Below are 71,739 nucleotides of genomic sequence, written 5' to 3' on the forward strand. Positions count from 1 at the left end.
ATGCTCTGGAGATTAACTTGACCCACTCTTTCCTCCTATGTTATTAAATGATACAATTTCAATCAGAGTTACCCAGAACAAAGTTAAGGGTATATTTAACCCTAGTGTAAAGCTGATCAGCAAATGGAGGTCTTGTTTTCTGCTTTGTGGAGATCAAATGCTTTTTGCTAAAACCTTAAAATTTCAGCTGCAAAGTACAATACAGCTTCCTTAGATACCACATCCCCAGATCCTTTACCATGGGCCAGGCTCCCAGGCTGCAGTAGTAACTTGTACGACATGATGGTGTGTCCTCTTTCTGAACTACTCTGGAACATCACCAGAGTTTCACAGCCAAAGAGTGGGGATGAGTCAACTTTAATATTTTGACAAAAACCTGGTAATTTTCCATGGAAAAGGTAATGGTATAAAAAAGGGACAATTCAATTTCCGTGTCCTTCAGTTCTGTGACCTCTCCTGTACAGGATCCCATGCAGGCAGAGATTTCATCTTGCAAAACAAGTCAGTAACAACACTGGTAGTTCCTGTGCATTGCAAATATCAGTTATCTTTCCACAGGTCCCAGGTTTTGGAAATTTCTCAAATACAGATAAGTTTCTCCAGCAAAATGTTGACAAGGACCAAATAAGGACCTACAAAGAGCTATGAAACTTATTATAAGGCAGGCAAGTAAGGATACTCACATTCAGAGAAGGACAAATGGAGGAAGAATGAATTTCAGATCCACATTTTCCTATTTGCCCATATGTACCCTGAATTAGGGAATGCTTTTAAAAATGCTGCTTTCAAGTAGTTGGAATGAAAAGAGGCAACTACATACTGTATAAAGCAGAGAACTTTTTATTTCAAATGATTTCTGCATTCTAAGAGGAATATTATAATTTTTCATTGTTGAATGCTGAAAGTAAAAAGATAAAAATATAGTGGGTAACACATATGGTCATCTTTTCTATTCTGCATTAATATTGAACAGAATTATATGGAAGCTGAGTAGTAAAGTGCTTATCTACCTTTACTGTAAGCATAGCAGAGCACCTTGTCAACACATTAATGTTGCCTATATAAGCTATGATCTCCCAGCATGGGAGGGTCATGTCCCTTAACTTTTCAAAACCCAGATATAGAAAGAGCTTTTCAATCAACAGCTCCATAATCCATTCTTTGCCTTTTCAACATTTGGTGCCATGACTAATACTAAGAGGTATCTACAAATGGGTGAATTTCTTCTGACTCATAATGTACTGTCAAAAGGAATGCACTTTTGGTTCACATGCAACTAATCCCAACTATATTACATATTCTCTTCATAGCTTTCTCCCAAAACCATGTGTTTGTGGGGGAAGCACTTTGCTGCTCAGAAAACAGCCAAATCCAGGAGGCGCTGGCTGCACCCTCCATTTGCAAGCTTTGCCCAAGAGTTGGTGTGTTCAGTGCTGAGGTGGAAGACCAAGGTTGAGTTCCTGCTTCTGTCCAGTGCTGGACAAAGATGTGCATTGGGATGTCTTGTATTTCCTGAAAGAACCTAAACCACTGAGTAATCTGCTATTCAGGGTTTGGTTGTTTTCAACTTCTCCTTTCAAAGTAGTTCTACTCTGGATTACTAATTAAATAGCCATTGCAATAGTGTTATGAAGTTGAGCATCTCACCTTCTAGGTGTGTGCCCCTAGAAACCAGTCTGTGGAAACATTCTCTCTTTCTCGTCCTGAGATTCTCCCTGAGGTTTATCCAGTATGCAACAGCTTCAACAGGAGAGATTGAGGCCACAGCAACACTAATGGGTAAATCAACAATGCTGTAATAAATGAAACAGTGTTTATTTAGATGATCTGGTGGACATATGCTAGGTTGGTGTTTTTTTATAAAGTAACCCTTTAAAAATTAAAGGTACCCCCAGACTTCTCTCATGTACCCGTAAGGGTATGCATGCTAAGGGTTGAGAAACTTGGCCCCAAGGTAATCTGAGAGCTTGAAACAAGGGCCATTCAGCCTTTCCAGATCACTGAACCTATTTCAGGAGTCAGATTTGTTTTGTGTTCCACCAGGTTACACCTCACTTAAAAACTACTTACTTACAAAAACAGGCAAAAATGTGACAGCAGACTACTACGGAAACCTGGCTGACTTTCTCCCATCTTATTATCAAAGAAATGAAATGGAATAGAAATATGGTACTTACATTTTAGTGTAAGACATGTGAGCACTAGACACAAGCCATTGTCTGAATGAACTTTCAGATCGTACTGACTTTACTAGTGTATCTATGTAGCCTGTTGTAAAACTGGGCAAATAGCGAGATGGGTGAATGTGTCCCCTGGAAGACCTTGGTGTACCCCAAAGAATAGACGTACCTTGGTTGAGAAATACAGTGCTAGGTCAATGAGAGAGTTCTTGCCCATTGACCTCTGTACTTCACCTCCCTCAGAGATTATGTTCCATCCTAGATCCTTATTAGGGCTTGTCTACACTGATGCTGTCGGGTGATTGATGTTACAGTACTTCTGTTACGTAATTCTCCCACTGCCATTGCCACTGTCAATCAAACTATGCTACATCTATCTGAAGTAACATAACTTAGGTAAGCTTACATCATCATCATCATCATCATCAATAACAGTGGGCTAAGCGCCCGTTGGTGTCTGATTCCTCTCTCATATTTCCTTCCATCTTTCCCCATCCAGTGCAGAGTGGCTTGGTTTCTGTAGACTAGCTCCACACCAATCTACTACATCATCTATCCATTCACTGTGGGGTCTGCCTCTCCTATTCGAACCATCTATTATGCCGAATACTAGGGTTTTGATTTTTCGTTCGTCGTTCGTTCTGCAAACATGTCCAAATAGTTGTAGCTTCCATTTTATGACCTGCTGTAGCAGGTTCTCTTTCGGCTGCATCTTCCTCATTGGTGACCTTCTGCATCCATTCTATTCTCAGAATCTTTCTACAACTCCTTTTGAATGCCAATATTCTTCTTTTCATATCTTTTGTTATCATCCATGTCTCACATTCGTACAACACGCTGCTGAATACACACATTTTCAAGAGGCCCAGCTTCATTCTGAAGCTACTTACTTTGCTTTTCCAGATCTTATCCATCACCTTCAAACTCACTCTTGCTTTCGCTATTCTAGTCACTATTTCCTTCTTACAGTCTAGATCATACATTATGTTGCTCCCCAGATATTTGAACTTCTCTACATTTTCTAGTCCAATACCATCCACACTGATCTACCTTCCTATTTCCCTATCTCCAAGTACCATTGTTTTTGTTTTATTGATGTTCCTAATCAGTCCATACTGCTTCCCTTCTTCATTTAACATCCACACCATTTTCACTAGCTTCTCCTCATCTTCCTCAATCATAACTATATCATCCGCGAACCTCAAGTTCTTAATTCTTTTCCCGTGCAGCATTAGCATTAACCGGAACTGAGAAAAAAAAATATAGGACAGAGCATAGTCCCATCACTAGGGCACTCTCCATCAATGTGGGAGTTCTTCTTCCAATTGCTTCAACAGATTAGGCAGAGGGGAATTGACCTGTTTCTCCCACATTCCGTGTGAGTGCTCTAATCCCAGGGTTAAAGCTTACAAGGGAAGCAGAAGCCTCACTGTTTCTTCTACTCCTACCCATTTTCTCAGTCTAGCCCTTCATTGTCTTTTCTTTTTCACTGACGCATAAGAAGGAAGGAAAAATGCTACATTTCTGGTCATGTAAAATCACTTAGGTCATGTAGATCCTCCCCAAAGGGAACTCTTGTTAAAGTTTCCATTTGCCTAGAGAGGTGGTGGACTCTCCATCCCTAGAGATTTTTAAGTCCTGGCTTGACAAGGTCCTGGCTGGGATGACTTAGTGGGGGTTGATCCTGCTCGAAGCAGGGAGGTGGACTCAATGACCTCCAAAGGTCCCTTCCAGCCCTATGATTCTATGAACATTTAGGGAATTTTCAGATTTGGATCACACTAAGATGAATTTTTTCTAAGTACCCATGAACTCAAATAATCACCTATTGCCCCAACTCTATCTTTTTTCACTCTCAGCCACCTGTGTCATACAGTTCCCAGAAACATTCCTTTTCAGAGTCTATAATGCTTTCCAACACAACAAAGAGCTTTTAGTGAGGCTTTTGAAACAGTCTCAATATACCTCCTCATACTGGGGAAATATAATCTAGATGGAGTTACTATAAGGTGGGTGCATACTTTATTGAATAACAGTTCCCAGAGATTAGTTGACAATGTCTTTCAGTCATATGGGAAAGGCATAATGACTGATGTACAATTGGGATGAGTTCTGCATTGGTTCTGTTCAATGTCTTCATCGGTGTTTCAGAAAATGGCATAGAAAATACCCTTATGAAATTTGTGGGTGTTGCTGAGTTGGTAAGAGTTGCAAGAGGTTTTGGGGACAGGATTATAATTCAAAATGATCTGGAGAAGCTGGAGAAATGCTTTGAGGTAAATAGGCTGAAATTCAATAAGATCAAATACAATGTTATCCACTTAGAGAGGAATAATCAGCTGAACGTGTACAAAATGGGAAATCACTACTTAGGAAGGAGCACTGAGAAGAGGTATCTAAGTGTCATAGTGGTCTACAGGTAAATACGAGTCAACAGTGCAACACTGTTGCAAAAAAGCAAATACTATTCTAGGATGCATTATCAAGCGTTTTGGACCAAAGTACTTGGAAACTGTTCTCATGTCCCCTTGAAAACAAGGCATTAAAAGTAATTCTTCCACTCTACTCAATGCTCATTAGACCTCAAATGGAGGGTGCCACAGTTCAGGAAAGATGTAACAAGAATGATTCATGGTCTAGAAAACATAACATATGAGGCAAGATTGAAAGAAGTTGGTTTGTGTAGTCTGGAGACGTGAAGGCTCAGAGCAGACATGGAAATGTTTTTCTAGTACCTAAAAGGTAGTTACATGGAGGAGGGAGAAATGTTATTCTATGTAACCCCTGATGCTAGGAGAAGAAGCAATGGGGTTAAATTGGAGCAAGCGAGGTTCAGCTTAGACATTAGGAAAAGCTTCCTAATTCTCAGGGGCTGCGTCTACACGTGCACGCTACTTCGAAGTAGCGGCAGTAACTTCGAAATAGCGCCCGTCACGTCTACACGTGTTGGGCGCTATTTCGAAGTTGAAATCGACGTTAGGCGGCGAGACGTCGAAGTCGCTAACCCCATGAGCGGATGGGAATAGCGCCCTACTTCGACGTTCAACATCGAAGTAGGGACGTGTAGACAATCCGCGTCCCGCAACATCGAAATAGCGGGGTCCTCCATGGCGGCCATCAGCTGGGGGGTTGAGAGATACTCTCTCTCCAGCCCTTGCGGGGCTCTGTGGTCACCGTGTGCAGCAGCCCTTAGCCCAGGGCTTCTGGCTGCTGCTGCTGCAGCTGGGGGTCCGTGCTGCATATACAGGGTCTGCAACTAGTTGTTGGCTCTGTGTATCTTGCACTGTTTAATGAAAGTGTGTCTGGGAGGGGCCCTTTAAGGGAGCGACTTGCTGTTGAGTCCGCCCCGTGACCCTGTCTGCAGCTGTGCCTGGCTCCCTTATTTCGATGTGTGCTACTTTGCCGTGTAGACGTTCCCTCGCTGTGCCTATTTCGATGTTGGGCTGAGCAACGTCGAAGTTGAACATCGACGTTGCCGGCCCTGGAGGACGTGTAGACGTTATTCATCGAAATAGCCTATTTCGATGTCGCAACATCGAAATAAGCTATTTCGAAGTTGGGTGCACGTGTAGACGTAGCCAGGGTGTTTAAGGAATGGCCTAGGGAAGTTGGGAAATATCCATCGCTGGAGAGTTTTAAGTGCTGGTGAGAAAAAACAGGTGTCAAGGGGGGTCGAGATGGTGCTTGGTCCAGCAATGAGAGCAGAAGGCCAGACCGAATGACTTTTTGTAGTCCTATGATTCTATGAAAGAGTAAGAACGTCCAGCTAACCCACTGATGTGGTATAAATATATAGTATCTTATATGATTTATCTGTCTTTCTGTTTTATGTTGTGGGGAAAACTCGCTCTTGCCATGCTATTTTGTATTCTGTTCAGTGCAGATGGTCACGGAGGCTGCATACACAATGTGCTGTCTCTTGAAAAAGTTACCTTTTGTCAGGACACAAACCAGATGACAATCTTTATAACAACCGCACAGAACACATAAAAGGCTGACGTGTTTCAGGAAGATATGCAAAATTCTATTTGGTTCAGCCATACCTATCCCATACTTCACAGCTGCAACTCAACAATGAAACCAACCCTGCTACAAATAACAGGGAGCTAGATTTCAAGCCCCCACTTCCTTCCCAGTGAAAGCAGCTGCATGTTTTCAATGACGTACAAATGATCACGTGTGAAAAAAGTACCTCCTTCATTTGCCTGTGGTAACATCTTAATGAATCCCAGATCTCAGTTGGGGCCTACGAGACTTATTGGAATACAAAATATATAATAATAATAATAATAATAATAATAATAATAATAATAATGTAATACTGAAACATACTACGACAGGCTATATGAAAATACATTGCAAGGGCTGGGATGTGAATTCACCTCTTTCTACTCTTCTACTCTCCATCGCTCAACCAGCATAGTGTTAAAAAGCTTCAAGAGTTGGTTAGGAGTTTATTAATTGTTTTCTTCAGGGCATCCTTCACCTCCCTATTCCTCAGGCTGTAGACGAGGGGGTTCAACATGGGGATCACCAGTGTGTAAAATACTGATACTATTTTGTCCGTCTCCATGGAATAGCTGGATGTGGGTCGCAAATACATAAAAAGGAGAGTGCCATGAAACATGACCACCGCGGTCAAGTGACAAGTGCAGGTGGAGAAGGCTTTCTGCCGACCTTTGGAGGAGCGGATCTTCAGGATGGTGGAAATGATACAGATGTAGGACAGGACAACAGTCACAACACTGCTCACTATAACGAAACATGCAAAGGCAAACAATACAATCTCATTGGTGTGTGTGTCAGAGCAGGAGAGAGCCAGCAGAGGGGGAATATCACAGAAGAAATGATTAATGATGTTTGAGTTGCAAAATGATATCCGAAATGTAAAATATGCATTTATCGATGCATCCACCAGCCCCACACCATACACCCCAACCACAAGATGGTTACAAAGCTGCCTGGACATGGTTACAGTGTACAGCAGTGGGTTACAGATGGCTGCATAACGATCATACGCCATCACAGCCAGCAAGAGGCACTCAATATCTTGTAAAAAGATACAGAAATACATTTGCACAGTGCAGGCTGCGTAAGAAATGCTTTTCCTCTCAGCTAAGAAATTCACCAGCATTTTAGGAGCTATCAATGTGGAATAGCAGAGATCACAGAAAGACAAATGCCTGAGGAAAAAATACATGGGGGTGTGGAGTCGGGGGTCAATAGTGATTAACAAGACCATCCCCCCATTGCCCAGCAGGGTGATAATATAAATCAGCAGAAATACCCCAAACAAGGGAGCCTGCAGCTCCGGACGATCTGTCAGTCCCGAGAGAATGAATTCAGTCACCACCGAGTGATTTCCCTCTTCCATCTCCTCTGAGCAGAAATCAGGCAGCTGCAGTGAAGTGAGAAGGTGGATGGCTCAGGCAACCCATCCCTTCTCTGTGATGAAGTGAGTGAAGAAAAATGGAGAGAAGGTTCTTACTAGGCACCAGTAGGAGCTGAGGGAATGGCTTACTCCTTAGAGCCAGATGTTCACGGCTGGTCATTCCAAATATTCCATACAAGTCACACACTGTACAAATGCAAGAACACGCAGGTTAATCACGCCCCACACACCAGCACTCCTGTTCTTTTTTGAATCTTAGCAGCAAACGGTGACTTGCATCTCTGCTGTGAGAGAGTCAGGGTGAAAACCTCTGAATTTGGTGAGGGAGTCTGAACAGATGCCATATGAAGAAAGATTCAAAAGACTGGGGCTTTCAGCTTACAAAAGAGAAGACTAAGGGGGGATATGACAGATGTCAATAAAATCATGACTGGTGTGGAGAAAGTAAATAAATAAAGGTTACCTACTTGTTCCCCTAGCACAAAATCTCCTTCCCACTAGAACTAGGGGTCACCCAATGAAATTAATGGAAGTAGGTTTAAAACAAACAAGGAAGTTCTTCTCCATGCGGCATTTAGTGGGCCTGTGGAACTTCTTTCCAGAGGATGTTGTGAAGACCAGAACTTTAACAAGCTTAAAAAAAAACCCGATAAATTCATGAAGGTTAAATCCATCAATGACTATTAGACAGGATGGTTAGGAATGGTTTCCCTAATCTTTGTCAGAGGCTGGAAATGGATGATAGCAGAGGGGTCGCTTTGGTGATTCCTTGTCCTGTTCACTCCCTCCGGGCATCTGACACTGGCCACTGTTGGACAACAATATAGTTGGCTAGATGGATCTTTGGTCTGACCCTGTATGGCTGTTCTTATGTTCATTGCCTGAAGGCAATTGTTAATCTTTCTACTTTCTTTGGGAAGGGTGTGGCTTAATATGCCAGTCTGAGGTAAAACTTTCTCACTGTGGCTTTTTGCCATCTGAAAAAGACATTTTTGTTAGTCCATATGAAAACACAGAGAACGCACAAGCTTCAATAACTATGTGATTTCCTATTTCTTCCAGCCAAAGAGGTTTTCCTTTAGCTCATGTGGTAAGAGCTGGAGCTGAGGCTTTTAGTGCTTGCATTCTTGAATTCAATAGCTGCTGAACACCATAGTGTCTGTGTTTGTGAATGTGTGACAATGATGAAGGACAATCAGACATACCTGCTGACAGGGGAGAGATGCAGTGGTGTTTTGCCATTGATAGAAGCAGCCAGTTTGGAGTATTCAGCAGGTTTTATACAGAAATTTGTGATCTATGTGACATGCTTTCTGAAGCAACTGAGAATACCTGACCTCAGAGGAATAACACTTAATTAAGGTGCTCAGTGAACCAAAGCCCCACCCTTCGTGTTCTCATGCCCTGGGGATTAATTTGGTACACTATTTTCTCCTATTCTACTGAATGAAGCAATATCACTCACAGTTACCTGGTACCCAGCTCAAAATGAAAACAATAGGATGAAACACACCTAACCTCATACCAAGTTAATTCTGGTCTACAAATAGAGGGTTTAGTTAGTGTTTTGCAGATGCAAAAACTGTTTTTGGCTAAACATTTCATATTTCAGCTCAGAAGTACCACAGGAATGCCTCAGATGTCACTTCTCAATGTTCTCTGCCATGGGCCAGTTCTCAGGCTGCACTGCATCCCCCATGGTGCATGATGGTCTCTCCTTTTGCTGAACATCACCCGAGTCCCAAACTGATAATTTCCATGAAAAAGATAATTCCATGACAGAGGGGACGCTTCAGTTCCTGTGACTTTCCATACAGGTATGTAGGATCCTTCGTGGTCCTGGATATCATCTTGTCCAATAACCCACTTATAACACCAGCAGCTCCTGTGCATTGCAAATATCAACTTTCTTTCTACATATCCCAGGACTTGGCAGTTTCTCAAATACAAATAAGTTCACCCTGCACAATCTCTCACATGATGATTTTCTCAATGTCAGCCAATTATTCTTGCCCATCAGCCACGGTGAGCTAGTGAAATGAGAGTGTGGATTCTCCCCTGCCTTCTACTGATGTCGCACAGGCACACAGGATATTGTAAGTGCTGCTAAAGTCCTCAGCTTGTGTTCAATGAGGACACTCAGGGCTTGTCTGCACCATGCCTAGGACAGGTAGGCATGGATAGACATGTTAAAAGAGGTCACCATAACATAGACACTGCCATTAGACCACAACCCCTCCCTGTTTAAACGGACCTCTCCATTTGAAACCTTGGTCTGATACCCAGCTACTACAAATTAACAAAGCCCATTGAAGCCAAAGGGCCAGGGCTTCAACTGCTGTAAATCTGAGCACGTTTTCCACCTGTGTGGGAATGCAGACACAGAAATGTGGTGGATATAATCTCGCTTACCTCTTTAAGTCAAGACTTGATATGATTCTAAAAGAGTTGTTGTGGTTGTAATTAATGGGCGTGGCTGTATGCCATGTGGAACGAGAAGGTCATACTAGAAAGCACGGGTCTGTGGAAAGTCTGCACAAATTAAATGAAGAGAATGATGTGCTCCAAGTTCCTAGCTAGTGTAAATCAGCACAGCACCTTTGAGTGCCTCCCTGGTTAAAGGGAAACCACAGCACCATGAACAGGTCAGTGCTGGCAGGGACTGGAAGAGTGGGAAAGAGATCTTGGCCAGCTGCGGGGCTGAACTCACATTTGCCCTGAGGTGAAGGTGAATTGTGAGTGAAGGTTGAGGCCTATGGGATAGTAGCCCAGGGAAATGAAAGCACATTAGTTAAAGGGATACAGTGAAGTGAGGCTTCTTAAGGCCCCAGGACTGTGACCTGGTATAGTGGATAGGCCACTCAGGAAGTGGCTTACACTTGGACAGCACTAAAATGGATCTGAACTATTTGGTGACTGAACTGTGGAGCTATGTCCAGAAGGATCCAGAGAAGGCAGAACCACTGCCTTCATGGAGGAATCCCCGGGGTTATGGCCCAATACCAGGGCAGAGACTATTTGAAGACTATGTACACACCCATCCATAAGGGGGTATTTAGGATAGGTGGATGCCCGGCTGTTACAGACCTGTGAATAACTGAAGGAGTCCTAGCGTCAACCAATTTTCCCTACACTGCAACATGGTCATGCCATGAAATAGAAAATGTGTTTTATCCACCAACCATCTGGTGATGTGACACAGGATAGCAGGACTTCACTAAAACCTTCATTTTTAACAAATGCCATTGAGTTGCCAAAGAGGGATTTTTTTCCTGTTTTAGACATCTCCCCAAAGTGTAATGCTGTAGTCTGCCCTTAATGACTAAGAGCACAGAGGTGTCAAGTTTAGCAAGTGTCATTGATGGAGGAGCCCAGCTTTGCTGAACTTGACCCTGGTCCTTGGCATACTTGAAAGGTCTTTCTCATGAACTTTTTGGGATGTGGATGTAGATTCAGATCTCACAGAGATCAGATGACCATTAAACAATCCAAGTTAGTTGCACTATGAGCCATTACTCTGTGTCTTTGGGGGCAGGAGGGAAGGTAGTAAAGAGATTCATGGTCATAGAATACGTTCCCACAAAACATAAAGGGTATTGATGTACAACATTGTTCCCATGGAATTTGTTCTGGTTGTGCTGTTGATTATACAGGGCTGTGCATGGGATCATATATTTGTGACGTGCTTCAGAAACAGCAGTCCTTTCACATTTTGTGTTTCATTTATTTCAGATCGTGTTGTAATTTTTGTTCTGTGCTTGGGGGGCGGGGGGCGTGTAACATGCGGTGATAAAATTTTTGCCTTGATTTTCACATAGTTTGTTAACAAAACAGAGAACACAGTCCTGTAGCACCATGAAGAGTAATAATATTATTATAGTCCAGAGGAGAAGTGGGTCTTTCCCATGAAAGCTCATCACCAAATAAATAATAGTTTTTAAGGTGCTACAGGACAGCTTGCTTTGTTTTTGAAGATACAGACTAACACGGCTACATCTCTGAGACATAGGTAAGCTAGGCACATGTTGCATTTTAGCTTTATTTTTCTTCTAAGCTTGTCTAACTTCTATTCCTCATCACTTGTTCTCACTTACAGTATCTCTCTGTCTCTGCAATTAATAAGCTCACTTTAAAGTTTTGTCGAATACAGTGGTTTTAAATTGAAGTGTGAAGGAATCTAAGTTGTGTGTATAATATTGCTATTAATGAAATACTGAACAAAGTAAATTGCATTGTCCAAGAGAGGACCAGGTGGCACAGGACTGTAGACCTGAATTATTGGGCTGGGGATTATGGCTCACCATTGGCTATGTCTGGCCAGAAGGTATTTATGTTCTTGTGCCATCTAAGATTACAAGGGGAGAGAGAACCCAAAGAGTTCTGTCTCAGAAGGGAAACCTCATGGCATGCAGCAAAGGCACTTAAATTGAGGACATAACCAATTCCTTAATGTCATTGTGAAAATGAATGAAAGAGTACCAAATGTTAGAAATGTAAGGTTATCAGAACATAACAATTCTAGGACTCCCTCTGGTAACAATAATTAGATAAAAATACTTAGTTTAGCCTATTCACAACTCTTCTCCAATGCCTGATGTTAAGAGATGTAGAATCAGCCTCATCCCTGGTAAACCCAATGAAGTTGAACATCTCAGCAAGTAGAGATTAAATTATATTATAAAGCAGAGCTAGTAGCTGATAGAAGAGAAGCTTGCAGCACCCATAAGAAGAACTGAACAATAAACTAAAACTAATTGAAAAGCCTAGATATTTTATAGGATGTTGACATTGCTTGATTCCATCCTAGCCTCCCATGCCCAAATCTTATTCCCTCATTTGATACATTTTTGGGAGCACTTAATCTATAGGTTAGTGGATTATGACATTTATCACTACATGTTAAGGAAGATGATCTGATCCCAATACCATTATCTTTGGCCATTCTAAAAGCTTTTCTGCCCTCATGTCTGTCTTGCAATTACCAACCAATTCTGGTACTGGAAGAGTCAATGCAACTTAAGATTCAGTTCCCTTATCTGGCTCCCAAAAATTGAGGAGAAGTAAACATTTTACTCAGGATAAAGATCATTTATGCTAATTTATTCTGCCAATATGCTTTAGCTGTTCATACAAGATACAGGCCTGAAGGTTTCTTGCGCACTGGAATTACTCAAGAATTGCTTTTTAGCCTTATCCAGATTGTTCGTAATTTGGATAAGGTGAATTTCCTTATGAAATAGCGGTTGCATATTTACAAGGAGAAACTGAAGATGGGGGAGTGTGTTGGGGTCACCCTGAGGTAAAATTAGGAGTGATGAGCGCCAGAATGTGATCTACGTATCAAAGGTGGGCTGCAAGGTGCATGCTACAATACTGTTTGGGAGTGGCCCAGGTGGAAGCCACTTCAGCAAGGTACTACGAGATGTCCAAGGATGGAGACAGGGGTAACACAGGTGTCAATTAATCCCAGTTGCATGCTGATACATCAGCGCCACCCACCTAGAAAATATCCCAGTAACACAAATGATTGTCCTTGCAGTGGGGCAGGATGGCTGCCCACTGATCCGGAAGAGGACGACCCCTTCACAGGATGTTTTTTGGATTGAGCTTGGCCCCACCCAGTCACCTGACCAGAAGTCAGGAGGCAAGACTAGGCCTATAAAAACCACACAGCCTGAGGCCTCATTCAGGGCCCAGCCTCCAGAGAAGTGAGAGATCAGCTCTGTGCTCCCAGCTTGAGGGGCTGAGGACCTTCTGAGAGCAGCAAGGTGGATTGGACCCCCAGGACACTGTCCCATCCTGGACCCACCTGACCCCAAAGAGCAGCTGCAACCTCATCCCCAGCCTGCACCCTGAGTAAAGCTGAGGCAAGGGGATGTGCAAGCCATGGAGGCCTGGATTGGACCACCAGCATGCCTGGCAGTTGGGGAACACACTGAAAACCCTTGAAAGCCCCACTGGACACCCATGTAGGCCTGGAGCGGGAGGACAGAGCTGGCTCAGGGCATAGAGAGGACTGTGTTAAAGGTCTGTGGGTGAGCATGTTGAGGTCTGGATTCCCCTCTGACCTGTGCAGCAGGTGATACTGATGCAACCAGGGCCTCTAGGCCGGGAAACAGTGGAGCAGGTGTTCCCTCTGCCACCCACTTGCTGGGGGCAGTCCCCGCTCCAAAACTGTTGTCTTTGTTGGCTAGGACCTGGGCCTCCTGAAATGTTTGGTGCCCTGCCTTGAGCTAAGACCTGGGCCTCCTGAACTGTTGCATGCTACCCTGCCCTGATCTGGGCCTGGGCTCACTTCGGAAAGGTGTAAGCTGATTTGCCCCAGCACCTGCCTGAGGTAAGGCAGGGGACTGTGAACTGCTGCCTTTCTCCCACCTCAGGCAAGGTGGGTACCCCCCTCCCCTGAACTAGTGACTTGGGAGCTGTTCAGGGCACATGGCAGTGGGGGAGAATGACCATCCACTGACCTGGAAGGGGAGGACCCCTTCTGGGAGCCCAGACCCTGTCACTGTCCTACATTATCTGTAGCTTCTGTACCTCACAGTGCTTGGTATCTCCTTTTCTTGAGCCTGAAAGAGGAAGTGTGGTGGGTCCTTTGGCTGCAGTGAGGTTTGTGATGGCCTGTGGATCTAAGACCCACCTGTGGCTAGCCATTGTCCATTGACAATAATACTGCAGTGGAACTCTCTAACAATTCTTTTCCAACCTGTGAGTCTTGAACACAAGCATAATATGAAGAATGGTTTCCACAGAAGAGGACAGTGATACTATTACGAAACAGTCACAGGAGACCAAATCAACGGGACTGGTTCTCCACAAGGATAACCTGCATACCATAATTGTTTGCACCACTGTATTTATACACCCTGCTAAGAAGGAAGCAGCCACCAGCTGAACACAGAGCCACAGGGCCATGTATAGCAAAAAGGGTTATTGCGGACCACATGCTCATCATAGACCATCTCAGACAGCAGGTGGCAATGCATCATCACTAAAGAACTGAGAAAGCAGAGTGCAGTCACACAGACAGAGGAAGAAATGGCTCTCCCCTACGCTAATAAGACTGCCAGATCCCTTAGGATGGACATTAGGGCTATGTAAAAAACTCACACCTAAAACTCTAGGCTCTACATCTTCAGGATCTTCAGGAACAAGAGAGTCATATGCTGCTTTTAATACGCTAGCATGCAGCATTAACCTCTCAGTCTCAGAGTCTATTGATTTTGAATGGAATGTGTGCTTTTACTGTCCAATGCCATCATGGATGATACAAGTGCATACCAGGTCTGTTATGTTATTAATGGAAAATGATATACACACATCCTTTTTTCAAGTATATGTTCCCAAATATTTCAATACCAAAACACACTGGTTTCGGTAAAACAATATAACACATTTATTGACTGCAAAAAGAAAGGCATAAAGTTACAAATAACGAGGCCTAAAGGTCACAGTTGGTTACAAGAAAATAAAAAGTAAAGGCAATTAATACCTAATTTCACAAACTAAATGAATTCAAAGCAATGTTATCTCTCACTACCTGCTTTTGAAGTCTTAACAGCTTTATGACTTTCAACCAGAGCCTTTCCCCAGTCCACTGCTCCATTTCCTGTGAGTAAGAGCACCTTTGGGCAATTTTTCTTTTACACTCACAGTTATTTCTCTTTTGCCAGACTCATCTCCAGCTAAGGTTCAGGAGACAAAGTCTGAGGGCACCATAACAAAACAAAACAAAACAAAAAAAAAAACCCATCAAAAACTCACCTGTTTGTCAAATGGTACATTACCCATGAATACCCTTCTTCCCACCCAAGAATGCACAAATGACCAGGTGAGAGTCCATTTGTCTGTATTAATACCTAGGTGAGGTATCAATTTGCCTTTTGCTTCCGAGGAACTGTTTTTCTCTGCCTTTCTAAACTCAGACCATCAAAATAATGTTTTACAGTAGAAACATGTAACTTTATGTGCAGTATAGCCAGAGCTATGTACCCAGAACAATGATGATCAGCAAATTATTATCTTTGTATGCCTGGCATACTTTCCACAAAACTTACCATAGCTGAGCAAAAGAGATGAGCATAATGGTACAAACCATGTTTAATTTCCTTTTCACCCTGTTTGCTTGTGGTTCTGAAATAGTCGGACATCTGAGATTATAACAGAAAGACAGGCCTTCTGATTTATGCGCCAGTAAAACGTGGGATAATCTGATGGCAGTGTATGCAATCTGCAGTACATCTTCAAAAATATCTATAAAGAGAGTACTGGAGACTATGGGAGAAATCCTCAGCTCATTTGTGAGAGACACATAGACTACATCTATACTAGCCCCTTCCTTTCGGAAGGGGCATGGTAATGAGCGAGTTGGGATGATGATAATGTGGTGCTGCCATGAATTTGGTTTTTAGGAAGAAGGGGCTTTCAAAGTCCAGGGGTTCCTTTTGAAAGGCCCCTGTCGACACAGATGGTGTGCGATTCCTAGCATAGAATTTTTTCCTCAGAGGGGTAGCCATGTTTATTTGTATCTGGAAAAAATAAGTCCTGAGGATTCCTGTGGCACTTTAGAGACTAACAGATATATATGTTGGCATAAGCTTTAGTGGGTAAAACATTTCATCAAATCCATGAAGTTATGTTTAAGGTACCACAGGAGTCCTCATTGTTTTATGGAATTTGTGACAATAAATACAATGAATGATTTGAGATGTTGAGAGGTACTATGCTGATGAGGGCTACATAAAAATTTCAAACATTTATGAAACCTGCATATAGTAGGTAGTCAGAGATGGGCAAAGGAAGGCAGAAAGAATTTAAGATCCGCAGTTGCATATTTCTTCCTGTATATGCTGAATTAGTGAATGCTTTTTTAAAACGCTCCTTCCAAATAGTTGGAATGAGAAGAGACGCACATAGTAAAGATCAGAAGATTTCTTTTATTTCAGACAATTTCTGTCATTCTAAAGGCAATATTGTAATTTTGCATTATTAAATATGAAAAGTGAAAATACAGTTGCTATAACATATGACCATTTTTTATTTTATTTATTGTAAATGGAATTCTATGAAAGCCGGGGAGTGAAGTAGCTACTTACCATCACTGTGAGCATCAGCAAATGCCAGAGCACCTTATCAGTTCTTTCATGTTGCTGATAGCTAGGATCTCCCAGGCTGGGAGTTCTGAGGGTGCATCCCGTTTGTCATTAAATGTCAAAATATAGAAAGAGTCTTGTAATCAACGGCCCCCAAAGCCATTCTTCTCATTGTCAATATCTGGTGCAGTGACCAAGACATAAAACTGTCTAGAAATGGGTGAATTTCTTTTGAACAGATAATTTATTTTCAAAAACCATGAGGTTTTGATTCACTTTGAAACTATTCACAAAAGTGTTACAAATTCTCCTAATGGCTTTGTCCCCAAAGTCTTGTGTATGTGGATGGGGAAGATATTATTTAGCAGTCAGGAAGCATCCAAAGGTAGAAGGTGCTGCTTTATCCTCCCTACGTAGTAGTTGCTTAATATTCAGGGGGTTCAACTGTGAAGTGGTAGATTTAGGTTCAATTCCACATTTTTTTAGTGACGGGCAGAGATGTGTACTTTAGTTTTCTGCATGCGGAGAGAAAATCTTAGCCACTTTGAAAAGGACTATGCCAGGGTGGGTTACCCTCATTCTCTCTTTTGAAAATTGTCCTGCTATGGATACCTCATTAAGTGACTATTGGAACAGAGACATATAGTTGAGAATCTCGCCCTCTAAGCTGGTGACCCTAATACCAATCTATTGTATAATTCTCTCTTTCTGGCTTTCTGATTCTTCCCATGTTTCATCTGGAATGCGTCAGCTTCAACAGCAGAGCCTGAGGAAATATTTACACTAATGGCTAAATAGACACTACTACCACAAATGAAGTAATTTTTATCTAGGAGGTCTGCTGAAGACATGCCAAATCAATGGAAGGACACTTACCCACTGATGTCCGCATTACAAACCCTCCCGCTCCCAGAACTATGTTTCATTATGAGTCTTTCTTGGATCTGGTCTCCCCTGACACAGTCTGGTGATCTATGTTACAATATTTCAGTCATGTAACCTTCCATAGACTAAGCATGTTGTGGAGAACACTGTAAGTCTTTATAAGTGACATTGATGTGAACCAGTGTAACTCAAATCAACTTACAGCATGAGCACAGACCAGCCCTGAGAAAGATACAGAACATATCACAGACTATTCACCAGACTCCTGGGCATCAGTGTGGGAAACCAGCTTCAAATAGCTTCTCCTCATCAGACCATGGTAGAGGGGTGACTTAATTTTCAATGTACCACAAAGGTGCTCTAGACACTGGGGCCATGGCTACACACGCCCCCACCTTCTGAAAGAGGGGTGCTAATGAGCCACTTTGGCAGACTTTAACGAGGCGCTGCCATGAATATACAGCGCCTCGTCAGCATAATGGCAGCCACACACATTTCCAAAGTGCCACTTTTGAAATGCACACAGCTCGTGTAGACAGCGGCCTTTCGAAAGGAACCCCGGGATTTCAAAAACCCCTTTGTCCCAAAACCAAATGGGAAGAAGGGGCTTTCAGTGTCCGAAGGTCCTTTTGAAAGGCCCCGTCTACACAAGCAGCCGCATTTTGAAAGCGGTACTTCGTGGCAGCACCACATTAGCATCTGCCAAAGTGGCTCATTAGCATCCCCCTTTTGAAGGGTGGAGCTAGCATAGCCATGGCCTGGGTTATATGGAAAGCAGCACCAATATCACCTCTTCCATTCCCATCGACCTTGTCAGAGTGACCCTTCATTGTCTGTGCCTTTATAATGAAAATTACCCAGGAAGGAAAGGAAATCTTCCATTTATGGTACTGTTAGAAGTTTCCTTGTTCTTCAAGTTGCCAAACATTTAGGGAATTTTCATATTTGGAACGAGGTGACCTGAACTTCTGCTAATCACCCATCAACTCAACAGTCAGGTGTTAGCCCAGCTCTATTCATTTCTCACTCACAGCCCCCCTCAGCCATACAACTCCCACAATCCCTACTCTTTCAAGTCTGTAATATTTTTCAACAGAGTTACGATCAAGATCTCGTAGCTAACTAGCTGATGAGGTGTAAATATCTAGTGTATAACATGACTTTATCTTTTTGCTTAATTTATGTTGTAGCAAAACCACACACTTTTCATGCTATTTTGTACTCACTTTAACGTGGAAGGACACAGAGCCACATACTCTGGTCTCTCTCTTGGAAATGTTACCCTTGTGCTTATTTGTTTTGTTGTTCACATAACTTAAAATAAAGGTCAATGTGACAGAAATTTCCTTTCTCCTCCTCGTGCATGGACAGAAACCAGATGACAATCTCAGCAATGCCGTGGAGCACATAAAGGGCTTCAGAGTAGCAGGAAGGTGTTCAAAATTCCATTGATTCACCCATAGAAAATGCATAGTTCATACTTGCAAATGCATAATGAAACCAATTCAGCTACAGAAGTGTATAGCCTTGATCACCCCTTTTCTTTCCCAAAAAAAACACTCCACGCTTTGTAAGCATATTTATCTCTATATACATATACAGTTGCACATGTGAAAGAAGGGCCTCCTTGAATTTTGCTGGGGTAATAGCCTAATGAAACTTGAAAGCTTTACCTCACCTGGTGCCGGTCAGGCTTGTTAGAATACAGGCAAATTAATAATAAAAAAAGATAACAGCAGACAATACTACCATGCACTCTCTTAAACTATAACACAATGGGCTTTGAATTGAATTTATCTGTTTCCATCCCCGTAATTCAAACAGCACTCAGTGAAACAGATTCAGTAGTTGCTTAGGATTTTATTCATTGCTTTTCTCAGGGCCTCCTTCACCTCTCTGTTCCTCAGGCTGTAGATGAGTGGGTTCAACAAGGGAATCAGCACTGTGTAAAAGATGGAGGCTATTTTGTCTGTGTCCATGGAATAGCTGGAGGTAGGTCGAAAATACATGAAAAGCACGGTACCATAAAATATGACCACTGCGGTCAAGTGGAAAGTGCAGGTGGAGAAGGCTTTACTCCGGCTCTCAGTGGAATGGATCCCCAGGATCGTCAAGATGATATAGACATAGGAGAAGAGGATGATCACAACGCTGCTCACTTCAATGTAGAAAAGAGAGGCAAACATCAAACTCTCGCTGATAAAGGTATCAGAACAGGAGAGCGCCAGTAGTGGGGGGATGTCACAGTAGAAATGATCGATGATATTGGAATGGCAGAATGACCGCCAAAATGTAAAACACGTGAGTATCACTGCATCCACCATCCCCACGGCATACACCCCAGACACCAGCTGGTTACAATGCAGCCTGGACATGTTGACAGTATAGAGCAGTGGGTTACAGATGGCCACATAACGGTCATATGCCATCACAGCAAGAAAGAGGCACTCAATATCTTGAAAAAAGGTACAGAAATACAATTGGACAGCACAGGCAGTGTAAGAAATGCTATTGCTCTCAACTAAGAAATTCAACAACATCTTAGGGACAATTACTGAGGAGTAACAGAGATCACAAAAAGACAAATTCTTGATGAAAAAGTACATAGGGGTTTGAAGTCGTGGCTCAGTGCTGATTAGCAAGATCATCCCCCCATTCCCCACCAAGGTGATAACATAAATCAGAAGGAACACCCCAAAAAGGGGGATCTGCAAGTCTGGATGATCTGTCAGTCCTGAGAGAATGAACTCAGTCACCTCTGAGTGATTTCTTTCTTCCATCTCCTCTGAGCAGAGATCAGGCAGGTACAGTGATGTGGGCAAGTGGATGGCTCAGGCAACTTATCACTTTTCTGTAATGAAGTAAGTGAAGAAAAATAAAACAAAATTGAGAACAGCTTCTTAATGGACACTGGCACCAGAACAGAATCAAATGTTCACAGCTGGTCATTCCATTTGTTCCATACAGTGCGCACACTGTACAAATACCAGGACATCAGTGTTAATCATACCCTAAAAACCAACCCTTCTTCAGTAATCTGAGCAGCAAACCGTGTCTTGTGATTCTGCATGAGGTCATCAAGGTGTAAACCGTCTCACACAGGCGAGGTTATTCCTTAGCTCACAGAAGAGTGTGAGTAATAAAAAAGTGTCAGTCTTTATATGCTCCTTAGGTAAGGTGAGCTCTGTGGCTTGGTGTGTCACTCTGGGGTGAGGCTGACTCACCGTGTTCAGTAAGCTTCTCGTATTCTGAAAACGGCATTTTCTTTAGTTTATATGCCTCCTCAGAGACATAATGCAACACACATGGTCAGTAATAGCTAATTCCATATTTTTTCCAAATAAAATTTTTTTCCAAATAAAACAATTAGCTCAGGTGGTAGGAGCTGGTGCTGAGGCTTTTAGTGCTGGTGCTCTTGAATTTAATACCTGCAGACCACTATTGTGTCTGTAAATGTGTGTGACTGTGATTCTGGACAATAGCACATACCTGCTGAGAAGAAAGAGACATATTGTTGTGTTTCCTCATTGACAGCAACTGCCAGTTTGATGCATTTGGGGGATTTTATATAGAGCTTTATGCTCCATGGGATATGATCCCATGAAGCCTCTGGGCATACCTGAGGTCAGTGGGACACAATGTCTAATTAACATGTTCAGTGAACCAAAGTCACCCTTGGTTTAACTAATACCCTGTGGAGTAACTTGATCCATTCTTTTTCCTGTGTTCTGAAATGATGTAATTTCATTCAGAGTTACATAATAAAAACTTGGGGTGTATTTCATCCTATTGTTTTCAGTTCAGGTTTGGTTCTGAACAAACCCGATGAATAAATGGAGGTTTTTTGTGGTTTGTGGAGACCAAATGTGTTTGGCTGAAAACTCAATACATCAGGTTGGAAATACCACAGAGGTGCCTCAGATTTCCCATCCCACCATACCCTGCCATGGACCATGCTCCCATACTGGAAAACGTCTCCAGTGATGCATGATGGACTCTCCTCTTGCTGAACTGCCATGTAACATCACCAGAGTCCAACAGCCATAGATAAGGGAGGACAGGAGTTTGCTATTTTGGAGAAAAATTGATTATTTCTGTGCAAAAGTTAATTCCATGACAGAGGGGACAATTCAGCTTTTGTGTCTTTCTTTACAGGCACCTTTCCAATATAGGATCCTCCATGGCCATGGATTACATCTTATCTAATAACCCAATTATAGCACTGGCAGCTCCTATGCATTGCCAATATCAATTCTCTTTCTACATATCCCAGGACTTGGCAATTCCTCAAATACAAATAAGCTCATACTGCACAATCTCAAACATGATGATTTTCTCAGTGTCAGCCAGTTATTCTTACCCATCAGTCATATTAAGCTAGTGAAAAGAGAGCGTGCTTTCTCTCCTACCTTACAGTGATGTCAAACAGACAGGGACTCCTTAGACCTGCAACATTCCTCAACATGTGTCTACAGAGGAAGCTCAGGGTTTGTCTACACTGTGCCTAGGTCAAGTGGGTATGGATAGATACTATGAAAATAGAAGTCTGTCAATTGGAGTTGTCAGTTTGATACCCCACTTGAATGGCCAGATCTTCAACTGCTGTGAATCTCAGCATGGTTTCCGCTAAGAATGGGAAAGCAGACCCTGAGATAGGCTATATTTAATGTCACTGACTTTTTAAGTCAGGACTGAACAGGTTTCCAAAAGAGATGTTCAAGTTGTAAAAAATGGATTAGGTTCTATGGCTTATGTTAAGAGAAGGTCATGTTAAAAATCATGAATCAATGAAAAACCTGAATAACTTAAATGAACAGAGTGAACCAACCCAGGTGTTATAAACTGACATAGCTTCATAAAAGTCAATGGTGAAGACCCCTAGTTGATGAAAATCAGTACAGAGTCTTTGAACTCATGGCTGGCTAAAGTAAACTGCAGCACCATGGACAGCTTCTTGCTGGCAGGGACTTGGGGAACAAGGAAGTGCTCTTGGCTCACTGCTGGGCCTGAACCTATATTTGTTCTCAGTTAAAGGTGAAACTTTGGTGAAGTCTGGTGCCCCACAGACAAACTAAGCAGTTTAATGTGGGTAAGTATATACAGTGATGTATACGTGCTATTCATTGGGTCCCTGGGCTGTGAGACTGCATAGTGGGTAGGTTGCTGAGGAAGTGGCCTGCCGTGGAACAGCAATACAAGGAATCTGAGCTGCTTATTGGCCAAACTGTAGAGCTAGTGTCAGAAGGACTCAAAATCAAAACCATTTGCTCCAGGAAGGAAAACCTTCAGGTTTGGCCTGTACTAGGACAGGGACCCTTTAAAGACTATACACGCCCTCAAGGGGTGCTGGTGAGAAGTGAGTGCTGTGCTGTTCCAGATCTGTAAATAATTTAAGAGGTTCCTTGGATATTGATCTAATAGCTATGCATTGTCCCTGCCTTGCAACCTGGTCATTCTAGGGAAGAGAAAATATCCCTGCCCTCTAGTGATGCCACACAAGATGGGGCTTCTCTGAGCCTGCCGCATTCCTTAACAAGTACAACTAAGGTTCTAAGGGGGAATTTTTATCTTGTTTAAATATCTCCACCAAAAGATAGGGCTGTATTTTTCTCTTAAAGAGCGAGAGCACTGAGATGTCAAATTTAGAAAGTGTCATTGATGGAAGAGCCTTGGCTCTGTTGAACTTGACCTCTGCCCTAGCCCCCCTTGGAAGGCGTTTGTCATGATCCGTGTGCGATTTTCATATACATCCAGACATTATGGAGATGAGACCAGACTTTAACAAGGTTCTAATCCATGTTAAACACACAATAGCCGTGTCTACACATGCACGCTACTTCGAAGTAGCGGCACTAACTTCGAAATAGCGCCCGTCACGGCTACACGCGCCGGGTGCTATTTTGAAGTTAACTTCGACGTTAGGAGGCAAGACGTCGAAGTCGCTAACCCCATGAGGGAATGGGAATAGCGCCCTACTTCGACGTTCAACGTCGAAGTAGGGACTGTGTAGTCGTTGCGCGTCCCGCAATTTCGAAATAGCGGGGTCCGCCATGGCAGCCATCAGCTGAGGGGTTGAGAGATGCTCTCTCTCCAGCCCCTGCGGGGCTCTATGGTCACCGTGGGCAGCAGCCCTTAGCCCAGGGCTTCTGGCTGCTGCTGCGGCAGCTGGGGATCCATGCTGCAGGCACAGGGTCTGCAACCAGTTGTCGGCTCTGTGTATCTTGTGTTGTTTAGTGCAAGTGTGTCTGGGAGGGGCCCTTTAAGGGAGCGGCTTGCTGTTGAGTCCACACTGTGACCCTGTCTGCAGCTGTGCCTGGCACCCTTATTTCGATGTGTGCTACTTTTGCATGTAGACATTCCCTCGCAGCGCCTATTTCGATGTGGTGCCGCGCAACGTCGAAGTTGAACATCGACGTTGCCAGCCCTGGAGGACGTGTAGACGTTACTCATCGAAATAGCCTATTAGCTATTTCGATGTTGGCTTCACGTGTAGATGTAGCCAATGATTCATTGCTGTGTGTTTCTTTGGAGGTGGAAAGGATGGGACTGTGGAGTTTCATGGTGATAGACCATTTTCACATTCCCACAAATATTAAAGGGTGTTATTGTGCACTTTAGAAGTTCACCTCAATGGAATTTGTTTTGATTGTGCCACTGATTACACAGGTCTATGGATACGGCTACCCTTTTCATATGCTTAAGAGACAGTCATCATCTCACATTTTATGTTTTGCAAGTTTTAATTATTGATGTGCTTTTTGTCTTGAATTTTGGAGACTGTAGTTTGTGCTGGGCTGTAATTCTTCATGTGAGACCCAGCTACAGACAGCCACTGCTATAGGCAAATTTATTGCACAGTATCTTTGTAACAATTTTTCTCCAGTCTATGAATCTTGAACATAAGGATAACGTGAAGAATGGCATCATCCAAAGATAAGCGTGAAACTATTACCAAAATTTTACCAGAGAAGAAACAATGAGGTTGGGCCCACACAAGGATCATCTGAAGATAATGATTGTTTACATCATTGCATTTACCCATCTGGTTAAGAAGGACACGGCCACCAGCTGGAAGCAGAGTTCTGGGGACACAATTGCTGTGTAGAGTAGTATATTAGAGCAGGTCACATACTTGTCTTAGACTATCACAACCACCAGTTGGCATTGCATCGCCATTGAAGGGCAGAAAAAACAGAGTGTAGCCACACAGACAGAGGAAGAAATGGCTTTCCTCCCAGCTAACAAGTCTTCTAGCACCTTGTCATGGGATGCCAGGGCTATGCAAAGAACTTCCACCTACGGCTACTGTCACTACCTCTGAGAGGTTCAGGAGCAAGAGAATCACGTGATGTTTTTCAATACAAACAGCACAGAGGTCTAACTTGCAGGTCACAGGGGCTACAGATGCTGAATGGAGTGTATATCTTTTACTGTCCAGCACCATCCTGGACAATACAAGCTCCCACAAAGTCTGTTATCTTATTAATAGAAAACATGAACAATTCATGTTCTCACATAAAGGTTCCTGAATGTTTCAGTATCAAAACACACTGGCTTTGCTAAAATAATAACAGATTTGTTGACTAAAATAAAATGACGTTAAGTGATTACAAATAATTGGGCTTAAAGGTCAGAACTGGCTATAAAGACATGAAAGATAAAGTGCAATTAATACCTAATTTAAGAGACTAAATGAATTCAAGGCAGAGATTTTTCTTACCACCTGTTTTGCAGTCTTACTAGCTGGGTGCCCTTAAGGCAGGCGGAATCCTCCCCCAGTCCAATGTTCCCTGATGATGTTGATGTCGAGAGGAGACAGAAAAGGGCTACGTCTACACGTGCCCCAAACTTCGAAATGGCCATGCAAATGGCCATTTCGAAGTTTGGGGCACGTGTAGACATGGCCGAGGAGGAACAGTACCTATGAAGCAGCTGACTTCTCCTATTATACTCATCTCTCTTTTGCAGGATTCACTTTCAGCGAGGTTCAGGAAACAATGCAGATTTCTCACTCTCACCCTTCTTCCTGCCCAAGAATAGCCTCTTAACAAGGTCACAATATAATGGTTGTGTTGACACGCAGCTACGGCACCAATTTGCATTTTGCCTCTGAAGAGCTTGTTTGTGCCCACATCTCTGAAGTGGGTCTGCCCCACGAAAGCTCAGCACCCCATAAGTTATTTTGTGAGTCTTTGAAGTGCTACATGACTGCTTTTTTGTTTCACCTTCAAAAATGTTATAGAGATGAATCTTATAGCATCGCATACAATGTTCCACACACACTTTACCAGTCCACTGATGACTAGCAGATTATGAGCTTTAAAATGATACCTCAAAAGGCATGCTTTGTACAAAATGTATCAGTCTTACAAAAGAGGTAAGTAAAGATGTACAGACTGTCACCACGTATAAATAATTTTAATCCATCCTGCTTGCTTGTGGGGCTGGTGTTAATTTAAGGAGCCGCAAAATGCCTGAAGATAAAGAGCTCCACTGCAACAACCTGAGAATATATCAGGAAGACGGGCCTCGTGTTTATATGCCTGCAAAATATGGGATACTCTGATTGCACTGTATGTAATTTGCAGAAGATCAAAGGGGAATTCATGAAGTGTCCTTGAATAATTCAAAAATCAGTATTGGAGATTTTGGGAGACATCCTCAGCTCATTTGTTTGATATACATTGTGAATCTGAAGAAGGTTGCATTGCTGCAAAGAATGAGGAACTGGGTCAGAACCCTCTTATATACATCAGTTTTCCTCTATTGCCATGAGAAGCAAAGATTGTCTAGTAGGTAGAGCATGAGCTTAGCTACTACTGTGTAATTTGGGGCTCAGATCCTGGCTCAACTGTAGACCTCTAGTCTCCTTCAGTGTTGCACATTTAATTTCTGTGTGTCTCAGCTATTCATATGTAATATGGAGATAACACAGCACTTCCTAATACTGGAGTTCTTACAACGTATATAAGAAATGTTTTAAGGCGCTCAGCATTACTACTTTGATGTGGGCCATATAAGGAGTTGCAAACATTTATCTACCCACTTATAAGGCAGGTAAGTGTGGTTCCTGCCAGTCAGAGATGGGCAAAGGGAAGCAGAGAAAATGTAAGATCCACATTTTCATGTTTCTCTATATATAACCTGAATTACTTAGTAATTTTGGAAATACTTCTTCCTAATAGTTGGGGTGAGAAGAAGCAATTATATATTGCACAGACAAGAAGACATTTTATTTGAAACAATTCTTGCATTCTGAAAGGAATGGTTTAGTTTTTCATCATTGAACATGGAATGTAAAAATAAAGTTTCTAACCCATATGGTCATTTTTGACATTTTGCATTTACAGTTCATGGAATCATATAGAAGCTGGAGAGTAAAACGTCTGTCTGCCTTTACTACACACAACAGCAAATACTGAAGCACCTTATCAGTTCATTAATGTTGCTGATAGAAGCTAAGATCACCCACAGAGTTCACTTCCTCAGACCTTTAGTATCGAATGTAGACTGGGCCTTGAAATCAAAGGGACCGTGTCTCATTCTTCTCTTTGTTACCATTTGGTACAGTAAACAGATATATTCTGGATTAATATTTTTGTCAGAAACAATGAAATTTGATTCACTTGAAACTATTCAGAATTGTGCTACAAATTCTTTTCAGGGCTTTGGCCCCCATCTCTTTGTGTGGCGGGGAAGAGTTTAAGTACTGGTCACAAAGCAGGCAAAGTTAGGAGACAGTGGTAGTGCCTTCCCTTGGCAATATCTTGCCCGAGAGTAAGGTTGTCTACTGTGAGATGGGAGATCCAGGTTCAATTTTCTTTTTGCCCAGTGATGGGCAAAGATAAGCACATGGGTTTCCTGCATGGCCAAAGAGAATGTCGGCCACAGAGCAATCTGCTATTCCAGGGATCAGCAACCAAAACTGCAAGAAGAGCCATTTTTTCCAGTTCCGTAAAAAGCTCCATATGTCAAGAACCACAATAAATATAATTAAATAACATCAAGCCATGCTTTTTGCAACCCTTATTTTAAGAACAGTGCATACACGGTGATTTGCAATGCAATACATGATTATTACAGGACGTTCACAAATTTTTTACATATTCTATTTCTTCACAATTTTGGGGGGTGTTTGCACCCCTATCTTCCTGACTTTCACCCCCAAATCCTCTCTGTCTCTGGGGGATAGTAGGAGGCACAAGCCTATGTTTTGAGATCACATACTATTTGCTATTTAGATAAGAGCTGTTCATTTCGGGGCTTTTAGATGTTCACCCGTTGTCAAAAATAATCAGAAGGGCTTTTTTTTTTAACTTTGCCATTATAGTGTTGGGAGTCACAATGAAGTCCTTAAAGAGCCACTTGCAGCTCCAGAGCTTCAGGTTGTGGACTCCCGTGCTAGTCCAATTTGAGTAGTTTTCAGCCTCACCTATAAAAGCTGTTCTATGTGGATAGCTATTTAAGTTCTTCTTGGCAGTCACTCAATAACAAGTAGGATGTCTTCATGTCACCCTCCAATAATCATTGGAACAGACATGAATTTGAGCATCTCACCTTCTAGAGGAGCAATGCTAACACCAGTCTACATAGTCACTTTCTCTTTCTGGATCTGTGATTCTTCCCAGGTTTTATCCAGAATGGAAGAGCTTCAACAGGAGTGACTGAGGTCACAGCATCACAAGTGGTCAAATTAGCAATGCTGCAATTAACACAGCAGTGTAGATTTAGCACGCTGGGTGAAGACATGTCAAGTGGATGGGAGAGTAATCTCTCATCGACATTTGTATTCCATCTACCTCAGAAACTTAGAGCCACCCTTGATCTTTTTCAGGGTTGGTCTACACTAACACTTCCTGGTGATCTATGTTACAATACTTCAGTTATGCAACTATCTCATAGACAGCACAGTGGGGGCATAAGTCATTCTAAGTGACTTTCACATGAACTAATGTAACTTGGAGCAAATTACAGCATTCACCCAGATTAACTCTTTGAATAATATAGGCCAGATGATGGTCCAATCACCAAGGTGCTGTCCTTCAGTGTGGGAGACCCACTTTAAATAGCTTTTCCTCACCTGACAGGTTTTTCCTCACCTGACAGGTTGGACCTGTGTCCCACTAAACACCGGGTTAAAGTGTACAAGGGAAGCCATCCCATCGTCCCTTAACTCTTGTCCAACTTCTCAGTCTGGCCCTTCATTGTCTTGGCTTTTACACTGAAAAGTACCCAGAAGGTGAGGAAATGTTTCATTTATAGTTGTGGCAAATGTTTCCTTCAACAACAAAGGAAATTTTGGTCAACGTTTTCCATTTACCAAACATTTAGGGAATGTTCAAGTTTGGCTTGGGTCAAATGGAATATTTTCTAGGCATTTGTGAATTCAAAAATCAGCCAGTGGCCCAGTTCTGTGTGGTTCTCACTCCTGGTCCTCTGAGCCATACAATTCCCAGATGAGTCTATAACATTGTCCAACACAATTAAGAACAAAAATTCATAGTGAACATGCTGAAGCAGTATAAGTATGTAGTGTCTGATATGGCTTTATCTTTCTATTTAAATCTGTAGAGAAAACACATACTTCCCACACTATTTTGTACTCACTGTAGTGTGAAGAGTCATAGAGATACACACACCAAGCTCTTTCTCCTGGAAAGCTTATCTTTGTTCCTACTTGTTTACATGTTCCCTTAAATTTAAAACAAAGGCAATTGTGAGGAAAATGGACTTTCCCCTCCTTGTGCCTGGAAAGAAACCAGGTGACTATCTCTACAACACCACAGAGCAGGTAAAGAACTATAGAATATCAGGACAGTGTGCAAAGCTACTTTTAGCTCAGCCATAGGATTCACATACACCATATGTGGCAATGAGTAATAAAACCCAACCTGCTACAAGGAGGAAGATCGATTTGATGTCCTCTTCTTCTTTCTCAACATGCACTGCTCCATGTTTTGAATGCACATCCAATATATCTATATACAGACACATGAAAGAGATACCTCCTCAAACTTTGCTGGGACAACAATCCATGATCTCACTTCATACCAGCACACCTTGTTAGACTGCAGAATCATTACTACTCATTAAAATATGATAATAAACAACACCACTGTGCAAAATTGCAATACAATGAGTTGGAACTAAATTCATCTGTATTGCTCAGCCAGACTGAGTTAAACAGATTCAAGATTTGCTAAGGAATTTATTAATTGCTTTTCTCAGAGTATCCTTCACCTCCATATTCCTCAGGCTATAGATGAGGGGATTCAACATGGGGATCACTGTTGTGTAAAACACAGAGGCCACTTTATCTGTGTCCATGGAATAGCTGGAGGAGGGTCGAAAATACATGAATAGGACAGTGCCATAAAACATGATCACTGCAGTCAAATGGAAAGTGCAGGTGGAGAAGGCTTTGCTACGGCCATCAGCAGAGCGGATCCCTAGGATGGTGGAGAAGATATAGACATAGGAGAGGAGGACAGTCACAACACTGGTCACTTCAACATAGCACATGGAGGCAAACATCACAATCTCACTGATGCGGGTGTCAGAGCAGGAGAGCGCCAGCACTGGGGGGATGTCACAGAAAAAATGATTGATGATGTTGGAGCTGCAGAATGACAGCTGAAATGTAAAATACGTGAGTATCAATGAATCCAGAAACCCCACTGCATAGACCCCAGCCACCAGCTGTTTACAACGCTGACTGGACATAGTGACCGTATAGAGCAGTGGGTTGCAGATGGCTGCATAACGGTCATACGCCATCACAGCCAGCAAGAGAAACTCAACATCTGAAAAAGAGATAAAGAAATACATCTGCAAAACACAGCCAGTGTAAGAAATGCTTTTCCTCTCTGCTAGGAAATTCAGTAGCATCTTTGGGGAAATTATTGTGGAATAGCAGAGATCACAAAAAGACAAATTACTGAGGAAAAAGTACATGGGGGTGTGAAGTCGAGGCTCAGTCCTGATTAACAAGATCATCCCCCCGTTCCCCACCAGGCTGAGAATATAAATCAGTAAGAACACGACAAATAGGGGGACTTGCAGCTCTGGACGATCTGTCAGTCCTAAAAAAATGAACTCAGTTGCCTGCGTGCGATTTCCCTCTTCCATCTGTTCTGAGCAGAGATCAGGAAGTTACAGTGATGTGGGCCAGTGGAAGGACCAGGCAACCTATCACTTTTCTGTAATGAAATAAATGAAGAAAAACAGAGGTCAGTTTCTTAATGGACACTGATACCAGCTCAGGACAGGGCTTAGCCCACAGAGCCAGATGTTCACAGCTGGTCATTCCATTTGCACACACAGTACAAATACATGGACACATGGGTTAATCATGCCCCACACACAAACACTCCAGTTCTTGAAGCCGAGGAGGAAACAATGACTTATGACTGTGCTGTGAGTGAATCAGGGTAAAAATCATCTGAGACTGGAGATCTTATTCCTTATCTAAAGAAAGGGTGAGGGTAAACGTGTGCCAATCTCTTTTCCCACTTTGGGCCAGGGGAGTTCTGTGGCTTGATATGTCATTTTGGGATAACGTTTGCTCACTGAGCTAATTAAGCTTTTTGGCCCCTGAATATTGGATTTGAATTAGTCTGTGGGAAAACCCAGAGCATTGTCTTCTGTGACTGTGTAATTGCCAATTGTTTTTCCATCCAGAAAGGTTGTTCCCTTAGCTCACAGGCTAGAAGTTGGTGCTCAGGCCTTTAGTGCTGAAGGCACTGAACGTCGTATCTGCTGACCACTATGGTGTCTGTATGTGTGAGTCTGACTGTGAAACAGGACAATAGCACATACCTGCTGAGAAGACAGAGACATGTGTAGCATTTCCCCACAGACAGAAACTTCCAGCTTGGAGCATTCAGGATGTTTTATACTGAGATCTGTGATTCATTGGGCATGCTCCCTGAAACAATGGGGAATTCTTGAACTCCGAGAGACATAACACCTAATTAATGCACTCAGAGAACAAATCCCCTTTCAGTGTAACTCATGCACTAGGGAATAATTTGGACCACTATTTCCTCCTGTGTTGTTAAATGATGCAATTGACATTTGAGTTACGGAATATGAGGCTAAGGGGGTATTTCATCCTTTTGTTTTTCTACTGAGTAAACCTGATCAACAAATGATGGATTTGCTTTGTCGTTTGTGGAGACCAAAAGCTACTAGATAAAAACTTAATATATCATTCCAGAAAAAAAATCAGAGGCGCCTCAGATATAATATACCAACATTGCCTTCTATGGGCCAAACATGAGCATTGGATTATATTCCTATGTGGTTTTTTTTTTTGTCTCTCCTCTTGTAAAGAAGCTCAGGAACGTCGCTGGAGTCCTTCAGCCAAAGTTTGAAGAGGAGGGGAGTATGATATTTTTATGGAAAACTGTTAATTTCCATGGAAAAGACAAGTTAATGAAAAAATAATTGAACTGAAGATCCAATTTCCCATAAAAATTGATGAAAACATTTCAATCCTCCTTAGCAACACATTTCATTTCAAAGGAATGGAAAGTTAGATACAACAGAAATGTGCTAATTGTTTACAGCTGTAGCTTATGTCTTCTTAGTGATTCAGGGTTTCAGAATCACCTCATTGAATGTAAAACCTGTAAGACATGTAAGAGTACAGCAATCTATCTATCTATCTATCTATCTACTTATCTATCTATGAGTAACCTAACAAGGGAAGGATATAGAATACCTTAGTGATTGAAATAGATAGATAGATAGGCTGGCATAATCTTACATATAGTCCAGGTTTAAATTCCACTACCGTGTCCTTTCCTTGCTAGGTTACTCCTCAAGGGACAAAAGATAAGTTAACTCATTTCTCATTTCTCTTTTGCAAGAATCATCTCCAGCTGAGTTTTAGGAGACAGCGCTTGAGGGGATGAAAAAAATCCCCCAGCTCTTTGTTTGTCAAAGCCTCTAGGTCAGAGAGTGGCGACCCACCCCTCTCTCTCATCCCCTTCTCTGATTTCTCTCTCATCACCTTCTTTCGGCCCAAGAATGGCATCTTTACAGGTCATGGCCTGTTTGATTGTGTTGCCATCCATTTGCATTTTGGCTCTGAGCAGCTGTGCCTGCTTTTCTAAATGGGGGCCATCTAATAATATTGTACAGGAGAAGCAGAGAGCTGGCAGTCTCCAGGGGCCTGGATAATGTGGGAAGCATCTCTGCATTTCTGGAAGGATGCAACCTTGGGCAGAAGGGGCGAGGCTGGGATCAGCCAGGTGTCAGTGCTGTCTGAAACGTGGTGTGCCCTCTCACTTCCTTCACCCCCCGCAAGCCCTCACCACTGCCTGGAGTGTGGCACACAGCTCTCCAGTGGCTAGTTATGGGCCCACAGCTCAGGGCACTACCATTGCGACAATAGCAGCGGAGGTGGCCAGGAGTACCAGGCCATTTTGAATCAGTGGGCCCTGGGGCACTTGGCCCTTTTTCCCCACCAGTCAGCAGGTCTGCAGTACACTTTTCTAACTTTTCACACAACATTGTCACACGCTTTTTTTTTACCAGGACAATGATTACAGTGGATTATGAGCTTTTAATTTATGTCTCACAAGACATGTGTTCTACAAAATTTATCACAGTCTTGCAAAAGAGGTGAGCATAAGTGTACAGACTGTCACTACGTGTAAATAATTTCTTTTCCATCCTGTTAACCCATGGCCGAAAGCTTTAAATTAGAAAGCTTCACTTGGGTTTAAGGTAAAGGAGTCCATTGCAACAGCTTGACAGCTAAGATCGTATCAGGAAAATGCGGGATGATTGGACAGCAGTGCACGTAATTTGCAGTGTATTTTCAAAATGGGAATCCACCAAGTTGCCTTGAATAGTTATAAAGTCGGTATTGGATACCATGAGAGACATCCTCCACTCATTTGTAAGACATACGTGATGAATCTGAAGAATTTGGCGCAAATGTATAGAAAGAGGGACTGGGTTGTGATTTTCTTACCTAGAGGTTTTACACCACTGTTCCTCTATTGCTATGAGAACAAAAAGACTGCCTAATCAGAAGACCATGAGCTTAGCACGGTGTAATTTGGGACTGAGGTCCTGGCTCAACTGTAGATCTCATGTCATCCTTTAACGTTGAATATTTATTTTCTGCGTGCCTTAGCTCTCCATCCATAAAATGGAAATCATATTGCACTTCCCACCATGGAATGTATGACAATAAATACAATAAAGATTTTGAGATATTCAGAGATACTGTGTTCATGAGGTCCATAAAGGATTTTAAAACAGCTACAGATCTTGTTATCAGGCACACAAGTGTGGTTACTGCCAGTCAGAGATGGGCAAAGGAGGTAGGAAAAATTTAAGATCCACATTTTCAGATTTGTCCATTTGTACTCTGAACTGAATGCTTTTGAAAACACTGCTTCTAAAGAGGTGGAGTGAGAAGAGGCAGTTACAGATTATACAGGAAGATATTTTTATTTCAAACAATCCCTGCATTCTAAACTAAATGTTTTAATTTTTCCTTATAGAAAGTAGAAAGTTTAAATATATTTGGTAACACATACGGTCATTTTTAAATTATGTATTTATAGTGAATGGAATCATACAGAAGCTGGGAAGGGAAGTATCTATCTACCATTACTGTAAACATCATTAAATACGAACCATCAAATCAATTCATTAATGTTGCCTAAGCTCACCTTGTCTAGAAATTCTGAGGGTCTGCTTAGTCTTTAGTACCGAGGAAGAGCTTTGAAATCAATGGCTCCATAATCCCTTCTTCTTATTGTCAATCTTCAGTGCAGTGACCAAGGAGTCTGGAAATGGGTACACTAATTCTGGACTAAATATTTATTGTTAAAAATAATTCATTTTGATTCAATTGAAACTATTGGCAAATATGTTATGAATTCTCCAAATGGCTTTATCTCCAAAGCCATGTGAATGTTCTGGATGGTGAAGAGTTTAGGTTTTGGATCCAAACGAGCAAAAGTTAGGAGGTGGTGTTCGCCCTTTATAATATTTTGCTCAATAGTTAGGGTGTTCACCTATGATGTGGGACATCCAGGTTCCCCCAGTGATGGGCAGAAATCTGCACTTGGGTTTCCTTCATGGACAGGGAGAATCTCAGCCAATTAATGCACTATTCTAGACCAGGTTGCTCTCAGCCTCGCCTTTCAAATCTCTTTTACTCTGTAGGAAAGTTGTTCCACTGTGCATAAATAATTAAATAACCTTTGGAGCAGACATGAAGTTAAGCATCTCACCCTGTAGGTGGGTGACTCTATAACCTGTTCGTAGAACCATTCTTTCCTTCTGGCCCTGTGATTCTTCCCTTGTCTTATCCAGAATGAAACAGCTTCCACAGGAGAGACTGAAGCCATATCTACATTGCTGGCTAAATTGACACTGCTGCAATCAAGGAAGGTCTACTGAAGACATACCAAGTCAACAGCAGAGCACTTGCCCATTGATGTCTATAATCCATCTCCCTCATGAAGTAGTTCAGTCACCCAACTTTCCAATATATATAAATTTTTGATTTGATCTATTGTAATGTAATCAGTGTGACACTTCGGAAAACCTTGGCCAAGAGTGTTCCCAGTGGAGAACTGTAATCCACAAAGATGTGGCACAATCTGAGAGGTCCCATTGCTGTGGTAATAACTTAGTAACACCCAGAAGCCTGATCTCAGTGCGGGTCAACCGGGCTTGTTGGAATATAAAAAGAAATTGTAAAAAACATATATAGTAATAATACGAGCATGGGATGTCAAATTACATTGCAATGAGCTTGGAATTATTCAACCAGCAATGAGTTAAACAGGATCAAGAATTGGTTAGAAGTTTATTCATTGCTTTTCTCAGGGCATCCTTCACTTCTGTATTCCTGAGGCTATAGATGAGAGGGTTCAACAGGGGGATAACCAGCATGTAAAACACAGAGGCCATTTTGTCGGTGTCCATGGAATAGCTGGAGGAGGGTCGAAAATACATGAAAAGGACAGTGTCATAAAATATGACCACTGCAGTCAAGTGGAAAGTGCATGTGGAAAAGGCTTTGCGCCGGCCCTCCATGGAACAGATCCCCAGGATGGTGGAGAAGATATAGACATAGGAGAGGAGGACAGTCACAACACTGGTCACTTCAATGTAACACATGGAGGCAAACATCACAATCTCACTGAGGCGGATGTCAGAACAGGAGAGCGCCAGCACTGGGGGGATGTCACAGCAGAAATGATTGATGACATTGGAGCTGCAAAATGACAGCTGAAATGTAAAATATGTCAGTATGAATGAATCCAGCAACCCCACAGCAGAGATCCCAGCCACCAGCTGTTTGCATCTCTGTTTAGACATGGTAACTGTATAGAGCAGTGGGTTACAGATGGCTGCATAACGGTCGTAGGCCATCACAGCCAGCAAGAGACACTCAAAATCTGAAAAAGCGATGAAGAGATAGATTTGTGCAGCGCAGGCAGTGTAAGATATTCTTTTGCTCTCAGCCAAGAAGTCCAATAGCATCTTCAGGGAAATGATCGAGGAATAGCAGAGATCACAGAAAGACAAATTACCAAGAAAAAAGTACATGGGGGTGTGAAGTCGGGGGTCAGTCATGATTAGCAAGAGCATCCCCCCGTTTCCCACCAGGGTCATAACATAGATCAGAAGGAACACCACAAACAGAGGGATCTGCAAGTCTGGATGATCTGTCAGTCCTGAGAGAATGAACTCCTTCACCACCGAGCGATTTCCCTTTTCCATCACCTCTGAGCAGAGATCAGGCAGTTACCCTGATGTGGGTAGAAGGATAGTCCTGGCAAACGGAAATGAAATAATTGAAGACAAATGGAGATCAGTTATTTCAGGGGCACCGGCACCAGATCAGGGAAGGGCTTGGTCCACAGAGCCACATGTTCATAACTCCCCATTCCACATGTTTGATAAAATGCTCAATCTGCTAATTAAGCCTTTTTTGTCATCTGAAAATTACATTTACTTTATTCTGTATGAAAATCCAGAGACACATTGGAAAATGCTGGTTTCAGTGACTATGCAATAGCCTAATTTTTACAACAGAGAGGGCCATTCCCTTAGCTCATTGAGTAGGGCGTGGTGCTGTTAGTGTTATCATTCTTGAATTCAATACCTGCTGATCCCCCAGGTGTCTATATGTGTGTGTGACTGTAATCCAGGACTATGGCACATACCTGCTGAGGAGAGACATGTGGAGGTGTTTCCCCATTGACACAAACTGCCAGTTTGGAGCATTCGAGTACTTTTATACTGAGATTTGTTATCTACGGGACATGCTTCGTGAATCAACTGGGAATGACTGAGATGAGAGAGGCACAACACCTAATTAATGCACTCAGAGGACCAAAGTCACCCTTGGTGTAACTTATACCGTGGGGATTAATTTGGACCACTCTTTACTCCTGTGCTATTAAATGATGTGATTTCTATCAGAATTATAGCAGGAAGAAGAAGTCCTCTGGCAACTTATAGACTACGGCTTTTTTGGAGCATAACCTTTGGTGGGCAAAGACCTGCTTCGTCAATGTCCAGTGCATCTGACAAAGCAGGTCTTTATATATAAATAAATGACATTGGAGATGCACACTGGCTACAGCTTAAAGTGACCTCAGGAGGCTATCTAGTGCAGTCCCCTGCTCCCTTGGCAGGACCAAGCACCATCCCGGCCATCTATTTGCCCCAATGAGCCTCCTCAAGGATTGAGCTCACAATACTGGATTTAGCAGGCTAATGCTCAAGCCTCTGAGCTAAGCCTCCAGTCTTTGGCCATGAAAGCTTATGCCCCAAAAAATCTGTTAGTCTTTAAGATGCCACAGGACTTCTTGTTGTTTTTGCAGATACAGACTAACACGGCTACCCCTTTGATACAGGGTTATGGAGTATGAGGCTAAGCAGGGGTATTTCATCCTCTTCTTTCTATACTGAGTGAAACTAATCAACAAATGTGGCTTTGTTTTGTTGTTTGGGGAGACCAAAAGATTTTGGTTGAAAACTTAATATATCTTCTCAAAAAAAAAAAGTCACACAGCACCCTGGCCGTGTCTACACATGCCCCAAACTTCGAAATGGCCATGCAAATGGCCATTTCGAAGTTTACTAATGAAGCGCTGAAATGCATATTCAGCGCTTCATTAGCATGCGGGCGGCAGCGGCGCTTCGAAATTGACGCTCCTTGCCGCTGCTTGGTGCGTCCAGATGGGGCTCCTTTTCGAAAGGACGCCGCCTACTTCGAAGTCCCCTTCATGGGAATAAGGGGACTTCGAAGTAGGCGGCGTCCTTTCGAAAAGGAGCCCTGTCTGGATGCGCCGCGCGGCAGCAAGGCGCGTCAATTTCGAAGCACTGCTGCCACCCGCATGCTAATGAAGCGCTGAATATGCATTTCAGCGCTTCATTAGTAAACTTCGAAACGGTCATTTGCATGGCCATTTCGAAGTTTGGGGCACGTGTAGATGTAGCCCCTAAGATACCAGCTGCCAACATTCTCTTCTATGGGCCACACGTGTATGCTGGAATCCCTTCCCCATGATGCCGAATGGCCCGTCCTTTTGCACACTTGCCCTGGATCATCATGAGAGTCCCACATGCAAGAATTGAAGAAGAGTAGAGTTTGCAGTTTTGATGGAAAGCTGATGATTTGCTCAGAGGGACAGTTTCATGAAAAATTAGATGACAAATGCAATTTCACTTAAAAATCCTGTCAAGAAAATAATTTCAACCAGCCTTAGCAACATGTTTGGCATCAGATGTACAGTTAGTGCTGAAATCTATGAATATTTTGTTGCTGGAGCTGATATCTTCTCAGTCGTTCCAAATAACCTCATTGTCCTGATCCAAATACTGCAATGTAAAAACTGCACAACATGTAGGAGTACATCTATCTATCTATCTATCTATCACCAAGCAGCATGGTGTGCTATGTCCTTCCCTCTTAGGTTCCACCACAAAGGTGGAAAAACAGGTTTGTTTCCTACGCTTGATGGAGACTACATGGTGAGCAGAGGAGTTTAGGAGAACGCAGCCTTCTGGTCTTCACTGTTAATTTGGTGATTCTCTGTAAAGCTGACCCTTCTGAATCGAATCATTGATATAAAAGTGGCATTTTGGATTATGATTATGATAATAGTGGCAGTGCAGGTTTAGACAGATAAGGTGAAGGTTTTGATATTTATGGTTCCATACAGACAGAGTTGTCTCAAATTTTCTATACAAATGCTTTTTATGTCATGGGAAAGCATCAATTCATGAGAGAAAAAGAGTAAAGTTCACATGAAAGAGGAGACAGTTAAGTTCCTGCACCCTGTCATGCTGGGTTCTCTTCAATACAAGATCTGTCATGGCCAGGGGTGTCATCTTGCAAAATCACTTTATTATCACACCAGCAGCTCCTGTGCACTGCAATTATCATTTCTCTTCTTGCATCTCCCAGAACTTGGTACTTTCTGAAACACAGATGAGCCCTGCCTGCACTGTCTCTCACAGGGTGGTTACATTTCCATCACTGGAGATTTTTAAGAGCAGGTTAGATAAACACCTGCCTGGGAGGGTCCAGAGAACTTTGTCTTGCCATGATTGGAGTGGATGACTTCTCTAAGTCCCTCCAGTCCTATGAGTTTCACAACGTCCTCTGATATTGAGGGTCACCTGTTGCAGGACCTACATCTGCCTATGCTCATCTGTCACTTTCACTGTTACCTCCAACAAGCATGACTAGCTAAAGCAACATGCTGCCTTTGGAAGATTGACCAAATGCATATGGAAGGACCACGGGGTTCAACTTCATACAAAGGTCGCAGTTTATCAGGCAGTTGTCCTAACTATCCTCCTGTATGGTTTGGAATCATGGACTATATATCACCATAGCTGTGTCTACATGTAAGCGCCCTTTCGGAAGGGCGAAAATCGAAGTTTGGTGTTCGAAAAAGCGGCCATCGAAAGAGAGCACCGGCCGCCATTTTTCAGATCGGTGTTCCAATCTGCCCTTTCGAGGTGCCGTCGAGGTCTTTCGAAAGAGAGCGTCCACACGGCTCCAAGCCCTCTTTCAAAAGAAGGGAGGCAGGAACCGGCGAGGATGGGGTCCCATGGCCGACAAGCCCTTCTGGGGCCGCAGCCAGCCACCGCCTTTAAAAGGTCCCTCCCTCCACCTTCCCCTCTGCCTGAGCTGAGTGCCTCCCAGCCTGTCCCAGCCTGGCAGAGCCCACTCGGGCCCACCATGGAGGCCCAGCGACAGCTCCTGCAGGAGGACGCCCTCCTCATGGACGCCCTGCTGGCAGTGCTGTGCACCCTCGCTGCTGCTGCACCCGAGCTCATTGGGTGGCTGTGTGGTCCCCCTGGGGCCATGGGGCTCCCCCCACGGGGGCACCACCGGCCACCCCACCGGGTGCCCCGACACCTCTGGACCCACCTCAGCAGCACTAACTGGTGGGAGCGCATGGTGCTGGGGGAGTGGGACAAGGAAAGGTGGCTGTGGAACTTCCACATGTCAAGGAAGACCTTCGACGAGATCTGCCACTGGCTCACCCCCGCACCCCGACACCAGGACACCTGCATGCGGCCAGCCCTCACCCTGGAGAAATGGGTCGTGATTGCCATCTGGAAGCTGGCCAGCCCGGACTCCTATCGCTCTGTGAGACAGCAGTTTGAGGTGGGCAAGGCCACCATTGGGGCTGTACTTATGGAGGTAAGGTGGGGCCGGCGGGCAGGGCGGCTGGGGAAAGGGGAACCCTCCCCTGCAAGTGGCCGGATGGGGCAGGGGCTGGATGAGGGGGCAGGGGCTGAATGGGCCAGGGGCCAGATGGGAGAGGGGCAGAATGGGCCTGAGGTGGGGGGGGGTAACGGCTGCCACACCCACACTAGAGCACGTGTCCCCCTTCCCCCTCTACAGGTCATCAGGGCCATCAACGCGATGCTGCTCCACAGGGTCGTCCGCCTTGGGGATGTGGACAACACCGTCGCCAGCTTCCAGGACCTGGGCTTCCCAAACTGCACTGGTTCTTTGGATGGCGCACACGTCCCTGTGCGCGCCCTGCCACACAGCGCCGGCCAGTACAGCAACCGGAAGGGCTACCATTTGGTGGTGCTTCAGGCCCTCGTGGACATGAGGGGCCAGTTCACTGACCTCTACGTGGGCTGGGCCGGCCACAGACACGATGCCCGGGTGTTCCAGAACTCAGGCCTCTGCCGCCGCACGGGGCCCGGCACCTTCGTCCCCCAGAGGGAGATCCCCACGGTGGCGGACGTCACCATGCCGCTTTGCATGGTGGCAGATGCGGTGTAGCCCCTGTAGCCGTGGCTGGGCGCTGTCCAGCACCAACCGGTTGCCACCCCTGTGCAGCTGACGGCGCTGTCCACTGGGGGCGGGTGCTGGGTGTCGCTGGTGTGGCACCGCGGGGTGCCGCATCCCATGTGGGGGCTGGCCTGTGTGCGTCCTGGGACCACCGATTCCGTGTGCGGGCGCCTAGCTGTTGCGTCGCCCCCACCCTGTGGAGTAGGTGTGCGCCCCTCCCTGGACGTACCTGAGGGTCCCTCGGTGACGTCCGGAGATGTCCGGCCCTCTGTCACCCAGCTGGAGGAGTGGAAAGGGATGACTATGGTCAGCTCCCCCGCCCTCTCTGAACCAGTCTGTGGTCCCCTTGCACTCCTGTGTCCATGACCTGGGCTGCTCCTCCTCCTCCTGCAGCTGCAGCTCTTCCCTGGAGGTGTCCGGGAAAACCACGGGGTGTGAACTCTCCTGGGGCCCCAGGATGCTCCATAGCTCCCTGTAGAAGGGACAGGTCACTGGTCCTGCCCCAGAGTGTCCAGCCTGGTCCCTGGCCCAGGCATATCCCTGGCGCAGCTCTTTTACTTTGGAGCGTACCTGCTCTGTGGTACGCTCCGGGTGGCCCCTGGTGTGGAGGCCTGTTGCCAGGTGGCCGAAGGCTGCGGCATTGCACCGCTTCACGCCCATGTAGCTCAGTACCTCCTTGTCCTGCCAGTGGCTGAAGAGGTCCTGCAGCTCCTGCTCCGTCCAGGAGGGGGCCCTTTTTTTTTCTCCCCCTGGGAGCCCTGGGAGCCTTTCAGGGGCTCAGAGGGGGGCCATGGGGCTTGCAGGGAGGGCTGGCTGCTTGTCATGCGGCTGCTGGAGCGTCAGGCTGGAGCATGTGTACAGGCTGCTCCTAGCACGCTCTTAGGTTCCTGCTGTGGGTTTCCTGTGTGCGTGCGGCTTTAAGGCAGCTGAACGCAGGGACCATAGAGCCCCGCTGCTGCCGGCTGGAGCGGCCCTGCGCTCCAGCTGATGGGTGCCATGGCAGACCCATGTTTCGAAAGAGCGGACTGTGGAGCATCTACACATGTCTTCTTTTGATTTATTATTTCGAAAGGGAGCGATCTTCCTGATGGAGGATTGGGGTTCGGATTTTGAAGTCTGTGCCCCATTCTTTCGATTTTCTTTCAAAAGACGGGTTTACAAGTGTGGATGCTCCTCCCACTGTTTCGAAACAAGGCCATTTATTTTGAAGTTTTTTGCATGTGTAGACACACCCCATGTTTCAAAGCCGAATTAGTTCCATATATGCTGCCTGAGGAAGACTATTCCTGTGAGCTGGTTAGACAAAATATGTAGCTCCTTAAGCTGCGGTGGTATAATGGGCCTACACCACCACAAACGAAAAGCGCCCACCGTACATCTAAGATGCATACACATAATGCCCACGGCAAACCAACAACATATGCACTTAATTTTCCTAGTTCTCTACTTTATTCTGTTTTTTTTCCCTTTGTCCTATTGAACAGCAGTACAAAATGTCCACGGAGTTGTGGCTTTAGCAGGTTTTTTTTCCATTTTAAATAGTGTTAGTATTCTAGGTAAATGTTTATGATTATCAAAATAAGTATATACATATCTTAAAATAGCCTATTTCTAATGTTCCACCTTCTTGGAATTTGCTCAAGAGGCTGCAGCATCACTTTTCATGCATATTCAAAAAGATGTCGTATCTTAATTCCACCAATCACATGTGTACCCCTGAAAATCCTATGGTACAGATTTGGCGTTGGGAGTCCAGGCCAAAGTGATATAAGGAGGGTTTATACCATCCAAATGCAAGAAATGAGAGATGGATCTTTCCAAGGGTTTTCTAAAAGATTCGTCTCTAAAAATCATCTCTCTCTTCTGCAAGTACCAGTCCCCTTTTTAATTCATGTAAAGTTTTTCCTTCCCTATCATTCCACTCTCTTCCCTTTCTCACTGCCAATGGAAAGGAGTGGGTTCTTCAGCTCCTCAGGTTCTCAGTAGGGAGCATGAATGTGATGTTTTACTAGACACAGACAAAGCAGAGATATAAACCATAGCTAAGGACATAAGAATGGCCATACTGGGTCAGACCAAAGGTCCATCTCACGCAGTATCCTGTCTGCTGACAGAAGCCAATGCCTGAAGCCCCAGAGAGGGTGAACAGAAGCACAAAAGTGACCGAAATTCTGACATCCATTTCCACCCTCTAACAAACAGAGGATAGGGACACCATTGCTATCCATCCTGGCTAATATCCACTGATGGACCTAACCTCCTTGACTTCTATTTTGAACCCTCTTAAAGTCTTGGTCTTCACAAACTCCTCTGGCCAGGAGTTCCGCAGGCCCTACTATGCACTGTGTGAAGAAAAGTTTCCTTTTGCTGGTTTTAAACCTGCTACCTGTTAATTTCATTTGGTGACCCTCCCCCACCCAGGTTCTTTTGCTATGGGAATAAATAAATAACATTTCCTTATTCACGTTTTTCCATAACAGTTATGATTGTATGGATCTCTGTCATATCGTCCCTTCGTGTCCTTCTCCCTAAGCTGAAAAGTCCCAGGGTAAAATAGGAGGATTGGGCCAAAAGGAGAGGAAAAGTGTGTAGTCCTGTGCTTGGGACAGAAGAATCCCAAGCATTGTTATAAACTGGGGACTGACTGACTCAGCAGCAGGACAGTGGAAAGGGTCCTAGGGATTATGGTGGATGAAAGGCTCGGTACGAGTAAACAGTGTGCCCTTGTAGCCAATAAGGCTAAGGGCATATTGGGACACATTAGGAGGAGCATTTGGAGCAGATCTAGAGAAGTGGTTGTTCCCCTCTCTTTGGCACTGGTGAGGCCACGTCTGGAATATTGTGTCCCCTGGTATAGAAAGGATGTGGATGTGCTGGAACAGGTTCAGCAGAGGGCAACAAAAATGATTAAGGGGTGGGAACACATGTCCTGCTAGGAGAAGCTGAGGGATTTGGGCTTATTTAGGTTACAAAAGAGAAGACTGAGGGGTGATTCAATAGCAGCCTTCAGCTTCCAGGATGGAGACAAACTGTTAGTGGTGACAGAACAAGGAGCAATGGTCTGGAGTTACAGAAGGAGAGGAGTAGGTTGGATATTAGGAAAAACTACTTCGCCAGAAGGGTGGTAAAGCACCAGAATGCATTGCCTAGAGAGGTGGTGGAATCTCCAGCTTGATAAAGTCCTGGCTGGGATGACTTACATGGGGTTGATCCTGCTTGAAGCAGGGGGTTGGACCTGAGGACCTCCTGAGTTCCCTTCCAGCCCTATGAGTCTATGAGTCTGTAATTAATGCACCCAGACAACCAAAGCCACCCACAGTGTAACTCATGCCCCGAGGAGTCATTTGGCCCACTCTTTCCTCTTGCGGTATTAAATGATGCAACTTCTATCAAAATCACAGTGCGTGAGATTAAAAGTATGTTACACCATGTTTCTTTCAGTGCAAGCTGGGCACAAGCACAACTGATCAACAAAGGATTTGTTTTTATGGCGCTTAAGAGCTGAATATTTTGGCTCAGACACCCCTGATCTGAAACTCAAGGATTACATAAAATCATTCCCTTCCATGGACCAGACTCCCAGACTGGTCTACTCTCCCACGCTACACCATAATCTCTTCTGTTGCTGAACTGCCCTGGAACATCATGAGAGTCCCCCTGTCACAGTTGGGTGAGAGGAGAGTTTGGTATTTGGTTGTAACACTGATGATCACCACGGAACAGATAATTGCACCAAAATTTAAAAAACACAACTTCCCATAACACAGCCCATGTTCAATAAAAATTCTCAACCAGATTTAGCAACAAGTTTAGAATTAAAGTGACAGTTTGGTAGAACTGAAATGTACTAACGGTTTGCAGCTGTAGCTGACATTTTCTCAGTTATTCTGGCTTCACAATCACCTCATTCTCTTGAGCCCAACAGATGGAATGTGAAACTTATACCACACGTAGGACTATTTCATATCTATCTATCTATCTATCTATCTATCTATCTATCTATCTATCAAATCATCATAGAAACATAGAATCTTAGGGCTGGAAGGGACCTCAGGAGGTCATCTAGTCCTGTTATTCTATGTCCTTCCCTTGCTAGATTACTCCCACAAAAGTTAGAATAGTTTCATTCATTGTGCTTGATTGAGACTACATGACGACAGAGATGCTCAAGAGGAGACCATGGGTATACAATCATAAAACCATTGAACTGGAAGGAACTTTGAGAAATTTGAGAGATAATCCAGCCCATTTCCTAGCACTCATGGCAGGAACAAGCACCACCTAGTCCATCCTTTTCATGTGTTTCTTTGACATGCCCTTAAATCTTCTAATGATGGAAATTTCATGATCTCCCAAGGCAACATATTCCAGCAATGAACCCCACTAACATGAGATTTCCTGACGTTCAACCTAAGCCATCCTTCCTGCCCTTTAAGGCCATTGCTTCTTGTCCTCATCAGAGGTTACAAAGAACAATTTTTCACCCTCCTCCTTTAAGCAACCCTTTTGGTACTTGAAAATCTGCTCCTCATTATTACCTTGGTGCTTCCTTGTAAAGCTGGAAATAACCAGTATTCCATTTTTTCCCAGCCATGTGGAAATTGAATTTTTTCATGATCATTGATAATATTAATGTCACATACTGGCTACGTCTACACGTGCAGCCAACATCGAAATAGTCTATTTCGATGAATAACGTCTACACATCCTCCAGGGCCAGCAACGTCGATGTTCAACTTCGACGTTGCTCAGCCCAACATCGAAATAGGCGCAGCGAGGGAACGTCTACACGTCAAAGTAGCACACATCGAAATAGGGATGCCAGGCACAGCTGCAGACAGGGTCACAGGGCGGACTCAACAGCAAGCCGCTCCCTTAAAGGGCCCCTCCCAGACACAGTTGCACTAAACAACACAAGATACACAGAGCTGACAACTGGTTGCAGACCCTGTGCCTGCAGCATAGATCCCCAGCTGCTGCAGAAGCAGCCAGAAGCCCTGGGCTAAGGGCTGCTGCACACGGTGACCATAGAGCCCCGCAGGGGCTGGAGAGAGAGCATCTCTCAACCCCGCAGCTGATGGCCACCATGGAGGACCCAGCAATTTCGATGTTGCGGGACGCGGATCGTCTACACGGTCCCTACTTCAACGTTGAATGTCGAAGTAGGGCGCTATTCCTATCTCCTCATGAGGTTAGCGACTTTGACGTCTCGCCGCCTAACGTCGAAGTTGGTGCCGCTACTTCGAAGTAGCGTGCACGTGTAGACGCAGCTACTGTGTACCACAAAAACACAGATAATACATTTGTTTAGGAAGTTTCTAGACATTGAAGAAGAATAAGAAAGACTATTAAAGCAAGAGGTAAATAGCAATGTGTACTGCTTAAGATATTTCTTGTATGAAATCAAATAAAAAGTAAATTTACAATGCACTTGCAGTACATATCCTTATCATCCTTTCTAACAAATCAAGGTAGTATATGCACCAAAATATGTCATACTGAAAACAACTATATAAATAAAGCAAAGTTATCATGCCCATTAAGAATGCATACAAAATATGCACCCATGGCCCAAATATATATTCTACTTCTACTACCTACAATTTATTAACAGGAAAAGCTTCTCTTGAAAAAAAGTGACAATGCAGCATGCTCATTTTTTGGCAGGACTTTTGCAATTCACACAATTATTCCTTTACATTTATATTATCTGCACACAGAGCTCAACTTTCAAAAACTAAACCACTCTATGAGGCAACTCAAATACTCATGCTCTCCTTTCATTCATACAATATTTTCTAACCCTGGAGAGGAAAGTAAAAGGCTTTGACTCAGGCTTTTACAGTTTCTCTGGGATATCAACTCTCAATTGTATTTATACTGCGCGCACTTAGAATAGTAAAAATAAGGAATACGTTGACACAGACATGAAAAGAAAAACAAAAAACAAGATAGACCATTGAAGATACAGATGGAAGTAAAGCATCAGGAGACTGGTAGTAGGCATCCTTCAGTCTGCATAGACTATGGATCGCGCACTTTATAGTTTCAATTGAGGACTTCATTTACAGTGTCTACTGTGACTATGAAGACCCAAACGAGAGCGACAGTCCTTGCTGCATCTCTTGCAGATGTGGTGGGTGTCTGGCAAGTCCTTAGTGTGCTTTCTGTGTGCTCGCTTCTCCTCTGCTAGCTGTCTGATCCTCATCTCGCCCTTCTGAAGGCCCTTGCGTAACCCCTGCCTCCATCTGCTGCGGTCATCTGCTAGTTCTTCCCAGTTGTCCAGCTCGATGTCTACCTCTCTGAGGTCTCTCTTGCAGACAGCTTTGTAGCACAACTGGGGGTGTCTGAGAGGTCTTTTGCCAGAAGCTAGCTCACCATACAGGATGTCTTTTGGGATCCTTCCATCATTCATCCTGTGGACGTGGCCAAGCCAGTGGAGTGGACGCTGCCTGAGGGGGGTGTGCATGGTTGGGATTCCAGCTTGCTCAAGGATGGTGGTGTTGGTCACTCTGTCCTTCCATGATATTCCAAGGATACGCCTGAGGCAGCGCAAGTGGAAGACGTTCAGCCCCTTTTTCTGGCGGGCATACAGGGTCCAAGTCTCACTGCCATAAAGGAGGGTGCTGAGGATGCAGGCTCTGTAGACTTGCATTTTGGTGTGAGTGTACAGCTTGTTGTTATTCCACACTCTCTTGCTGAGTCTGGACAGAGTTGTGGCCACTTTTCCGATCCTCCTATTTAGCTCTGTGTCCAACGACAGGATGTCAGTGATGGTGGACCCGAGGTAAACGAACTCGTGGACGACCTCTAACGTATAGTTATCAATGCTGATTGATTGGGATTCAGCAACATCCTGACCGAGTACGTTTTTCTTCTTTAGGCTGATGGTAAGCGCAAAGTCCTTGCACGCTTTGGAGAACTGATCCAGCAGTTTTTGAAGCTGGTCTTCTGTGTGAGACACTACAGCAGCATCGTCTGCGAACAGCATGTCTCTGATGAGAACTTCCCGCACCTTAGACTTAGCTTTCAGCCTTGCAAGGTTAAACAGTTTCCCGTCAGATCTTGTGTTCAGCAAGATGCCCTCTGTTGAAGATCCAAAAGCATGCTTCAGGAGGAGTGTGAAGAAGATCCCAAACAATGTCGGAGCAAGCACGCATCCTTGTTTGATGCTGCTCCTGATTCTGAAAACATCCGATAATGCGCTGTCGTATTGGATGGTTCCTCTCATGTCTTCGTGGAAAGACTGGATCATCTTGAGTAACCGTGGAGGACAGCCTATCTTGTGGAGCAGTTTGAACAGACCATCCCTGCTGACCAAGTCAAAGGCCTTGGTCAAGTCGATGAAGGCTATGGAGAGTGGCTTCCTCTGCTCACTGCACTTCTCCTGCAGCTGCCTTAGAGAGAAGACCATGTCAACGGTGGACCTCTCTGCGCGGAATCCACACTGCAATTTGGGGTACACCCTCTCAGCAATCTTCTGGAGTCTGCCAAGGATGAGGCGAGTGAACGGTTTACCAGTGACGCTTAGGAGGGAGATTCCACGGTAGTTGTTGCAGTCGCTTCTGTCTCCTTTGTTTTTATACAACGTTACAACGTTAGCGTCGCGCATATCCTGTGGAACGTCACCCTCTTTCCAGCACAGGCACAGTAGCTCATGTAGGGGTTCCAGGAGTGTGTCCGCGGCACACTTGATTACCTCTGGTGGTATACCATCCTGGCCAGGGGCCTTTCCTGCTGCAATGCTGTCGATGGCTCTCTTCAGTTCATCCACAGTCGGTTCTTGATCCAGTTCATCCATTACTGGTATGAGCTTGACAGCATCGAGGGCTGCCTCAACCACAATGTTCTCACGTGAGTACAGCTCGGAGTAGTGCTCAACCCAGCGCTCCATCTGTTTGGCTTTGTCAGCGATGACTTCACCAGATTTGGATTTCAGAGGTGCCATCTTGTTCTGGGTGGGTCCTAATGCCTTCCTCATACCCTCGTACATTCCTCTGAGATTACCAAAGTCAGCACAGGTCTGGATGCTGCTGCATAGCTGGAGCCAGTGGTTGTTGGCACAGCGCCTGGCTGTCTGCTGTACTGTTCTTCTGGCCCCTCTAAGTGCTTGTGGGTACTCTGGCTCGGTGAGCGTTTGTACTCCAGGAGTGCAGCATGCTTCTTTTCAATGACTGGAATCATCTCATCGGAGTTAGCTTCGAACCAGTCATTCGTGTTTCTAGCTCTTCTTCCAAACACCGACAAGGCCGTTTTGTAAACTGTATCCCTCAGATGTTGCCATTTGGATGTCGCATTGACGCCCCCAGGGCCGCTGCACAGATTTTCCTGGAGGTTCTCTCTGAACTTTTCAGCTTTCTCCGAGTTTGGCGTCTTTCTGGAGTCAATGCGGGGCCTTCCAGCAGGTTTAGAGCAGTACAGCTTCTTGGGTCTCAGCTTGAGCTTGGAACAAACTAGCGAGTGATCTGTATCGCAGTCAGCACTATGATAGCTGCGTGTCAGAAGGACGTTTCTGAGGTTATTACTCCTAGTGATGACCATATCTAGTTGATGCCAGTGCTTCGAGCATGGGTGTCTCCACGACATTCTGTGCTCTGGCTTCGTTTGGAAGAATGTGTTTGTGATGCACAGATCGTGGTACGTGCACAGTTCAAGGAGACGCTGTCCATTGTCATTCATTTTTCCCACACCCAAGTGGCCTAAGCAGGAAGGCCATGAGGCCCAATCAGCTCCAACTCTTGCATTGAAGTCACCCAAGATGTACAGTTGTTCATGAGCAGGTGTTTGCGCTACAGCAGCACTAAGCACGTCATAGAACTTGTCTTTTACTTCTGGTGTGGCGTACAGGGTTGGAGCATAAGCGCTGATCAGGTGGACGGGACCGGCACAAGTTTGAAGAGTGATCCGAAGAAGTCTTTCTGATCCACCCATGACTAAATCCACCATTTGTAGAAGGGTGTTTCTGACAACAAGGCCAACACCATGCCCTCTGGGTTCTTCTTGGGCTTTACCCTGCCAGAAAAGGGTGTAGTCCTTTTCCTTTAGAGATCCCAAATCTGCAAGCTGCGTCTCTTGCAGTGCAGAGATATCAACTCGGAGCCTCTTCAGTTCCTCGTTGATGACAGCAGTCTTTTGGGTGTCACTGATGGCCTGAAGATCTTCAGTCAAGCCGGTCAGCATGGTCTGCACATTCCAGAAAGCAAGCTTAAATTGTTGATGTTTCTCATTTCTTGTTGATTTTCTTATTGGTTTGCCTGGTGCCCAAATTTCAGTCACTTGTCCGGTTCAGGAACCTTAAGCCTCACACACCCAGCAAGGCAGGTGAACTGTGGTGGGACAGTACCCTTTTGGCTGGGGGCTGCCCAGCTTGAGGTGGGCGGTGACTGTCCAGTGAGATGCGAGGATCTCTCCCACTGTCGAAGGCAACCCCTGGCACTCGTTCTCTACACCAATCAAGCAAGAGCTCATAACCAGTATCTGTTGCCTCCCGTGTTGATGCAACGTTGTTCAGCGATGCCGGAGTACCTCTCCGGGCGTGAGCCTGGGCACTTATTATGGAGACTCTGGGCTGCCCAGACACCAGTGTCCCCCTCTTGGCTTTACTGTAATGAGCATTTTAAATGGGTATTGAGGACCTGGTCAGCGCAAGTGGAGCAGATGCCTGTGAAAACAAGAAGAATTCTCTTAGTTTCTCCTATTTTCACATTGTGTGTGTTTGTCACAAACTCAGAAACCTAGTTGATTGACTCATGAATTTTTGGAAGCAATGAAACACATTAACCCATGACTTTGGAATTTGTAGCTGGATGCCTGCTTCAAAGATCTTGCAAACAAGGCCTTGGACCTATTAAAAAACCAGGGCCCCTATAAAACCAAGTGCTGCTTGCTACAGATGAGTTAATCACAGAATCACAGAATCATAGGGCTGGAAGGGACCTCAGGAGGTCATCTAGTCCAGCCCCCTGCTTCAAGCAGGATCAACCCCCACTAAGTCATCCCAGCCAGGACCTTGTCCGGCCGGGACTTAAAAAACCTCAAGGGATGGAGAATCCACCACCTCTCTCAGCAACACATTCCAGTGCTTCACCACGCGCCTGGTGAAGAAGTTTTTCCTAATATCTAACCTACAACTTTCCCTCTTCAACTTCTGACCATTACTCCTTGTTCTGCCATCTGACACCACTGAGAACAGTTTCTCACCCTCCTCTTTAGAGCTTCCCTTCAGGAAGTTGAAGGCTACTATTGAATCACCTCTAAGTCTTCTCTTCTGTAAACTAAACAAGCCCAAATCCCTCAGCCTAACCTCATAGGTCTTGTGCTCCAGACCTTTAATCATTTTTGTTGCCCTTCACTGAACCTTCTCTAGCAAATCCACTTCCATAATGGGAGTTCTCCAAAGAGTCCACAATTACACTTGATTGCAAGGATCCATCCTTAACTCTTTTCACTAGCTCTCCCCAAACAATTTCTAAAGTTAACTGGAAATCATTTGTCTGGACATGGGCTGTGAATCCCATCAATAAGCACTGGGCACAAGATTGTCTTCTTTTGTGTGTACAAACCATCTTATGTTTAAGGGGCTGGTTTCTCTACCTCTAATATCAGTTCTGCTGACACGTATTGCAGGCTCTGAAGAGTAGGGACTCTGGGAATTGGATGGTTCAGGAGACTGAGTGAAAGATGGACAAAGATGGTTCAATGGTGGATTTTTTAAATGTCAAGTTCTGAGAAAAAACTCAGCTTAGTTGGATTCCAATTTGAAAATTCCCTAAGGCTGCGTCTGTACTCCAGCAATCTTCCAAAAGATGATCTTCCACAAGAGATCTTCTGGAAGATTGTAATTTAAAAGATCACATCCACACATAAAAAGCAGCTTGAAAGAGTGATCTGTTCTTTCAAAAGAGCTTGTCCACACAGCCTGAGGCACTCTTTTGAAAGAACAGCCCAGGAAATACCACACACAGAGGCTACGTCTACACGTGCACGCTACATCGAAATAGCTTATTTCAATGTAGCGACATCGAAATAAGCTATTTCGATGAATAACGTCTACATATCCTCCAGGGCTGGCAACGTCGACGTTCAACTTCAACGTTGGGCAGCACCACATCGAAATAGGCGCTGCGAGGGAACGTCTACACGCCCAAGTAGCACACATCGAAATAAGGGTGCCAGGAACAGCTGCAGACAGGGTCACAGGGCGGACTCAACAGCAAGCCGCTCCCTTAAAGGGCCCCTCCCAGACACAGTTGCACTAAACAACACAACATCCACAGAGCCGACAACTGGTTGCAGACCCTGTGCATGCAGCATGGATCCCCAGCTGCAGCAGCAGCAGCCAGAAGCCCTGGTCTAAGGGGTGCTGCACACGGTGACCATAGAGCCCCGCAGGGGCTGGAGAGAGAGCGTCTCTCAACCCCTCAGCTGATGGCCACCATGGCAGACCCCGCTATTTCGATGTTGCGGGACGCAGATTGTCTACACGTGCCCTACTTCGATGTTCAACTTCGAAGTAGGGCGCTATTCCCATCCCCTCATGGGGATAGCAACTTCGACGTCTCGCCGCTTAACGTCGATTTCAACTTCGAAATAGCGCCCAACACATGTAGCCATGACGGGCGCTATTTCGAAGTTGGCGCCGCTACTTTGAAGTAGCGTGCACGTGTAGACGCGGCCAGAGTGACATGGCTGGAAAGCCTTTCTGAGAGTGCTGGACACAGGCTGACTTAAAGGACCCATCCCAAACATCTGGTACACATCCATGTACAAACTGATTTTTTTAATGTGCAACACCAATATTGATGTGATGTATTGTTTGTCACCAGTACATTTAAAGACGTAAACTTGATAATATATATGTTTTAACAGTTTGTAGGCATGGAAGAAGAAGAATATTAAAAAAAGATGCAAAGAGCAATGTGAATGCAGAAGATATTTATTTTCTGTGAAATCAAATAAAAACAAAAATGATCATGGCTCTTGCAGCACACATCTTCATCATCCTTTCCAGCAACTCAAGCTAGTAAATACAGCCAAATATGTCAGGCTGAAAACTACATGAATAAAGCAAAGGTTATCTGTCCATTGAAAAATCAAACAGAATATGCACCCAAGGCCCATGTAAATAAACCAATTCTAGCGGAGATCAATAAATTATTAGGAAAGCTTCTCTTGAATCAATGAAACATTTGCCTAAAACCTAGCATGTTGCAGACTTTTACACTTCACAGAATTATCCCTCTTATATTCATATTATCTGCACACACAGCTCAGCATTAAAATTCTAAGCTAATCTATGAGCCAATGCGAAATACTCATACTCTGCTCTCAGATATTTATACAAGATTATCTGACCCTGGAAAGGAAGGTAAAAGGCATTCACTCAGGCTTTTACAGTTTCTCTTGGCTCTCCGCTTTTAATTTGATTAATACTTCCCACACTTCCAATGAAAAAAATAAGGAATAAAGTGTCACAGAGAGGAAAAGAAAAACAAAGAGAGACCACTAAGATACAAATAGAAGTAAAACATCAAGTGGCTGGTGATGGGTATTTTAAATGTGTTTTGAGGATTCACACAGAGCTAATGGACAGATTCCTGCAAGAACAGACAGAATTTTCCGACTTTCACATTGACTGTGTCACCAACTCAGACATGCGATCAATGGGCTCATTAATTTTTAGAAGCCCTGGCATACATTAGCATAATGATTTGGGAATTTATAGCCAGATCCCTGCTTCAAAGAGCTTGCAAATGAGACCTTTGTTCTATAAAAAAACCAAGCACCCTTGCAAGCCTAGTGGTGTTAGTTATTGATGAGTTAATAAGACATCCCTGGAAAGCCAAAAACTACACCCAATACCAAAGATCCATACTTAATGCTTTCCACTAGTTCTCCCCAAACATTTTCAAAAGTTGAATGGAAAGCATGTGTCTGGGCACGGGCTGTAAAGCCTGTCAATAAGCCCGAGACTCCAGTTTGTCTTCTGATGTGTGTACAGAAAAACTTCAGTGGCCTGATTCCTCTATCTCAAACACCAGTTGTGTCAATGTCACTTCAGTCAGTGTCATTTCCATCTCTACAGCTTGGCCTATATTACATCCCATCATGATCTGGTTGCTTTTAGGTGTTGACAAGGCCCAATGAAAGACACATTTAAGGGTTTCCTTCCTTATTCAACAGGTAATGAGCATTTTTGTGTAAGTTGCACTTCCTCAGATGTGGAAATTGCAAATGTCCAAATCTGAAGAAGTGGGTCTTACCAATCCATGGCTACGTCTACACGTGAACCCTACATCGAAGTAGCCTATTTCGATGTGGCGACATCGAAATAGGCTATTTCGATGAATAACATCTACACGTCCTCCAGGGCTGGCAACGTCAATGTTCAACATCGATGTTGCGCAACACCACATCGAAATAGGCCCTGCGACGGAATGTCTACACGCCAAAGTAGCACACATCGAAATAAGGGTGCCAGGCACAGCTGCAGACAGGGTCACAGGGCGGACTCAACAGCAAGTCGCTCCCTTAAAGGGCCCCTCCCAGACACACTTTCACTAAACAGTGCAAGATACACAGAGCTGACAACTAGTTGCAGACCCTGTGCATGCAGCATGGATCCCCAGCTGCAGCAGCAGCAGCCAGAAGCCCTGGCCTACGGGCTGCTGCCCACGGTGACCACAGAGCCCCGCAAGGGCTGGAGAGAGAGCGTCTCTCAACCCCCCAGCTGATGGCCACCATGGAGGACCCCGCTATTTCGATGTTGCGGGACGCGGATCGTCTACACGTTCTCTACTTCGACGTTGAACGTCGAAGTAGGGCGCTATTCCCATCCCCTCATGGGGTTAGCGACTTCGACGTCTCGCCACCTAACGTCGATTTCAACTTCGAAATAGCGCCCAACACGTGTAGCCGTGACGGGCGCTATTTCGAAGTTGGCGCCGCTACTTCGAAATAGTGTGCACGTGTAGACACAGCTCATGTGTTAAGTAATGAGCTTTTGTGGGTTAATCTTTAAGGTGCTATGGGAGAGATTGTTATCTGTGAAGCATTAGTCTAGATGAGCCCTGAGAAGGATACAGCCCACATCATAGTCCAGTCACCATGGTAGTCTTTGGCAATATTGGAGATCCACTTCAAATACCCTCTCCTCAGCAGACGGTGAAGGAATACCTGCAACTGACACATCCTCTGAGAGTAATCGAACCACTGCATTAAATTCTACATGAGAAGCAGCACCATCACCATTTATGGGCATTTCAATGTTTCCTTTGACTCAAAGGACATTCTGGTCAATTTTTTCTATTTACCAAACATTAAGGGAATTTTCAAATTTGGATCCAATTGAGCTGACTTTTTTTTTTCCCCCCAGACCTGCTCTATCCATTCCTCACTCACAAGCCGTGTCTACACGTGCACGCTACTTCGAAGTAGCGGCACTAACTTTGAAATAGCACCCGTCATGGCTACACGTGTCGGGCGCTATTTCGAAGTTAACTTCTACGTTAGGCGGCGAGACGTCGAAGTCGCTAACCCCATGAGGGGATAGGAATAGCGCCCTACTTCGACGTTCAACGTCGAAGTAGGGACCGTGTAGTCATTGCGCGTCCCGCAACGTCGAAATTGCGGTGTCCTCCATGGCGGCCATCAGCTGAGGGGTTGAGAGACGCTTTCTCCAGCCCCTCAGCTCAATGGTGGCCGCATGGAGCGGCCCCTTAAAGGTCCCCTCCCCCTCCCTTCCTGTGCAGGAAGCTGAGGGAACGTGCAGGTGGCAGCCCAGACACGCGGCCAGCCTGCACGTCCCTCAGCCACCCATAACAGGGCCAGCACCTGCCATGGCTGCCCGGAAGCCCCCCCAGTGCCCCCAGGGGACCCCCCCCAGGGAAGCCAGGGCAGCCAGCCCAGCCAGGTGGGCAGCCAGGCTGGCAAGCAGCAGCAGGGTCCCTCCTGGACGGAGGCCGAGCTGCGGGACCTGCTGGGGCTCTGGAGCGAGGAGGAGGTGCTCCAGGTAATGGGGAGCAAGAGGCGGAACGCGGATGCGTTCGCTCGGCTGGCCGACGGCCTGGCTGCCTGGGGTCACCCTGCCCGCACTCCTGATCACGTCAGGAGTAAGGTGAAGGAGCTGCGGCAGGGTTACTCCCGGGCCCGGGATGCGGCCGGCCGATCTGGGGCAGCCCCCGTCACTTGCCCCTTTTACAGGGAGCTCAGGGACATCCTGGGCCCCCGGCACACCTCCTCCCCTCCGGCTACCCTTGATACTTCGGCCAACGAGCCCCAGCAGGCCCTGCAGCCAGAGTCCGCCCCGGAGGTAAGCCCCGCACCCCGGGGGCCCCCCCCGGAGCCCACCCCCGGGACATCGCGGCAGGAGGAGGAGGAGGAGGAGGAGGAGGACTCCTCCTCCGCAGAATCCGGGCTGCAGATCCTCCTCCTGCCATCCCGGAGCAGCAGCCGGGCCTCCGCCCCCCGGGGATCTCTGGACCGTGGGAGTGGACCGACAGGTATGTACCCCCCTCTGGTGTACACCCCTGGGCTTGAGGGGCGGGGTGTAATAGATATGTGTCCAGGGCCCCCCACATGCTCACATGGCCATGGCCCCAAGGACAGCAGGGCCATGTCCCTCACAGCAGTGCATCAGCCCCTGCCCCCCCCATGACCCCACACGACAGTGCCATGCCCCATCCCCGGGACAGGGGGGAGCGGAACCTCGAGGGGCCCCCGGGAGGAGGGGGTGGGACACTTCACAGCAGCAGCAGCAGCAACAGCAGCAGCAGCAGCATGTGATGGAGTGGGTGGAGTGCAAAAGGGAGACTCAGGCTAGATATGAACAACAAGAGCCGAATAGCTCCCAGGGGCAAAGGATGATCCTGGGGCTACAGCTGGCAGGTGACACCTCTGCCCTGAACAAAGAGGAGGGAGGAGCAGAGCTGGCTTGGAATTGGCGGGGGAGGGTGGGGGCCACAGGTAGAGGCTAGGGGAAGGGAGAGCTGGAAGGCAGCCAGCCTGAGGAGGGGGAAAGCTGCATCCCAGAGGGGCACCCCTTGGGGTCTTCTCCCCAGGATGGGTTGGAAGGACTGTCTCTTCTGACAGCTGGTGCTGTCACTCCTGGGAGAAACTGGGCATCTGTGGCCTAAGAAACCTCTCCTGTCAGACCCCGCGGAGTGAAGTGAGAGTCGCTTCCATCAGGGGACGGGGTGCAGTGCAGGGGGACCCCTGAACCCCATCCATCACAGCAGCATCTCCCGGGGATGGGGATGGGGAACCTGCAGCACAGGGCTGGGGGGACAAAGGCCACGGCTCGGGGCCCACACTAGCACCTGTCTCCATTCTTCTTCCCCCCCCTCCTCTCCTGTGTCCCACACCTGCACCATCAGAAGGACCGGAAGAGAGCGCCGGCGAGGCATCAGTGGTCCCGGAGAGCCCTCTGGGGCCATCACTCCAGGCAAACCCTCGGCCGAGGACCGAGCGGCCCCACGGCGGGCTAGACGGCGGACCCCGCGCCACCACCAGCCGAAGGCGACGGACCCCCCCAGCTGCTGGCCATCCACCGTCGGCAGCTGGAGGTCGCGGAGCAGCACCTGCAGCTGCAGGAGCGGGAGCTGGCCTGGCACCAAGAGGCATGGGGGGCCTACATGGAGATTTTCAACCGCCTGGTGGACTACCTGGCTCCCCATGCCGCGCCGGCCGCTGCAGCGCCCGACGTGCCTCCTCCACCTGCCGCACCCCCAGCTGCTCCGCCCATCGCTGTCCCGTCCGCCGTCGCCCCGCCACCCGCCGTCGCCCTGCCACCCACCGCCGAGGGCTGGAGCGCCGAGGGACCCCTGGAGCCAGCTGAGACTCGCTGGGCATATCTTCCGGTCCGCCCCGCCCCCAGCCAGCCCCGGACAGGGCTGCGGCAGCGGCGGGGCTCCCGGCCGCCCACGCCCAGTGCCGGAATTTAGGGGCGAGGGGCCCTTGACGTGGCCCCCCCCTTGTATATAGTTGGGACTTATTATTTTGTGCCCCCCGTTTGCCCCGTCCCCCCCATGTAAATAGTTCTCCCCTTTATCCTCCCTGGTTTTCTTTTTATTACTGAGCACACTTTTTTATTACTATTGTTTTATTTGTACATATTACTTTGGTTCCACACATGTTGTATACAGTTCGTTCTTGTTTTATATTTATAGTTAAAAAAAAAAGTTCTAAAAGAAAAAGCAGTTTAAGTTCAGCCACAAGTGCGTGCTGTCATTTGTCCAGGAAAAGTGGGAGGGGGTGTGGTTGGGTGCTCCATGGTGTGGGCGTTGGGGCAGGGAGTGTGGTGGAGGAAGGGGGAGGCAGTGGGGGGCCTGGCAGAGTTCACCCCGCGGCCTCATCATCGAAGTGGTCCCGCAGGGCCTCCCGGACCCGGGTCCCTTTGGGGTCCACCTGCCGACTGGGGGCAGCGGGTGGCTGCACGTCGGCCCTGCCGGCCTCCACAGCCCAGGCCTGGAAAAAGGCCTCCCCCTTGCTCTCCACCAAATTGTGCAGGGCGCAGCAGGCACCCACAATCAGGGGGATGTTGTTGGGGCCCGCATCCAGGCGGGTCAGGAGACATCTCCAGCGTCCCTTCAGGCGGCCAAATGAGCGCTCCACCACCTGGCGTGTGTGGTTCAGGCGCTGGTTGAAGCACTCCTGGCTAGTGGAGAGATGGCCCGTGTACGGGTGCATGAGCCAGGGCCGGAGGGGGTATGCCGCATCTGCGATGATGCAGAGGGGCATGGTGGTGTCCCCCACAGGAATCTCCCGCTGGGGGATGTAGGTCCCCGCCTCCAGCCGGCGGCACAGGCCCGAGTTCTGGAAAATCCGGGCGTCGTGGGTGCTGCCAGGCCAGCCCACATAAATGTCCTGGAAATGGCCCCAGCTGTACACCAAGGCCTGGAGGACCACAGAATGGTAGCCCTTGCGATTCATGTAGCGTCCTCCACTGTGATGCGGGGCGTGGATGGGGATGTGAGTCCCATCCAGAGCCCCGAAGCAACTGGGGAAGCCCAGGGTGGCAAAGGCCGCGATGGTGGCATCTGGGTCCCCCAGCCTCACGAGCCTGTGCAGGAGCATGGCATTGATGGCACGCACAACCTGCAGGGAAAGCACATGGGACAGCACCAATGAGGGGTGAGCAGGGTGTGCATGGCCCTGCCCTGCCCTCCCCTCCCCTCCCCTGCCCTGCCCTCCTCTGCCCTGCCCTGCCCTCCCCCACCCTCCCCTCCCCTCCTCTGCCCTGCCCTGGCCTCCCCTCCCCTCCCCAGCCTCCTCTGCCCGGGCCCCCCTCCCCTGCCCTGCCCTCCCCCCGTGGGTTCTCTTACCTCCATGAGGACAGCCCCGACGGTGGCCTTGCCGACACCAAACTGCTGCCCCACCGATCGGTAGCTGTCGGGAGTGGCCAGCTTCCAGACACTGATGCCGACCCGTTTCTCCACTGTGAGGGCACGTCGCATGGCAGTGTCCTGGTGCCTGAGTGCGGGGGTGAGCCACTGGCACAGCTCCAGAAATGTCTGCCGGCTCATCCTGAAGTTCCTGAGCCAGCGGTCGTCGTCCCACTCCCCAAGCACCAGCCGCTCCCACCAGTCGGTGCTGGTGGGGTAGCTCCACAGCCGCCGGCGTGTGAGGCGGGGGTGGGGGCGGGGTGCTGCAGGGTTGGGGGTTGAGCCCTGCTGCCCTGGGGGCAGCTCCTCCTCCGGTGTAGCAAGGAGGTGCTCAGCTGCCTCCCGCATGGCATGCAGCAGGGCAAGCCCTGCTCCTGCCGGGAGGGCTGGGTGGACCTCTGGCTGCTGCTGCTGCTGCTGCTGCTGCTGCTGGGGGTCCATGACTGCGGCGCCTGGGGTCTGTGTGCCTATGGCTCCTCAGACCGCGTGCTGTGCAGGCTGCGTGTGTCTGGGAGGGGCCCTTTAAGGGAGCGGCTAGCTGTTGCCCCGGAAGCGCTAGTCCGCCCTGTGACCCTGTCTGCAGCTGTGCCTGGCATCCCTATTTCGATGTGTGCTACTTTGGCGTGTAGACGTTCCCTCGCTGCGCCTATTTCAATGTGGTGCTGCGCAACATCGAAGTTGAACATCGACGTTGCCAGCCCTGGAGGACGTGTAGACGTTATTCATCGAAATAGCCTATTTCGATGTAGGCTTCACGTGTAGACGTAGCCACAGTCCCCTAAACCATACAATTCCTGATTCCCTACTCTTCAGAGTGTGTAATACATGCCAAGAGAATAAAGAGAAAGAAATCACAGCTAACCTGCCGATTTTGTTTAAAAAATAAACAAACAAACATAGAAATAAAAAACTAGAGTCTGCAATTACTTTTTTTTTCTTTTTAATTTCAATGGGCTGGGAATTGATTTAGCTTGGCTCTACTCTCTCTCATTCAACCAGAATTCAGCTAATCAAGTTCAAAAATTGTTTAGGAGTTTATTCATTGCACTCTTCAGGGCATCCTTTACCTCTGAGTTCCTCAGGCTGTAGATGAGGGGGTTCAACATGGGGCTCACCAGTGTGTAAAACACAGAGGCCATTTTGTCCGTGTCCATGGAATAGCTGGAGGTAGGTCGAAAATACATAAAAAGTGCAGACCCATAAAATATGACTGCAGCGGTCAAGTGGAAAGTGCAGGTGGAGAAGGCTTTGCACCGGCCCCCAGCTGAGCGGATCTGCAGGATGGTGAAAAAAATATGGAGATAGGAGAGGAGAATGATCACTGCACTGGTCAGTGTTATGAAGCATGTGCAGGCAAACAGCACAATTTCATTGTTGCGGGTGTTGGAACAGGAGAGCGGCAGCATCGGGGGGATCTCACAGTAGAAATGGTTGATGATATTAGAGCTGCAAAATGACAGCCGAAATGTCAAAGATGTGGCTATGATTGAATCCACCACCCCCAGAACATAGCATCCAGCAAGGAGCTGGTTACAACGCCACCTGGACATGGTGACCGTGTAGAGCAGTGGGTTACAGATGGCCACATAACGGTCATACGCCATCACAGCCAGCAAGAGGCACACAGCATCTGCAAAAGTGGAAAAGAGGAACACCTGCACAGCGCAGGCAGTGTAAGAAATGCTTTTCCTTGCAGCTAAGAAATTCACCAGCATCTTAGGAGCTATTATGGAGGGATAGCAGAGATCACATAAGGACAAGTTCTCAAGGAAAAAATACATGGGGGTGTGGAGTCTGCGATCAATCATAACTAACAAGATCAGCCCCCCATTCCCCAGCAGGGTGAGAACATAAATCAACAGGAACACAACAAACAAGGGGACCTGAATCTCCGGACGATCTGTCAGTCCTATGAGAATGAACTCAGTCACCACTGAGTGATTTCCCTCTTCCATCTCCTCAGAGCAGAGATCAGGCAGCTACTGTGATGCAGGCTGGTGGGTGTCTCAGGCCGCCCTCCCCTTCTCTGTAGCGAAGTAAGTGAAGAAAAATGGAGATCAATTTCTTACGGACAGCATTCCGAGCTTAGGGAAGGTTTAACTCCACAGGGCTAGAGGTTCACAACCGCTCATTGCAGGTGTTACATGTATTGTACACAGCATACAAATACCAGAAGATGCAGACTAAGCATTCCCTACAAATGAACAGTTTTGTTCATTAACCCAAGAAGCCAACAGTGACTTGTGACTCTGAGAATATCAGAGAACCGTCTGAAGAAGGGTGGGAGTGTCAAACTTTCTGCAAAGTGAGCTCTGCGGCATGTCAAACTGGAGTAAATTTTGCCCACTGTGTTAATAAAGGTTTTTGGCATCTCAAAAAGGCATTCAGTGCAAGTTGAGTACAAAAAGAGCTGATCAACAAAGGATTTCCTAGAATCATAGAGTACAAGGACTGGAAGGGACCTCGAGAGATCATCGAGTCCAGCCCCCTGCCCTCACTGCAGGACCAAGTACTGGCCAGGTCATCCCTGAGAGACATTTATCTAACCTGTTCTTAAATATCTCCAGAGATGGAGATTCCACAACGTCTCTAGGCAATTTATTCCGGTGTTTGACCACCCTGACAGTTAGGAAGATTTTCCTAATGTCCAAACTAAACCTCCCTTGTTGCAGTTTAAGCCCCTTGTTTATTGTTCTATCCTCAGAGGCCAAGAACAACAAGTTTTCTCCCTCCTGTTTATGACATCCTTTTGGATACCTGAAAACCACTATCATATCCCCCCTTAATCTTCTTTTTTCCAAACTAACAAGCCCAGTCCTTTCAGTCTTTCTTCGTATGTCATGTTCTCATATTTAACAGTATCAAACTGTTAACTCATATTTAGCTTCTGGTCCACTATAACCCCTAGATCCATTTCTGCCATACTCCTTCCTAGACAGCCCCTTCCCATTCTTTATGTGTGAAACTGATTGTTCCTTCCTAAGTGGAGAACATTGCATTTGTCTTTATTAAATGTCATCTTGTTTACCTCAGATGGTTTCTCCAATTCATCCAGATCACTTTGAATTCTGACCCTATCCTCCAAAGCAGTTGCATCCCTTCCCAGCTTGGTATCATCTGCAAACTTAATCAGCGTACTGTCTATGCCAATATCTAAATCGTTGATGAAGATATTGAAGATAACTGGTTCCAGAACAGACCCCTGTGGAATCCCACTTGTAATACCTTTGCAGCAGGATTGAGAACCATTAGTAACTACTCTCTGAGTACGGTTATCCAGCCAGTTTTGCACCCACCTTATAGTAGCCCCATATAAGTTGTGTTTGCCTAGTTTATTGATAAGAGTATCATGAAAGACCAATTTATGTTCATGGAGGTTGAAGACTGAACACTTTGGCTCAAACATACCAGAGGTGTCACTCAAGGATTACATACAATCCTTCTCGTCCATGGACCAGCCTTCTAGCCTGGTCTACACCCCTTGCTTCAAGATATCTTCTTGCTGAGCTACCCTTGAACTGCACCAGAATACCACAATTTTAATTGTTACCAGTACATTAAAAAGCCACAGCTGGTAGAGAAGAATTTGGCATTTTGATGTAACGCCACTGATTACCATAGAACAGATAATTGCACAAAAATATAAACAAAATTTCTCATAACTGAACATTTTCCAAAAACAATTCTTGGACAGATTTAGCAACAAGTTTAGAAATAAAGGAACTGATTGTTTGCTAGAACTGAAATTTACTGTTTGCATCTGTAGCTGATATCTTCTCAATATTCCTAGCTTCAGAATCACCTCATTCTCCTGCCCCCAAGAGATTGAATGTTAATCTGGTAGCACATGCAGAACTCTTTTCTATCTATCTATCTATCTATCTATCTATCTATCTATCTATCTATCAGAGTGGTATACAGTACCGTGCCCTTACCAAGCTAGATTACTTGAAAAAGAAGGAATGAAAGATTCATTCATTGTGTTTGATGGGGACCACATGCTGACAGAGAAGCTCATGAGGAGACTGCAGACATAGAATCATAGAATAAAAGAACTGGAAGGGACCTCAGGAGTTCATCCTGTTCAGTTCCCTACCCTCACCATAGAAACAAACAGCATCTAGACCACGCCCAATGGGTGTTTCTTCAATCTACTCTTAAAAATGTGTAATGATGGTGATTGCATGACATTTCTAGGCAATTGATTCCTGTGCTTAACCACCCTGACAGGAAGTTTTTCTTGATGTCCAAAATAAACCTCCCTTGCTACAATTTAAGCCCACTTCTTCTTGTCCTCTCCACAGACATTAAGGGGAAAATTTTTTCTCCGTCCTTCTTTAAACAAACTTTAGATACTGAATATCTGCACTTCATTGTTAACTTGGAACTTCTCAGTGAAGCTACAAACAACCAAAATTCCATTTTCCCAACTGATTTTTTCAATATACAACACCAATATTGAAGTGATGGGTAGTTGGTCACCAGTACATTAAAAAAATCCTAGATCATTCATATATATATATAAACAGTTTGTAGGTATGGAAGAAGAAGAGAGAATATTAAAACAAGATGCAAAGAAAAATGTGTTTGCTTAAGATATTTATTTTCTATGAAATCATATAAAAATAAAAATGATCACTGCCCTTGTAGTACACATCTTTATCATCCTTTCCAACAGCTCAGGCTAGTAAGTACAGCAAAATATGTCAGGCTGAAAACTACATGAGTACAGCAAAGTTATCTTGTCCATTAAAAAAGCATACAGAATATGCACCCAGGGCTCAAGTAAGTAACCCACTTCTAGCATAGATTAATAAATTATTAGGAAAAGCTTCTCTTGAATCAGTAAAACATTTGCAAAAACCTAGCATGTTGCAGACTTTTGCACTTCACAAAATTAACCCTCTTCTGTTCATATTATCTGCATACAGAGCTCAACATTAAAATTCTAAACTAATCTATGAGCCCACTCAAAATTCTCATACTCTACTCTCAAATATTCATACAACATTATCTGACCTGGAAAGGAAACTAAAAGGCATTCACTCAGGCTTTTATAGTTTCTCTGGGATGTCTGCTCTTATTGTGGTTATTACTTCCCACACATATAATGAAAAAAAATGAGGAAAAAAGTGACACAGACAGGAAAAGAAAAACAAAGAGAGACCGTGGAGACACAAAGGGAAGTAAAACATCAAGAAGCTGGTGATGGGTATTTTAAATGTGTTTTAAAGATTCACACAGAGCAAGTGGAACAGATGCCTGTAAGAACAGACAGAATTTTCCCCCTTTCACATTGAGAGTGTCACCAACTCAGACACGCGATCGATTTGGAATTTGTAGTCAGATCCCTGCTTCAAAGAGCTTGCAAATGAGGCCTTTGTCCTATTGAAAAAACAAGCACCCTTGCAAACCTACAGCTTCTAGTTATGGATGAGTTAATAAAACATCTCTGAAGAGCCAAAAACTGAGAATACCAGAGCGAGAAGCACCTGAAGAAGGGTGGGAGTGTCAAACTTTCTACAAAGTGAGCTCTGTGGCATGTCAATCTGGAGTAAAGTTTGCCCACTGTGGGAATGAAGGTTCTTGGTGTTTCAAAAAGGCATTTACCTTTGTCTATGGGAAAACACAGAGACACCACTTAAAGCGCTGACATTAGTGACTTTGCAGTTGTCTGTGTTTGGCAGTTAAAGCCGCTGCTTCTTCATGTCAGAAGGAAGGAGCCAGACTGAGGCTCTTTGTGCTTGAGATCTTGAATTCAATACTTGCTGTTCCTCACAGTGTGTGTACGTGTGTGCGAATGGGAGGCAGTCCAACTGCGCGCGCCTGCTGAGTAGAAAGATGCAGCAGCATTTCCCTACAGAGGCTGCCAGTTCGGTACCTTCACAGAGCTTTATACTGGGAGTACCAGACCTCAGAGAGGCACAACACCTAATTAATGCACTCAGGGAGGCAAAGCCACCCTTTGTGTAACTCATGCCCTAGGGATTAATTTGGCCTATTCTTTCCCCCTATGGTGTTAAATGGTGCAATCTCTATCAACATTACAAAGCGCGAGGTTAGGGCTGTATTACATCATTCTGTGTTCAGTGGAAGCTGAGTAGAAGCAGAGCTGATCATCAAAAGGTTTCATAGAATCATAGAGTACTAGGACTGGAATGGACCTCGAGAAGTCATTGAGTCCAGCCCCCTGCCCTCACAGCAGGACCAAGTACTGGCTAGATCATTCCTGATAGACATTTGTCTAACCTGTTCCTAAATATCTCCAGAGATGGATATTCCACAACCTCCCTAGGCAATTTATTCCAGTGTTTGACCATCCTGACAGCTAAGAAGATTTTCCTAATGGCCAACCGAAACCTCTGTTGCTGCAGTTTAAGCCCATTGCTTCATTTTCTATCCTTCAGAGGCCATGAAGAACAGGTTTTCTCCCTCCTCTTTATGACACCCTTTTAGATACTTGAAAACTGCTGTCATGTCCCACCTCAGTCTTCTCTTTTTCAAACTAAACAAGCCCATTTCTTTGAGCCTTCCTTCACAGGTCATGTTCTCTAAACCTTTGATCATTCTTGTTGCTCTTTTCTGGATGCTCTCCAATTAATGCATCCCAGAATCATTTTTGCATTTTTTGCAACAGCGTCACACTTTTGACTCATATTTAACTTGTGCTGAAATATAACCCCTAGAACTCTTTCTGCCATAGTCCTTCCTAGACAGACACTTCCCATTCTGTATGTGTGAAACTGATCGTTCCTTCCTAAGTTGATCACTTTGTATTTGTCTTTATTAAACTTCATCATGTTTACCTCAGATGGTTTCTCCAATTTGTCCAGATCACTTTGAATTCTGACCCTATCCTCCAACGCAGTTGCACCCCCTCCCAGCTTGGTATCATCTGCAAACTTAATAAGCGTACTGTCTATGCCAATATCTAAATCGTTGATGAAGATATTGAACATAACTGGTCCCAGAGCAGAAGACTGAATATTTTGGCTCAGACATACCCAAGGTGTCACTCAAGGAATACATACAATCTTTCTCCTCCATGGACCAGGCTTCTAGCCTTGTCTATGTCCCATGCTCCAAGATATCTTCTTGATGAGCTACCCTTGAACTTCACCAGAATTCTACCACCACAGCTGGTAGAGGAGAATATGGTGTTTTGATGTAACACCACTGATTACCATAGAACAGTGTCAGAGCAGTAGCTGTGTTAGTCTGTAGCTTTGAGGACAACAAGAAGTCTTGTGGCACCTTATAGACTAACAGATATTTTGGAGCATCAGCTTTCATGGGCAAAGCTTTCACCCTCCTCGTTTAAGTCTTTTGATACTTGAAAACCTGCACCTCATTATTACCTTGGTGCTTCCTGGTAAAGTTATCATGCCCATTAAGAAAGCATACAAAATATGCACCCATGGCTCAAATAAATATTCTACTTCTACTACATATAATATATTATCAGGAAAAGCTTCTCTTGAAAATATGTGACTTCGCAGCATGCTCATTTTTTGGCAGGACTTTTGCAATTCACACAATTATTCCTTTACATTTATATTATCTGCACACAAAGCTCAACTGTCAAAAACTAAACCAGGCTATGAGGCAACTCAGATACTCATGCTCTCCTTTCATTCCTACAATATTTTCTAACCCTGGAGAGGAAAGTAAAAGGCTTTGACTCAGGCTTTAACAATTTCTCTCGGATGTCATCTCACAATTGGATTTACACTGCATGCCCTTAGAACAGTAAAAATAAGGAATACATGTACACAGACAAAAGATCAAAAACAAAAAACAAGACAGACCACCAAAGATACAGTCAGAAGTAAAACATTGCAGAAACCATCTTGTATAAAAGCCATTTCACATCCCTTACTTCTGCACGCACACAAGGGCCTGTCCTTTCCTTGACCTGTTTGGGAATGGCTGGGAGGATGAGCTCTATGGAATGTGTTAATGAACTGTCTGGAGCTGGGGATCCAGCTCCCTTGTACCTGTTTTTCTTTACTGATAATGGTTTCTCTTTGGAAAGTGATTTACGGTTCTGTAACTAATTGCCTCTAACACTGGGCTTGTTTGTGTCAGGGTATAAAATACTAGAGTGAGCTGCATCAAGCAGCCTTGCTGGATCTGGTTTTCCTAGTGTCCAGTTTGGCTCATCTGTTGCCTTATTGAATTCAATAAAACTGAACGTTAGCCGCCTAAACACAGAGAAGACTTGTGCTTCAACAACATCAAGGCATTGGTAATGAACATTTTAAATGGGTATTGAGGACCTGGTCAGGGCAAGTGGAACAGATGCCTGTAAAAACAAGAAGAGTTCTCTTAGTTTCTCCTATTTTCACATTGTGTGTGTTTGTCACAAACTCAGAAACCTAGTTGATTGACTCATAAATTTTTGGAAGCAATGAAGCACATTAACACATGACTTTGGAATTTGCAGCCGGATGCCTGCTTCAAAGATCTTGCAAATGAGGCCTTGGACCTATCAAAAACCAGGACCCCAACAAAACCTAGTGCTCCTTGCTACAGATGAGTTAATGGGAGTTCTCTGAAGAGCCTGAAATTACACCCTATAGCAAGGATCCATCCTTAATGCTTTTCACTAGCTCTCCCCAAACAATTTCTAAAGTTTACTGGAAAGCATTTGTCTGGACATGGGCTGTGAATCCCATCAATAAGCACTGGGCACAAGATTGTCTTCTTCTGTGTGTACAAAACATCTTAAGTTTAAGGGGCTGGTTTCTCTATCTCTAATATCAGTTATCTCAATGGAGTATTTGAATGTCAGTCTCTACGCCTCGACCTGCATAACATCCCATCATTATCTTGTTGCGTTTATGTTTTGGCAATGCCCAATGAAAGAAACATGTAAGGACTTCCACCTTTCTCCAACAGGCGTTCAGAGCTTTCCTGTGTAAGATGCACTTCCGCAGAAGTGGAAATTCCAAATCTCCCATCTGAGGAAGTGGGTCTTACAAATAATTTTACTAAGTAATGAGCTCTTGTGGGTTAGTCTTTCATGCAGTACTTGTTATCTGTGAAGCATTACAATAGATAAGCCCTGAGAAATAAACAGCCTACACCAGAGCCCTGCCACCAGATACTCTCTGGTAATAGAGGAGACCCACTTCCAGTATCTTCTCCTCAGCCGAGAGTGGGGAGGGCAGTAACTCTGCCTCCTGTAGCCCATGATAGCACTATAAATACTGGGTTAAAGTCTGCAAGAGATGCAGCTTCATTCACCTCTTTCTCTCTCATTCAAACTGTCAATCCAGCTCTTCAGTGTCTTTGGTTTCATACTAAAAAGTATGCAGGAAGGAAAGGAAATGACCCATTCATGGGTATTTAACATATTTCATTCAAATCAAAAGTGATTTTGGCCAGTGTTTGCAATTTGCCAAACGTTTAGGGAATTTTAAAATTGGGTTAAATGGTAATGGTAGATAGGCTAGATACTTCACTCCCCAGCCTCCACAGAATTCCATTCACTAAAAATACAAAAACAAAAATGGCCATATGTGTCAGTAATTCTATTTATTGCTTTCCACATTTCATGATGAAATATTAAAATATTCAACTTAAAATTCAAGAATGGTTTGAAATAAAACACAATCAAAAAATCTTCCTGTCTCTACCATATTCAGCTGCCCCTTCTCATGCTAGCTACATGTAAGCAACATTTTACAAAGTATTAGCTAATTCAGGGTACATATTGACAGGCATGAAACTGAGATAGCGCTTGCCTATTGCTGTCTATAATCCATGTCCCTCAGAAAGTACTTCTGTGATAATAACTTAATGACACCCAGAAGTCCTGATCTCAGCTTGTTGGAATACAAAGGATTCATAAAGAGTAAAAAAGACTATCATGAACAATACCAACACAGGCTGTGTGAAATTACATTTGCAATGCACTTGGAGTTACTCAACTAGCAATGAGTTAAACAGATTCAAGACTTGGTTAGAAATTTATTCACTGCTTTTCTCAGGGCATCTTTCACTTCTGTGTTCCTGAGGCTGCAGATGAGGGGATTCAATGTGGGGATCACAAGCATGTAAAACACAGAGGCCATTTGTCTGTGTCCATGGAATAGCTGGAGGAGGGTCTGAAATACATGAAAAGGACAGTGCTGTAGGAGATGACCACTGAAGTCAAGTGGAAAGTGCATATGGAAAAGGCTTTGCGCCGGCCCTCTGTGGATCAGATCCTCAGGTGGCGGAGAAGATATAGATGTAGGAGAAGAGGACAGTCACAACACTGGTCACTTCAACGTAGCACAAGGAGGCAAACATCACAGTCTCACTGAGGCGGGTGTCAGAACAGGAGAGCGCCAGCAGCGGGAGGATGTCACAGCAGAAATGATTGATGACGTTGGACCTGCAAAATGACAGCTGAAATGTAAAATACGTCAGTATGAATGAATCCAGCATCCCCACGGCAGAGATTCCAGCCACCAGCTCTTTGCATCACTGTTTAGACATGGTGAACATATAGAGAAGGGGGTTACAGATGGCTGCATAATGGTCATAGGCCATCACAGCCAGCAAGAGACACCCAAAATCCAAACACGTGATGGAGAGATAGACTTGCAGGGCGCAGGCAGTGTAAGGAATGCTTTTCCTCTCGGCCATGAAATCCAACAGCACCTTGAAGGAAATGGTGGAATAGCAGAGGTCACAGAAAGACAAATTGCTGACAAAGAAGTACATGGGGGTGTGGAGTCTGCGGTCAATTGTGATTAGCAAGATCATCCCCCCGTTCCCCACCTGGGTGATGACATAAATCAGCAGGAACGCCACAAACAGGGGCACCTGCAGCTCTGGATGATCTGTCAGTCCTGTGAGAATGAACTCAGTCACCACTGAGTGATTTTCCTCTTCCATCTACTCTGAGTAGAGTTTAGGCAGCTATAATGATGTGGGTACAATGAAAGAAGTCACTCCCGTAGCTCATTGAGGAGCAGCTGGTGCCTTTAGTGTTATCATTCTTGAATTAAATACATGCAGATCACATAGGTATCTGTATGTGTGTGACTGTGATGCAGGACTAGAGCACATACCTGCTGAACAGAGACAGGTGGTAGAGCATTCAAGTACTTTTATGCTGAGATTTGTTATTGATGGGACAGGCTTCCTGAATCAAGTGGGAATAACTGAGATCAGAGAGGCACAACACCTAGTTAATGTACTCAGAGAAACCAAAGTCACCATCTGTGTAATTTATGTCATGGGGATTAATTTGGACCACACTTTGCTCCTGTGCTAATAAATGATGTGATTTCGAATGGAATTACATAGTACTAGGCCAGGGGTATAATTTGTCCTCTTCTTCTTGTATGGAATCTATCTATCTATCATCTCCAAGTACCCTGGTATTCTATGCCCTTCCCTTCTAGGTTCCTCCAGAAAGGTGGAAAAAAAGGTAAGTTTATTAAGGTCGATGGAGCCCACAAAATGAGCAGAGGAGCTCAGGAGAACACATCCATCTACGTTTCATTGTTTATTTGGTGCTTCTCTCTAAAGCTGGACCTTCTGAATGGATTCACTGTTACACCAGGACAATTTGGTTTATAATGATGATATTGAGTATTATAGTTTTAGACAGAAAAGGTTTAGATTTAGGTGTTTATTGTTCCATTCAGCCAAAGTAGTCTTAAATTTTCTATACATATTTTTTTTATTTAATGTGAAAACAGAAATTCATGAAATTAAAAAGTAAAGACCACATGTAAAGGGATAATTAAATATCTTGTGCCCTTCCATGCTTCCTTCTCCTGATGCCCCCAAACTTGGTACCTTCTGAGATACAGATGAGCCCTGCCTGCACGATCTCTCACATAGCTGTTAAAAATCTCCAGTGACAGACACTTAAGAGCAGCTTAGATAAACACACCTGTCAGGGAAGTTACACGGAACCTTGTCTTGCTGCGAGTGGAGGAGCCTGGAGTAGTTGACTTCTCTAGCTCCCTCCAGTCCTATGATTCTCTGATCTCACAAAATGCCCTGATCCGGGGTCACCTGTTGCAGGACTGTCCAGGACAAGGGACACACATCTGCCTATGGTCAACATTCACTTCCAGTCTTCCACCCGACAAGCATGACTAGCTAAAGCCAACATGCTGCCTTTAGAAGATTGACCAAATTTGTATGGACAGACCATGGAGCCAATCTTCATATAAAGGTAACAGTTTAGCAGGCAGTTGTACTGACTATCCTGCTGTGTGGTTTGAGGTCTTGGATTATATATGGCCATGTTTCAAAATGGAATCAGCTGCTTATGTGCTGCCTCAGGAGGACTACTCATGTGAATTGGTGGGGTAAAAGATGGAGCTCCTTAAGCTGCATGGTGTGATGGGCATGGAAGCAATGCTTATTAATAAGTAGTCTCACTGGACTGGTCATGTTATGAGAATGGATGACCCAATGATAACAAAGGTGGTCTACGAACAGCTTGCTCATGGAAATTGCTTCACTGGTGTTCAGCATA

General features: G+C 45.2%; 5 protein-coding genes and 1 pseudogene across 5 annotated transcripts; all 6 read right to left on the reverse strand.

Moving 5' to 3' along the window:
* Positions 1-6,615: 6,615 nt before the first annotated feature.
* Positions 6,616-8,000, reverse strand: LOC142014969 (olfactory receptor 5W2-like). The gene is made up of 2 exons (XM_074998299.1): positions 7,967-8,000; positions 6,616-7,559 (listed from the first exon to the last, which is right to left on the reverse strand). Exons 1-2 carry the CDS (start codon positions 7,998-8,000, stop codon positions 6,616-6,618), a joined length of 978 nt encoding a protein of 325 aa, XP_074854400.1.
* An 11,390-nt stretch (positions 8,001-19,390) lies between these two features.
* LOC142014075 (olfactory receptor 5AR1-like) lies at positions 19,391-20,329 on the reverse strand. Its single transcript, XM_074996099.1, has one exon. It carries the CDS (start codon positions 20,327-20,329, stop codon positions 19,391-19,393), a length of 939 nt encoding a protein of 312 aa, XP_074852200.1.
* A 9,409-nt stretch (positions 20,330-29,738) lies between these two features.
* LOC142014970 (olfactory receptor 5W2-like) lies at positions 29,739-30,677 on the reverse strand. The gene has a single exon (XM_074998300.1). It carries the CDS (start codon positions 30,675-30,677, stop codon positions 29,739-29,741), a length of 939 nt encoding a protein of 312 aa, XP_074854401.1.
* Positions 30,678-35,372: 4,695 nt separating this feature from the next.
* On the reverse strand, positions 35,373-36,311 carry LOC142014076 (olfactory receptor 5AR1-like). Its single transcript, XM_074996100.1, has one exon. The coding sequence runs from the start codon at positions 36,309-36,311 to the stop codon at positions 35,373-35,375; it is 939 nt and encodes a 312-aa protein (XP_074852201.1).
* Positions 36,312-60,262: 23,951 nt separating this feature from the next.
* On the reverse strand, positions 60,263-61,201 carry LOC142015187 (olfactory receptor 5AR1-like). Its single transcript, XM_074998603.1, has one exon. The coding sequence runs from the start codon at positions 61,199-61,201 to the stop codon at positions 60,263-60,265; it is 939 nt and encodes a 312-aa protein (XP_074854704.1).
* An 8,001-nt stretch (positions 61,202-69,202) lies between these two features.
* On the reverse strand, positions 69,203-70,136 carry LOC142015188 (olfactory receptor 8U3-like; annotated as a pseudogene).
* Between the last annotated feature and the right edge of the window lie 1,603 nt (positions 70,137-71,739).

This window comes from Carettochelys insculpta, chromosome 6 (genome assembly GCF_033958435.1).
Source record: "Carettochelys insculpta isolate YL-2023 chromosome 6, ASM3395843v1, whole genome shotgun sequence".
Taxonomy (NCBI): Eukaryota; Metazoa; Chordata; order Testudines; family Carettochelyidae; genus Carettochelys; species Carettochelys insculpta.

What these genes read in the sequence shown, in the direction of transcription:
- LOC142014076 (XM_074996100.1), bottom strand. Translation starts at nt 36,311, where the DNA reads ATGGAAAAGGGAAATCGCTCGGTGGTGAAGGAGTTCATTCTCTCAGGA.
- LOC142014075 (XM_074996099.1), bottom strand. Translation starts at nt 20,329, where the DNA reads ATGGAAGAAAGAAATCACTCAGAGGTGACTGAGTTCATTCTCTCAGGA.
- LOC142014969 (XM_074998299.1), bottom strand. Translation starts at nt 8,000, where the DNA reads ATGATTTTATTGACATCTGTCATATCCCCCCTTA. An exon ending in ATCTGTCATATCCCCCCTTA is followed by an intron (nt 7,560 to 7,966) that starts GTCTTCTCTTTT and finishes ATTTCTGCTCAG; the next exon opens with AGGAGATGGAAGAGGGAAAT.
- LOC142014970 (XM_074998300.1), bottom strand. Translation starts at nt 30,677, where the DNA reads ATGGAAGAGGGAAATCGCACGCAGGCAACTGAGTTCATTTTTTTAGGA.
- LOC142015187 (XM_074998603.1), bottom strand. Translation starts at nt 61,201, where the DNA reads ATGGAAGAGGGAAATCACTCAGTGGTGACTGAGTTCATTCTCATAGGA.